Source organism: Pinus tabuliformis, chromosome 1_2 (assembly GCF_031772625.1).
Source record: "Pinus tabuliformis cultivar Carrire ecotype Pingquan chromosome 1_2, CPIR1, whole genome shotgun sequence".
NCBI classification, from domain to species: Eukaryota; Viridiplantae; Streptophyta; class Pinopsida; order Pinales; family Pinaceae; genus Pinus; species Pinus tabuliformis.
Window position 1 is genome coordinate 1,361,180,365 of NC_142298.1, and position 72,089 is coordinate 1,361,252,453.

Sequence of the window (72,089 nt, forward strand, 5' to 3'; positions counted from 1 at the left end):
ATAAGAATTCCAATCGTGAAGAGCAATTTTATTATTATCCTTAGTCTTCCTAGTTAGAATCTGCCTCCAAAATTTCTTAGGAGCTACCTTAGAGAGGTGTAAGAGATTCTCCTGTCTTTGACGAATGTACTGCCTCTTTTTCCTTTTAGTTAGGGCTTTGTATATTTTTATCTTGTCCATTTTAAGAGATTCATCAACAGCTTCCTTAATTGCTCTCCTTGCACTTTTACAATCTTTGTCATACCATGGATTGGTTTTGTTATTTCTTTTATTATTTGAAACTTCAATTGAGAACTTGTTAATAGAATATGAGAGGGTTGTAGTAAAATTATGATAGAGGTCTTCTATGTTGTCTATATTAGATAAAGGAAGCAAATTAGTTTTTAATTCATTTAGAAAGAGATCATTTTTATTTCTATCAAATATTAAGTTCTTTTGGCTATAAGTATTATTTTTTATGGGAACTCTATGCATGACAAAATTGAGAGTTATAAGTAAAGGCCTATGATCAGAGTCAGGTTCATGGTCGTTTAAGATGTCAAAATTTATTATTTCGTTGTATAATGGGAGATCAGAAATAACGTAGTCTACCACGCTGCTACCAAGTCCATGGATGCAGGTCATCTTGCTAGAATTGGGCCACTTCTTTAGACCGTTGCAAATTATGAGATCCTGAGCACTACAGAGCTTGACTAGCTCCGACCCAAAAAAAATTTCCCTGAGATCTTCAGAGTTCCTTTTGTACCTGCTAGCCAGAGTAGGGTCTTCGTCTAACCAAAGAGGATTAGGGTTGGAATGATTGCTTAGAATAATAGCTTGGTTGTTTGAAGTTCGAGCATTAAAGTCACCTATTAAAAGGATATTACCGTCATTCCTTAGGCTAGAAATATCATTCTCTAAACCATTATAAGGGTTAGTTTTATCTAGATTCTTCTTCTTATAGAAGTTAGAATTAATGGGGGGAAAATAACATATTTCTATGTAGGACTTTTTATTATTAATGTCTTTGATCTCTATCCAACTATATTGGTTGTGAGGGTCGTTTTTATAAATCCTAACATGGGGGGAGATGTTCTTCTTAATGTAACAAGCTATTCCCCCAATGCCTCACTTTGGGAAGGGGGATATAATTTATGTATAAACACATAATTAAAAAGAAAAGGAAAAAAATTATAATTTATGTATAAACACATAATTAAAAATCGAAAAAAAAATAGTGTTTAACTCAGTTTTAAGTTAATATAAAAACATGGAAAAAATTAAAATAGTGTTTTACTCAGTTTTAAGTTAATATAAAAAGACTTAAGGAGATGATGTAAATAAGAGGGAAAAGCACTTAAGGAGATGATGTAAATAAGAGGGAAAGACATTATGATATTAAAGATTTATATTTTCATTACATATTAAATTATGGTTATAAGTTATTAAATTATTTTACTTGGAATTTAAATTAGTTAAGTTTTTTTTTTTAATTTTGGATTTACAAAGTTCAAAGAAGGATCAAATCTTTTGAGATGCAAACTTTTTTTAAAATGAAAAGAGAATTGATTCATAGTTAAGATGGAGATCTACCTTGGTTTAATTTCTCCTTTTAAATAGACTATATTCCACATGAATACCATGAGTTCTCATACTGTGGGTCAATACTATGGGCGAATACCATGAAGTTATTATTATTTTAACATTATATTTTTTATTATTTTTATTTTATTTTCACTGAATAAAAATATTTTTATGTTATTAAATTTATTTTTTATTTTATTTTAATTTTTAATTTTATGTAGTTTGTTTGAGTCAAAATGTTTATTGGTTGGTTTAATGTGTCCCCTTAAATAGGTTGTATTCTACATGAATCCCATGAGTTCTCATAAACCTCAAGCTCAAAAACCACACATAACTTGACAAAGTCCTGTTTATTTTAACATAGGGTTATTCGTGTCTTTATTGACAGAGTTATAATGTTTACGTTACATTACATTAATATTTTTATTTAGTACATTTATTTTTGTTTTATATTGACAGAGTTAAAATGTTTACATTACATTCCATTAATCTTTTTAATTAATTTAATTTTTACAGGACAACACATGACATTACAACATCTCTTGCATACTAGGTTGGAGAGTGCGACATTACAACATCTCTTGCATACTAGGTTGGAAAGCACTCTCCTAACAATTAGGTTTTATCAACAAAGAAAAAAAAGAAGTAAATCTACTAGTTTGGATTAATCTACCAACAATTCCATTCATAAGCTACAAATCTTAATGTTGCAAATATAAAAAGAAATGTCGAAAGTACTGAAGCCACTCATATTAAAGATAAGGTTGCAACAAGCCTCCAAAGGTGACCCATGTCCTTAATGATCCTACACATGCACTGCTAATTTCTTACTAGAAAAGACTTGTATCTAACCTCCAACAAAACAATTTACATTATCTTTATTACTCTAAAATATATATCAATGATAAAGCTAATTAAATAGACCCAAGTGTCCTCATGGGACATGATACCTCCCTTATAATAGTTGTGGTGGAATCTCACTTGAGGTTGTAGGGTTGAATGATCCAAGGTGTGAGTAGAAAGAAAGACATTAAAAATCATTTATAGAAGTGTTACAGATGGAAGGTGCAAGAAACCTAAGAGAGTGAGATAGGTCGATGAGATCTAGGTCTCAAGTCTAGATTTGTACTTATAAGATAGTGTTTCAAAGATAAAAGAGAATTTACAAGGAGGATTTGAAGGGTATAGATTGACAAGGGAACAAACTTAAGGAGTCCTTGTAAGTAAGGTTAGCTACTGGAGGGTTCATGTTGTACAAAACAATTTTATCACATTTTTTAATTTAATACCACAAGTTTATTAGAATTGTGGTGTAGGGTTTTAGGACGAAACTGCCTTTCTATTACATGTGACTTGGATACTCTTTCTATAAACCAATGGTATGCACTTTGCCAAGAGGTTGAGTAGAGTTAACGAAGTTTCACTTATTTTTTTCAAAAATAGAAAGTTGAAACAAATATGGGCTACTATGGACTTGAAACAAGGCATCCTAATTGATTATGGACCCAATAGGATATTTGTGCAAGTTTGTAACATCACTGGTGAAAATTCCATGTAATAAAAGTTAATAAAGGCAAAAATAATAACCACAGTTGATGGGACATTTATTCCAAGTTGAATGTTGGGCAAAACATCCTAGTGTGGGTGTTCATCGGTTTAATGGCTATGGAAATTGGCAAAGGTAATGACTAAGGCTTTGAAAAGGAAAAATGGCATTTTTGACACATTTATTTATGAAAAATGGAAATTAGGAGAAAAGGGAGGTGAAAGGTCACGGGTTGCATGTGAGGAGGAAAATGAAGGAAAATAATAGAAAATAAAGAAAATAGAGGACTCATTAATAAAAAGGCTTCTGAGGATCAGTTGGTAACATTTTGTCAGTTCAGTTTTGGAACTCTCTCATTATTCTCTCTCTTTCTCACTCTTAGACACTTAGAGTTTTCTTGGAGCATTTTGGCATTGGATCAAGAAAGGAAAAGAAGGAAAGGGGAAGAAAATATCAAGCAGGGAAAGGTAGGACCAAGCAGCTACAGCAATATTCTCTGCAGATAATGATTTTCATGTGTATTTTCCTTGCTATATTTGGCATGCATATTATTTCATGTGGTTCTTTTGCTGTTATGGCATGGGTTTTTCCAAGTGTGACAGTGTTTTTAGCCTAGCCTTGTCATTTCCAGATAGCCATGGTGTGATGGGGTACTCGTGTTTTGGTTGAGTTGGATTGCCAAATGGATTCAAAGTTGAGTGAGGTGGATCTCCAACTGATAAAGAACATGGCCTATTGGTCCCAGAACTGGAATGTGGATCATGGTAAATCCACTGGCCTAGTGACCCCTGAGCCAGACTGTGGGTTGCGGTAAAGCTAGGATTGTATTGTCTCGATGGGCCTGGGAATCCTTGCCGGTGAATGACAGGAGATATGACAAAGCCAAGACGTGGTTTTCTCTTTGTTGGGCCTAGTAATCCCAAGTTTGGGATATGTGGTAAACCCTGGAGAGTGGGTCTCAGTTTAGGGCTTAGTGATCCAGGTTTGGATTGCGGTAAAGCTTGAGAGACTAGGAGACAAGAAAATTCCTTACTGTGCAGGTGGAGAAATCTGGTGGCATCCATGCTTGTTTTGGTCTAGTGATCGGGTGGAGATCATGATAAAGCCTGTTATGACATGTTTATTGTGTTGGCCTAGTGATCTAGGATGGATTACGGTAAAGCCTGGTTTCTATTGATGAGGGTGAGGTGGTTTAGCCTTGGGATGCCCTGGTTGGTTATTTTGGTTTGAGTCCCACATTCATGCTTGGAATATGGCACAGGGTGAATGGCTGAAGAGGGATTTTCTCAGCCATTATATGGTCGGGTGGAATGTGGTAGTCCCATCCCGAGTTTGGATTTTCCATCATTAATAAGAGGTTATTTCTCCTTGTATTTCTATGAGTATTATACCGATTTATATGTGGATCATATGGTTGTGATTTCATTGGTATTTTTGCTGCTATTATGTTGGTTATATATGTGTTTTATGATAATGGCTATGTATGGCTATTATCATGTTTTTACTTATAAATGAATGGACAATGTATCTATGGCCTAATATATGATAATGCAACAAATGGTATGAGGGAACAATGGTTGTTAGCGATTCTCAGATAAGTATGAGATCCCCATGCTTAATTCTGTTGTTTACACCTGTAGATTACATATTTGTGATATGTTTGATAAAATTCTTTTCATGACTAATAGGGGTCTGGTTTAGGGCTTGTTCAAGTATTTTCTTTAGCATCATTATTTCCCTATTATTTTACTATTCTGAGATGTCATGCAATTTTGGACAGTGACCTGGGCTCTGAGCCTGAAAAAGTGGCTTAAATCTCGAGGACGATGGCATAGAAATGGAAAAAATAGTCCCTAGACGTTGGCATGCCTATAGCATGAGAGTGTCCAGAGCCTCTTGGACATTGGCAGGCCTATGTCATGAGAGCGTTCAGAGGTTAAGTGGTCCAAAAACTTCAATGGGACCCAGGGTAAAGCTGGGTGAAGTGTCGGGATGGTTCTCAAGGGTCCTGTAGCTGATGTGGAAGGTCTGTATGTTGTGTTTCTATCAATTCCATTTCCTTAAGGTCACACAGGAAGTTGAATATGATCATAGTAGTCTCTTGTCACATGTTTACCCCGGTTGGATAGTTACTTGGGTAGATGTGGGAGGCGTGTGTTACAAAGTTGAAACAAATATGGGCTACTATGGACTTGAAACAAGGCATCCTAATCGATTATGGACCTAATTGGAGATTTGTACCCTCCATTGAAGCCCTCAAACTTAGAAGAGACCTAAAAATGAGTATCACAATAATCAATGAAATAAACTATTGACTAAAGGCTAGAGACCAAGGGAAAATGGGAATACATTGATGCTACCTAAGTGCTATATATCATTAAGAGGTCACAAATCTAGCCTAAGGTTAGGGTCCAAGCTTCAAAATGGTAGTCCATCACTTAAAAGAATTCTTGAAAGGAATTGTATCATTATTAGGTGTCATACATGAATACTTCATAAGAGTGAACAAAACACTTTGTGTATTTGATTACTCAAATGAAAATCCAATGTGCTACACACTTCATACCCTTCATTTCAGTTTAATGTGATAACTATATTCATTTCAATATAACATGATGTCATTGATGAATATAAACTCACTAAACTAGGACACTAGATAACGTATCTCTTGCATATTCTCAACCCTTCTCCATCAACAAGAATCCCTCCTCTAATAATTAGCTATGTCCATAGTTTTTCATCCATATTTAAACCTTTCTCTTTTATCCTTCTCCAAGAGCCACTTACATAATTAGAAATATATATATATATATACATACATACATATACATACATATATTATGTAAATGTATTTTTTATATATGAAAATGTTTCTTTTATTTATGAAGTATATATAGCTTTTTTCTAGCAACATTAATATAACCACCAATAAAAATTAAATGATGCAATACATGAAAGATAAGTATGCATCATATATATATATATATATATATATATATATATATATATATGAAAATCAAGTTGTGTAACAGTGTTTTAGTAAATTTTAACTGTGTTTTTTATATTTTATAAATTATTTTTTAAATAATATTCTTTGATGTATTTTTTGGAAATTTGAAATAAAATATTAAAGTGCTTGTTTTAAGTTTGGAATCTTATATAGGTAATATTATGAATAGGAAAATTTTCACTTCAACATTTTCACCAAAACTAAAATAGAAATTCATAAATACACTCTCAATTGATTAATCAAAAAATGATACACATAAATATAAAAATGTTATCTCAAGATAGAGAAACTATCTTGATCACATAATCAAATAGTTAAAACAATATCTTAGCCACACCAATCTAAGAACTATCTTGTTTACAAGTAAATTTTGAGTGGATCTAATGGTTAAGAACATGTACTCTTTGTAAGAAGTTATAAGTTCATATTTAGACGGGGTAGTGTATTTATGCAGGGGCATAAACCCTAGCCTAACTAAAATTGATTCTAAAAGCCTCCAAAAGGAGCTCATGGCACTCGAGCAAGAGGACATGTTTTCTTGTAAAATATTTGAATCCTCTAGAAGGCGTGAGCTGGCAGAGGATGAGATTCCTCATTCTTTAGGTTTTGTTGTTTTCTTTGTTTTTATAAGCAGCCTGCGAAAAATCAAGCACGACCCAGTATGATGTAAGAACTAGGCCAAGAGGCCATATATGTAATCATTTTTTTAAATACTTTAAGTGTGTGTGTTTTTATTTTCATTTGTGTTGTTTTCTTTTCTTCATGTGATCCCTCTGTATTATCAAGAATTATCATGGTTTCCTCGTATTTCTAAAGGGGATGAAGGTGGAGCCAAAGTGCATAGAGAGTTGCAGAGAGCTAGCATGAAAGGGAGCGAAAATGTTGGTGTGCAGAATGACAAAGGGAAGAACATGGCCACGGTCATGAAATTTGCATGAAAGAGAGTCGAATAAGCTCAGCTGAATGACAAGGGCAGATAGGAAGTCTGTTCAGACTGACCTGGAAAGTGTTCAGATCTCGAGGAGCATAAGACCTTCGAACCGTTGATCCCCGACCAAGGTAAAGAACCTTGATTCAAAGTCGATACATGCATAGTTAGCCTCAACATAAAGTCAGTGTTTGGAAGGAGCTCGACTAGCCGACACCGACCTTCGACTTGAGTTGAGACTTGAGTGTTGTTTAATCAACATGTTCACATGAGAAATGTGGAGGTTTTGGATTCACGAGTCCATTGTTGCGCAGAAAGGTTGTGTGAGCCAAGTTTGTGGACTTTGTTACCCACCACAAATGGGTGACATCCATAGGACAAATTTTCTCATATAATTTTCTTTAGCTAGTAGCCAACAACCCCTTGCAGCCACTAAGTAGCTCGATGTGCCATGATTCTCCACCACCTGAGCTAGCCATTATGTTCCCTCACCCATTTTTTATGATTATATGTTTAAAGGTGGGCCTTTTAATCCCAAAGGTATGAATTTTCATTATGTAATTGGGTATTTCTTCTTACTTGTCATTTACATATTTGGATATGGATTAGTGGGGGGATTCAATGGAAAGAATGGGTTTATTTAGTATTCTTGTCCCCTTATCCAACTTCGTGGTTAGTCTTGTATCATAGTCTTGTGGGATCCCCTCTACTGGATACTAGCTTTAAGAGTGGCACTACATAGGAAACCCCGATTTTGGCTGCATGGTCCTGCTTCTCGAGACCACATATATCACTCCCCTCCTCTTATTATAACCCCTTTTCACATATTTCCCATATCTGTCCACATTTTTCCATTGGGTCCACAAGGAGTTACCCTCTTCCTCCCCTGTCCAAACTTTGGGTTGGGCCTGGAATGATGCCCCAGAGGTTGATGTAGCTAAAAATAAATTTAAAATCATGATTTGGCCACTTACAATAGGAAATGTACCATAAAATGCAAAATATGGTTGGGACATAGAAATTTAGTGCGTGTACAAAATCCAAACATGAGCTCTACCCTTTATCATCATGACAATCACCCTAGTTCCTAGGGATCCCTTATATGAGCCCTTGCATCATTATTGAACCCATGATTGTCCCAACCCCTAGTGAATGATGAACTGCCCAACCTTAAGTGGGTATTCCCTAGAGCCTTGAGTAGTTATAAAAATAAAAATTAATAAAAGGAAAAGCGATATGAAGAAGTGTGGAAAAACAAAGGCTAGTGTACCTCATATACTATGATTTCTCCCTCCTACATTTATACACCCATGTGTTGGCTTCCTTCATTATAGGTGTTGGGTTGTGTTATATTCTTTCCACGTAGTTAATAGGGGGTTTGAAGGGCACCTGTAACCCCACTTTATGGGGTCCGGGGCAGCGCCTCGGAAAATTTTGGTTTTGGACCATATGTTAGGTTGGGCGGACCCACCTATGGTTTTGTGCATGATTTTTGTACATGTTTTTTGGACGCGATGGTTTTCGGTCCATGGTATTGGACGCGATGGTTTTTGGTCCATGGTATTGGATGCTTTGGCATGTATAAATATGTATTGTAACATTGAAAGGAACATAATGAAAAATCAAGCTCGTAGTCCCGGTTTTGGGATCCAGGGAAAAATCTCTGTGCATATGTGTTTTATGGGTTATGCTCTCGCATTGTTTATTTTCTTTGTTTAAGAATTCGTATGCAGGTAATTTCTGTACAGGGTTAAAACCTACAATAGGTACGCTTGTACCATGGCATGTGGCTTAGAGCCTTCCCCTTCTACCACACTTCATTCGACCATTATTTCACATGACACCTGCAATTTGGTAGATGTACCATGGACCTGTCACTCCCTTAGAGGTTGAAACCACCTAACTAGGGTATTTATTAACCTCCCTGTTAAGCCCGGGAATACCTGTATATTCTAAAGTTGATTATGGAAGGGCATACCACTATGAATTATCCACTTGGGCCCCTTATTTGTAAGCTCATTTACTCAACTACACTAATGAATGGTTATACTAGAAGGTGAGCAGACACATTGTATCATATACAGGATTGCAGGTGGGTCTTCATCTTGAGGTTTGACCTCCCTATACGAGATCCAAGCCCTATATAGGGTCATGATGGCACTTGTAGGGTGATCGTTGAAAGCCATGGGCGTCCTCCACAATAGAGCATTGATTTCCACACCGTAGGATCCTTCAGTACCACATTTTGGCTTGCTTGTGACCCACTCATGCAAATATGATGATGCACTTGGATCACATTTCCCAGTGGGCTACATACATGCACTAGAAACTTGGCCTATTATCCAGGGCCCAGATGGGGTTTTGTCTCACTTGGGGAGACATGGGAGGGATTGTATCATCATTCTTTCCCTTATGGATGAAGTATCGACATGTTGATCCAATTGTAGACACATGAGACCATTCACTATGCCCCATAGCCACTTGGGAGAACCACAAATTTTTTTCTTGGAAACCAAGAGTCCAACCCCTTGGTCATCATCACGAGAGCCCTCCTCTTCCACTACTACATTTGGGCAGAAATTACAACGATGGAATCCAATGAAATGGCTAAAATCAAAAAAATTATCCGAAGTTAAATCATTTTTTTCTTTCTTAAATTCCCGACTACTGTCGTATATCCGATGGACTTTCTTTATTGTTTGAATATTCGATGGAATGTCCTATCCTGTTGATTATCAGATGTTTTACTATAATCTCTCATGTCTTCGAATGACCAATGATTATTCTTTAACTGTCTAATATTCGACGTGACATCCAATTTGAAAATGTGTTCTCCAATTTCCTACAAATGGTAAATAAATGTTGCATAACGTTCAATTCCACCATTAATGGATTTTGCGTCACTTTTGATCGTTTTGAATAATTAAAATAAATACAACATATATATATATATATATATATATATATATATATATATATATATATATATATATATATAAAATTTAAATTATATATATAAAGTTATTTAATATATTATTATAATTATAATATATGTGTGTGTGTGTGTGTGTGTGTGTGTGGAGGCCCTAACATCATATAACTTTGATATAGTTTCTATATATATTAGTTGTGATTGTTTTTAAAGGTTGTAGGCTTATTTTGAGGTTATTTTTGAACAAAATCATCACTAAAATTCTGGTGACAAAAAATATAACATAACATTCCTTAAGAAGACCAAGGATATGTGGGATCGACATCAAGGGCTTTTGAGGATGGAAAATTTTATTGACCTTGTAGAAGTTGCAAGGGCCTGAGTACAAGGAGGATTCTAATAAAATCGACTAAAAACCATTGTAGAGACTATGGACACGCTGAAAGCGAACATGAATATCATCCATTTGTAAGTTATTTATTATATGTCTTTGTATTGTAGATTGTTTTTGTAAATGTTTATATGTATATTGTATTTTAGATTGTATGTCTTTGTATTGTAAATTGTATTATCTTTCTATTGTAAATGTATTTTATAATATTCTTTTGGGAGGTGTTTGAACTATGTTGTCATCTTGATGTGGACTAGAAATATTATTTGATTATTTTCATTAGGGTCGATTAAGGGGTTAGGTCAAGTTAGGGGTTAATTACTTTATGGGCTTAGGGATAAGGGGTTATTGTTTAAGGGTTTAGGGGTTAAGGGATTAGGGGTTAGGGGTTTAAGGGCTTAGGGGAATGGGGTTAAGGTGTTAGGGGGTTAATGTATGTTTAGGGGGTTAATTTGGACCTAGAGGATTTAGAGGTTAATCATGGGTTTTTATGGAGCATTATTAATAAGTTTTTAAAGTATATTATGCAAAATATGACATTAAGAAAGAATATGACATTATAATGATGAATGCAAAATAAGATCAATATGTTTTTTATTATGGTCATGACTATATATCTCAGAAAGTGTCTCACTTCCTACATGTCAAGAAAAGTAACATCTTTCTTAGATTTTTTCAACATATTATTAAATATCTTGATAAATTTCACAAGCATCATCATTGATTTGTTGTCTTTGTTTCTTGGTCTCACCTAAGTTGTCTTTCTCTTTATCTTTGTTGCCTTTGTTTTCCTTATATATTATATTTTTAAACTGTTGTTATATCGACGTTTCAATATTTGCTATATATACTAATATTACTTTATTGATTATAATTGTACAGTATGGGTGTCATAGGGATTTGTTTGACGAGGAAGAGGTGGTTGTAGTATAAGCACATGTTCAAGAAAATGGAGGGATTAATATTGAGGATCAAGCTAATGATCCTATGGAAGAAGATAATGATGTTGATAACATAGTTGAAGAAGATGGGACAAATATAATGATCCAGGAGACATTAAATAATGTTGGAATGGATGATGATGAGAAGCAGTATGATGACCGTGCTTTTGATTTACCTGTACTCGAGAGGGAAACTAAAGCTCTCTATGAAAGCTCAAAACCATCTCTTCTCTCTAATGTATTGTTGTTGGTCAACTTAAAGGTGGTGAATGGTTTGTAAAACACATGTGTGACACAACTCCTAAGGTATGCAATATATTTTGTGACATTTAGTACTATATACATGATAAACCAATTATGTTTTTTGTTATTTTTAATGGTAGTACATTGATCTACATTATTTCATTAATTTGTAACATTTGGATGCAATATGTACGATTAATATTGTTTAGTACATTAACCAATACTATTTTTTTATATTGTAGATTATTAGGTGAATTTTTGTTAACACCATCAAATGTTTTACCTCGTACGTACCAAGATTTACACGTCGTTATGAAAGATATTGGAATGGAGTATCAAGCTATTGATGCATGCCCTAATGATGATATTCTCTATTATAAATAACATGTGTTGAAAAACGAATGCCCAAAATGTGATGAGAGTAGATATCAAACCAATAAAGTAACAAAAAAGGTGCTTCACAAGGTTCTTCGTTATATTCCCATAATTCCACATCTGCAACAATTGTTCAAGTGCAAAAGCGTAGCAAAACTTATGGATTACCATGTAAGGAATAGAAGTGAAGATGATGTTCTTCAAATTCCTGAAGATGGATCTACATTTTGGAATATAGAGGAAAAATTTCTAGAGTTTAAAAGAGAACCTCGTAATCTTAGGCTTTCATTAGTAGCTAACAGTGTCAATCCATTTGGAGAGGCTAGATCTACTTACTCGGTGTGGCCTGTTTTTGTTATCAACAATAAAATTCCTCCGTGGAAGTCAATAAAGAGGGAGCACATAATGTTGACAATGATTGTTCTAGGTATTAATTTGTTTAGAATAATTTTTTTTAGCACAATAACATCTTATTTGTCTTGTTTGTTTCATAATTATGTCCTATATTTTTTTGTTAATTTACTCATATATGTTCAATTATGCCTTATAATTATGTCTTATAATTTTTTTTATTTACTCATATATGTACTAATTATGTATTGTATGCTCAATCAATTAGGTAAGTACCAGGCCAAAGATATGAATGTATATATCGAGCCTGTTATCGATGAGTTAGTGGAGTTATGGAACAATGTCACTATGTATGATATCTCTAGACTAGTAGTCGTACAGAGGGAATTTGAATTCCATGCAATTCTTGTATGGGAAATTCATGATGCCCCAGGGCTAACACATTTCTATGGTATGTTATAATGTTACCTTTCAATTTAATAATAAAAAATTCCCAAGGAAAAATCATAACTTTCATTATATAAAATATTGAAAATTACATGTTGTAGATGCTGCAAAAGGAGCATATGTCAAAACTGGTGGCACTGCCACATACAATGTAAAGTTTATGAAGTGACTACTACATGACTATAACTGATATGATGAAACATAATATATATACAAAACCATAGGTCTATGAACCTGCACAAAAAGAAAAAATGACAAAATATGGAGTTCCATCTATGATCTGTATAGAGTATGGTAATTGCTACCCCCTCGGCATGATGATCTATGAAAAGCCTGTGGAAATACTGATAGAGGTCATGTCCATCCTGCACTTTAATAATGTTTAATTTTATGAAGTTAATTTCAAGTATGTTTTTTAAATAGTTCAACCTTCATTGTACATATTTAAAATAATTGATATTAAAATGATTCCATCTCTTGCAGGTCTTCAAACAAAGGGTACATTTTCTTGTCCCATTTGTTGTCCTAAGATTAAATCTCTTCATTCAAGAATCTTAGGAAAGAATTTTTTTGATGAGTATAGGAACTTCCTTTCTTAGAAGATCCATAGGTACCAAAGTACTAAAAAACATATTTTCAATGGGAAAGAAGAGACTGGAGTAAGACCACGGAGAATGACACCTAGTACATGGAAGTTGTAATATAATAGAGTCTCTCAAGGTATGGATCGAATTGTGTATGTATCAATATACATTATATGTTTGGATTATTTTATCTTTTTATGGGATTTTCTTCATTGTACTAATTGACAGGTTATATTGTTGTTATAATATCTTTATCTATGATTCACGTTGTAGGTCGTGAAGGCATTAATAATAGGGAACTTCCATGAGGAACGAAAAAGTTATCTTGAGCAATTAAATAGACTCCCCTACTATGAGCACCTAGAAATTGTTCATTTGTTTGATACAATGCACTTTGGAAAGACTGTAACAGCTACCTTATGGTGAATCTTAGATGGAAGGAGAGATAAAGAAAAAATTGTCAAGATTTGTAATGACATTAAGGAGGCCAACCATGCATTGCAAAGTGCGATTCATTCAAATAGCGATGGAGATGGCCAAAATATAAGCACCCTTCCATGGTTATTAACAAAGCAGGAAAGAAAGCATGTTAAAGATGTTATTGAAAAAATTAAATTTCCAACTAGATTTTCTTCAAACATAAAGAATATCCTAACAAATAAAGGTGAATTAAGTGGGGTAAAAACTCATGATTGGCATATGTTCATTAAGATAATTATTTTGGTGTACATATATTCTATACATTGGTGAAACATATTGTTAATTAGTGTTTTTCTTTCTAGTAATTTGGGAAAAAATAATGATCGATCATTATTTTTGTTACAATATGTTCTACCTTTATCTCTCCCAGAAAACTTTGACAACAATGTCAAACAAATTATATATGATATTAGAAAATACATGAGGTAAATGGACATTTCTGTGCAAAGTTTAATTTTTTCACTAAGTTGTTGTGTTACATATTTTTAATTGCATGTGTTTTTCTTGTCATCATGTACTTTATTATTCCTTTTTTTTTTGAAACCTGTGATTTTCTTTCTTCATTTGTAGATGGTTGTCATCTAAATAAATCGGTAAAGAAGATATAAAGTATTGGAGAAAACAAATTCCTCATCTAATGTGTGAAATTCCCTCTGGCATTTTTCAATGCACAGGAACACTACCGCATACACCAAGTCGAGGAGATTTAAAAGTGTGAAATTGTACACAAAAGATCAATGTGGATGGTTGAGAGGCACTTGAAGTCACCTAAGGCTTTGGTCAAAGAAAGAGCACGTCCTAAGGGTTCTATGGCAGATGGATATATGGTATGTCAAATTGGCAAGCCCTGGTATTGCACAAAGAGTGTTGCAACTCCCAGAGGCTCCTCAACTTTATTTATCAACCCAGGGCTCGTACAAACTTCGAGGTGAAAATGCTATATACACAGTAGATGGAATTCTACTCATGCCACCCTCAACTAGGTCACTTGATCATTAGGGCTCCAAGACCATTCTTATACTAAACTAGGGAAGATTAACTACTGAAAGCATGATTCAAAAGATAGTCCTAGTGCAGAAAAAGTAAATGTTGTTCAAATATAACTTGTAAATGTTGTCAACTTGTAAATGCTACTGAATCAATCTATGAGAGAACAAAAGAATTATGCTATCTTCATAAAGGAAAGCTACACTAATTGAAATCAACCATCTAGCTATCAAATTCACTTGAAAATAAAATATTATTCTACCAATTCACAATTCAAGAATTCATGCATCATTTATCTATTTCACACTTGCAGATTAAGTAATGTTCTCATTGTCAAATCTGTAATGATAAAACTAATGTTATTTTCTCTTGCAGTAAAGGAAAATCAATGGAGGGAATGGCCTAGGTGGTACCTCTGATCATGGAGTCCAAACTGGGGGGTTAAGCTACTCCTATACTAACCTACACTGGCATTGTAGATCAAAGCAAGAGCAAAATATGCTGCTACAGGAAGTTGCTACAAGATTCCTGTATTGCTACAGAAAGTCCTGAAGTGCTACAAGAAGTTTTCCAAGAGGGTTTGGATGGTAATGATGTTGGGATAAAGTGATGGAAAGATGGATGAAGTTTGTGGGAAATCTATGGAAGGTGACCAACACCCCTAGCAAAACCCAATGCATCAGGAAGGCCAACTTTGGCTTAAGAGAGTTGCTCACGGTGACCTACAAATATAGATCAATAAAATTTGTTGGCATTTATCAAAAGAGAGTGGGGAATTCCTGGATGGAGGTGGTGAACATATCCCTTGCCTGCAGATCCAACAGTCCCGCAGCATCACATGCACCTATTCTTCTTTTCATTTGCAAAATATTACAATCAATGGCGGAAAATATGAGTTGAATTTGGAAACTACCTAACTGATGCTAATAACTTGATCTATGCAATGAATTAACTTCTAAGCTACAACAATCATATGGAAAGCAAGATAAAAGAAAGTAGACTTTTCCAAGAAATCATGAAACAAGAAATCACAAAATGTTTTTTGGATGTGATGGTGGAGTCCTCTAATCATGCTCCCATGAGAGAGATGAGATAGAGGCCACAGTGATAAAATTTTTGAAAAAATATACTCTATTGAAATGCAACAAATAATCAAACATTATAAGATAAAAGAAGTATACATACATAAGAGGGACCTAAGCTACTTGAGTGAGTCCAAATCCAAGAGATTTAGCCCTTGATTTCGTAGCTGTCGAGTTCTTGTTTCTGTGACTGCTTCTGGTTCCAATATAATTTTTCCTTCCTCGTCAAGTTCTAGAAATATTGTTTGAACTGGGAGCTTGTCGCCTATAACCTTCTTTAAACATGAAACATGGAAAACTGGCTGCAATCGAGAAGCTGCAGGAAGCTCCAATTTGTATGCCATAGTACCAATCTTTTGCAACACCTTGTATGGACCATAATACTTTGGTGATAATTTATTATCCTTCTTAGCTTGCTTGAGGGACATTTGCTTATATGGTTGTAGCCGTAGGAATACCCAATCACCTACATCAAAACTTCTTTCGCTGCGATGTTGATCTGCCTGTTGTTTCATTCTATTCTGTGCCAACACGAGGTTATCCTTTAAGAGTTGGAGGACTTGTTGTTGATGTTTGATGTGATGTTCCACTGCTTGAACCTTAGAATTTTCTCTTAAATATGATGTGATGGATGGTGGCTGATATCCATAAAGTGCCATAAATGGGGTCATTTTTGTTGCTGTATGGAAGGAAGTGTTATACCACCATTCAGCCAGAGGCAACCATTTGACCCATTGTGTATGTTTATCAGATACAAAGCAACGAAGATATCCTTCCAAAAATTTGTTTACTATCTCAGTTTGCCCATCGAATTGAGGATGATAATATGGGTTATGAGCTAACTGAGTACCCAGACAAGAAAATAATTCTGTCCAAAAATTTCCAGTGAAAATGGCATCTCTGTCACTTACAATAATCTTTGGGTTTCCATGTAGCTTTTGAATTGTTTCCATAAATGCATTAGAAACTGTGTTGGCTTTAAATGGATGTGATAATGCACAAAAGTGTGCATACTTGGTAATTCTGTCAACTACCACCATGATGACACTCTTTCCCTCAGACTTGGGTAAACCTGTGATAAAATCCATTGAAACCTCCTCCCAACGTTGGCTTGGAATGGATAAAGGTTGTAATAGACCCGGTGTCTTAATTGTTTCAACTTTATTTTGTTGGCAAACCAAACATTCTGCCACAAATTTTTGAATATATGATTTAAGGCCATCCCAAAAAAATTCCTTCTTAACCCTATGGTACCATAAAGAATCATTTTTCCAGCTAAATGTATCAGACGTACTGGAATCTTGTTGTAAATTTCAAATAAGTGCCCACACTTCTTCATCATTCTTCCATTCCTCCCTTACTTCGTTTATCCAATTTGGTTGGATAATAGAAATGGCGCGCAACAATGCTTCCACATCCTCATCCTTTCTTGAGAGTGCATCTGCCACCACATTTTTCTTCCCTTTTTTGTAGATGATTTCAAAGTCATAAACCAACATCTTTGTGACCCACTTTTGTTGCTCTTCAAAGGATAATATTTGTTCTAAAAAGTATTTAGGCTACCATGATCCGTTTTTACCTTGAAGTGTCTTCCCATTAGGTAGGGTCGGCATTTCTTAAGTGCATGGAGTATTGCCAACATTTCCTTCTCATAAATAGCTTTGTGTAAAAACTTTCCCTTGATTGGATGACTTTCAAAAGCAATGGGTCTTTCATCTTGCATTAAAACAACACCAATTCCGTTTCCCGAAGCATCACATTCCACAATAAAGGTTTTTGTGAAGTCCGGTGTAGCTAAGACCGGTGCTTGTCACATTGCCTCTTTAGGATGTTCAAAGGCCTTTGTTGCTTCTGGAGTCCATGAAAATGCATCTTTCTTCAATAATGTTGTTAGAGGTGCTGCTATTCTCCCATAATCCTTAACAAACTTGCGATAATACCCTGTCAACCCAAGAAATCCTCGCAGATGCTTTATGGATGTGGGGATTTTCCATTCCTTAATGGCTTTAATTTTTCTAGGGTATACCTTAACTCCTTCATGAGATACAATATGACCCAGATATTCCACCTCTTGTACTTCAAAGAAACATTTGCATATAATTGTTTCTCCTCCAATAGTTGTAGCACCCTGTCAACATGTTCAACATGATCCTTCCAAGACTTGCTGTAGATTAGTATATCATCAAAAAATACTAACACAAATTTTCTAAGGAATGGTTTGAAAATGTAATTCATCAAACCTTGAAATGTTGAAGGTGCATTGGTAAGGCCAAAAGGCATGACCAAAAATTCATAATGACCCTCATGAGTTCTAAATGATGTTTTCGGAATGTCTTCAATCTTCATTCTGATTTGATGATATCCTTAACGAAGATCCAACTTGGTGAAGTAAATTGATCCATGCAATTCATCCAATAATTCATCAATGACGGGAATGGGAAACTTATCTTTAATAGTGAGCATGTTGAGCTCCCTATAATCCGAACACATGTGCCATGATCCATCCTTCATGTGCACTAATACTACTGGAGTAGAGAAAGAAATTTGACTTGTTTGAATTATACCAGCCTCTAGAATTTATGCAACCATACGTTCAATTTCACTCTTTTGGGCTTAGAGATATCTGTACGGCTTGATGTTTGGAGGAACACTTCCTGGAATCAAAAGAATAACATGATCATGATCACGAATAGGTGGGAGACCTTTGGGAGTCTCAAATACCTTGGAATGATTGTCTAAGACTTTTTGGATATCTGGAGAAATAGATAATTGCAATGTGGAAACATCTAGCGAACATAATTGTGCAATTACACCCCTTTGTTCCTTTTTTTGAAGATTTTTCATACCGTTAGAGCTTATTATCTTTCCCGCTTTCCCTGCAATACTCCTTAATTCAACTTCCTTTCCTTCCACAGAAAATTTCATGAAAAGTTCTTGAAAATTAAAAGCTATTGTACCCAAGGATTGTAGCCATTGGACTCCTAGTACAACATCAGCACCTCCCATTGGAATGGAAAGCATTGGGCTAGTCAATACATATTCTCCCATTGATAGCTTGATATTATGGCACTTTCTAGGGAAATTTATTGTTCCCCCATTTGCAACCATCACTTGACACTCTGGTGCTGGATATAAAAATCAATTCAATTCTTTTGCTAACTTACAATGAATAAAATTGTGGGTACTTCCTGAATCAATCAACACTATTACCTTTTTCTTATTGATTTATCCTTCTATCTTGATGGTTTGAGGAGTGGTAATTCCCACCAATGCGTTACAAGATAGTGTCGGATTCATTTCTTCTTTATCTAGGCTTTGTTCCTAGAGTATATCCTCTTCTTTTGACCTTTCTTGCTCCTTTTCTTCTTCCTCTTCGCAATCTATGTAGAATAATTTCTTCTCAGCACACTTATGACCTTTAGTGTATTTGCTATCACAACTGTAACAAAGCCCTTTTGCTATTTTTTCTTCCAATTGTTGTGGTTTCAACCTTATAGGTTGTGGAAGACTAGGGGCAACAACACTTCCATCTTTATAGTTGTGAGTGGTATGCTTCCTGGTTGCCATAATTTTGCTTTCCATTTTTCTTGCTAACCTGAATGCCTTCTCTAATGAATCAGGTTCCCAAAGGTGAACATCATGTTGTATATTATCCTTTAAAGTCCCTATGAACACATCAATCCTATGCTCCTCTGGAATATTTTTTACCCTTATGTTCAATTTTTGGAACTCCTCAATGTGCTCCATTATTGAACCCTTTTGTTTGAGACTTATCAATTGGCTAAAAAAAGTGTTGCTTTTTGTATCCTCATAATGTGCTGTCAATTCTTCCGTAAAAATTGCCCAAGTGATAATTTGTTTACGAGAGAAAAGCCATTGATACCATACAAACTGATTTGGTTCCAAATATAAAGTTGCAATACGTACCTTTTGTGTGTTTTGCACATTATTGAGATCGAAAAATTTCTCCATCTGTAATATCCATGTTGCGGGATCCTTGCCATCAAACTTCCTCATATCGATTTTTGGAATATGGTGGGTCTTTGATCCCATATTAGAGTCTAAGAAATCATGATTAACATTTCTTTTGTTTGCATCATGAGTTTCCTTTACTACCTTTTCACCATTAGTAAGTATTTCTTGTAGAAAATTTGTCAAATCTGTCTTCAAATCTGCCATGTCTGTCTTCAAATCTATCTTCAAATCATCCATCTTAGCTTCCATGCCCTTTATCTTAGATTCCACGGCATTTATCTTAGCTTCTGTTAGTTTTTGTGAGAGTGACATTTGTTGCACATGTTCTTGTAATTTTGATATATCATGTAGCATTTCTTCCTCTTCTTCATGAGTCATGCTAGAGCTTTCAGGTTGCTTACTAGGTGTTTGCATTTTCTTTCCTCGGGGCATCAATTACTGATAATAATGATCTACTATGCCTTTTGAATTCCTTCAAAATAAATTTTCAAACCAAGCTTAAGCAAAATTTAAAAAAAAATCTACACACATTTTTTCACTTTGTAGGAGCTCGATATTGCCTCTGATGTATCTCTGTACTTTCTGATCATCCAGTTTTGAAATTGCGACCTGCAGTAGCCCTCTGTGTCCTCTTTCCAATGCCACCAGTCTGACCCAAATTGGATTCTCCAAGGAAGAGTTATGCGAAATCTCCCACAGTGACTTGATTATATACTAGTTCAGTAGAGCGAACTTGTACGATGTGCCACGAGTCACTGTTTCAATATTTGGCTCTGAAAAATATCTAAAAGAAACTACAGTCTATCCTCTTTCTGTAACTTCTTACAGAAATTTCAATCTGATGCTCAGAGAGAAAGTTATGACGATTTTCCCCAGGTCGCCTGTTTGGAATGTAATTCAGGAGTTTGCAAAAAGACCAACGTCCTCAGATCATATCTCTCCCAATATAGTGCGAAAAGCTCTAAAACTCGGACCCGATGTTCAGCGCGATGTCTTCTCAAATGGGTTGTTTTTTTAGCTTCTGAAACGTCGCAGAAAAAACGTTATAGCAAAAATGCCACAATGACCTATTTGGAGCAGCGAAACCCTAGAATCCAAAGCTCTGATACCAAATGTTATGAAACCAGCTCAATAAAGGATAGAAAATATAGATCAACGCCTTAGAATTCAGCCTCTTCGAGGGGGAAACCTCCTTTACATTACATAAATGAACAATTCTTGGATGATTCAAATGACAAAACCTCCTTTCTATATATAGGAGTATAAGGAGTCACAATATAATGCAGCTGACCTAACAATAATAATATAAAGCCACAAAAATAACAATAGAGGGATTCTATAGGGCACAGTAATAATAATATGGGGATAATAGGGGCACAAAAATATTAAGGGATGCAATTACAATAGTGATGGGGTAATCACTAGTATTATAGGGACCCAACACTAACAGCCTTAGTGTGTCTCCAAAAAGTGAAATAACATCTACCTAGACACCTCCTCGGTAATGACGCCAAAAAGTGGTGAGCCCTGGTATTGCATCAAGACTGTTGCAACTCCCAGAGGCTACTCAACTCTATTTATCAATCCGAGGTTCATACAAACTTCGAGGTGATAGTGTTATATACACATTAGATGGAATTATACTCATGCCACCCTCAACTAGGTCACTTGATCATTAGGGATCCAAGACCAATCTTCTACTGAACTAGGGAATATTAACTACTGAAAGAATGATTCAAAAGCTAGTCCTAGTGTAGAAAAAGTAAATGTTGTTCAAATCTATCTAGTAAATGTTGTCAACTTGTAAATTCTATTGAATCAATCTATGAGAGAACACAAGAATTATGCTAACTTCATAAAGGAAAGCTGCACTAATTGCAATCAACCATGTGGCTATCAAATTCACTTGAAAACATAATATTATTCTACCAATTCACAATTCGAGAATTCATGCATAATTTATCTATTTCACAATTGCATATTAAGTAATGTCCTAATTGCCAAATCTGTAATGAATAAAATAATGATATTTTATCTTGCAGTAAAGGAAAAGGAATGGAGGGAATGGCCTAGGTGGTACCTTTGATCATGGATTCCAAGTTGGGGGCTTAATCTACTCCTATACTAAGATACACTGGCATTGCACGTCAAAACAGGGGCAAAACTCACTGCTATAGGTGTGTAACAGGAAGTTGCTACAAGATGTAGAAATTTTGAATAATATAACACTTATTCACAGAGATTATCCCAATTATACACTATTTGTGGAATGCATGCATAATACATAACCTCCTCTACATTGATAATCAATTTGCGGAATCAAAAACAATCGAATGCGCACATTGAAACATCAATCACACATATCAACACAGTATGTAAGCGGGGAAAGAATACAGCTGAAAACCCCCAACTATTTGTATATTATAATGATAGAGAACATGTAACAATACATAGTACAATACTCCTCACAAGTACTCAGTACTATCTCCACGTGCTACACACAAACTAGCTCAGATCTTAATCAAGTCACAAGTTCAAATCTCCTCCGTTGTTTGCTTGCCTCTACTGTGCAATCCAATGTGAGAATAGGAATGATCCAATCTCATTTTTGCCTTGGCTTGTATTGCGCAATCCTCATTGGCAATCTCAATCATTGATTATGCAAATCTCATGCACAGCTATAGTCACAACTGATAGTAGTCTCCACCTCTAACACCTGTCTCCACTGAACTGTCCATGCACTGAGTTAACTGATGTATTCTTTAGTTGCTTTATGAGTTAATAATTAGTGAATTAATTAAAATATTAATTCACATCACTCATCACTAGTGTATTCTGCAGTTAGACTAAATACAACTAGTTCAACTAAGTCAAACTGAACACAACTCCATCAACTCCTCAATCAACTCCACCAAACTCAATCACTTGAGTTCTAACTGAAGTCCATCATGCAATAGCTCAACTGACCCATAAGAAAAGCGTATTTCCTTTTGACAGTTGCATGTGCCACATCCGTAGCTCGAACTGAAGTGCTCCAAGAGGATAAGATAATGTTTATAGTCCAAATATTATTAAGAGCTCATAATATTCCACTGTTCTATTTTTAGACTGGCAGACTAAAAATAGACTCCGCCCATATGTCTAAAAATAGAAGTCTATCTATTTTTACCAACATGACCGATCATCCACAAATAGCATCCTGCAACTCATAGACCATGATCCATATGTCTAAAAATAGACTTTGCACCAAAAATAGACTACGGGCTCACTTAGTGAAGGCGACTCCTTTCCACTAAGCTCCATCATCTTGTTGCATTTTCAACACTCCCTCTCAACAAGATATGGATTATCTGCAACCCCTATCCTGCAACTCTAGAATGTTTTGCATGCAACATATTTGCTCGGTCCACTTGCTCCAACAACACTTGGAACAAAAACACTTCCAACTGACCACTCTGTTGGGCTAGGAACATACTCTGATGCTGAAGCTCTACCTGCTGCTGACAAGTGCTCCCTCTCTGACATCTGCGCTACTGCAACATCTCCATGCATCTCGCACCATTGCACACCTCTCTGTGCCACCTAGCACTGTGCAAAACACTTGTGCCTCTCGCATTGTTGCAGCCTGCTAGCTATGTGTTGTCCTGGGATTCCCTACACTATCACTCTCTCTGCCGCTCCATTCGCATCTGTCTCTACCCAATCAGTCAGTTCCTGCTACTCCACATCGGGGCTCCTGTAGCAAGGTCTCATCCAAGAGGTTGGGTACCTCAAGGATCCTGCCCCTCCTCCTTGGGACGATCACTCTATATCGCCCCACCTCCTACCTGGAGGTATGGCTGCATGTGATCCCTCAGCCCACCTAACTCGAAGTTTCCCCCTACTGGAGGTCTCTGCATGAGTAGATGTCTCTACTTGATCTCCTCTCAGCTTCCCTTGTTGTGGTTGCTCCACAACCTCCTGAAGCTGCTGCACCAATCGTGGCTCCTCCACAATCGTCTGAGACTTCTTCTGGCTCTGCATGTTGAGAGGTAATATACACTCCCTCTCAACCACCAAGTCTCCATCAGTTGCCTCGCTGCTCAAGGCTTTGCATGCATCTTGAACCTCAAGAGCATATAGGTTCTTGACCTGTGAACCAATCTGCTTCACCTGTCTAGTGATGATGTGTCCAAGGAAAACCTTTCCCTTACTGAAGACTACATCATAGCCTCTATCTTCCAGCATCGCGATCGACACCAAGTTTTTCTTCAATCCTGGTACATACTTGACATCGGTCAAGGTAAGGCGAGCTCCATGCTCCCTCTGAAAAATAACCGTGCCTACACCTAAGACACTATACTTCTCATCATTACCCATCGCTGTGAGTATCTGGAGATCTTTCTCCTCCAAAGTAATAAACAAACTCTTGTCACGGGTCATGTGGAAAGAAGCTCCACTGTCAAGAAACCACCATGTATGAAACCATGCATGCGAAGAGTGTGAAATCCAACTCAAACTGTGAAGCAAGTGCCTCACCTTCAGATCCTTCCCCGGATCCCTTCTTGGATTTCTTTTGTGGACAATTTGCAGCATAATGGCCCACCTCATGACAACGAAAGCATCGCAATTTCGATTTGTCAACCTTCTTCCCATCACTCGAAGAACTGGATTCGGAAAGAGAACCCTTCTCCTTCCCCTTCTTTGCTTTGGTAGCCAAAGCGCAATTTTCTTCATTAGATGCCTTTGATGAAGATCCGTCCCTGGTATTCCGCCTGATCTCCTCTTGCACAAGATCTGACCAAAGTCTCTCCCATCCTGGTAGTTTCTCCCGACCATTGATAGAGTCCTGATAGGTATGCCAACTCTTCGGAAGACCAAGAAGAGCCAAGCTCACCAAGTCCTCATCATCGACAGTCACCCCCACACTTCCCAGCTCATCCCAGCATTGGGTGAACTTCGTGAGATACTTGGGCATACTGTCTCCATTCTCACACTTAATGTTTCTGAGTTTATCCTTGAGCGCCAACTTCCTCTGGTCACTCTTGCTTTGGAATAAATCTGTCAACGCTTTCCACATCAAGTATGGAGAAGCCTTTCCATGCAGGTTGGATACAATGTGATCCTTCACGCCCTCCAACAGAATCCTTCGACACTTTGTTGTCTTCTTTTGCCAAACCTCAACGTGAGCAGCATCAGTAGGCTTTGGGACCTCAGCATCTATGAACTCCTTCAACCCATTATCATCTAACACCGCCTCCATCCTGTCTTTCCATGCAATATAATTCGAGCTACCTTCAAGAGCATACTCCAATCGCAAACTGTTGAAAGACATTTCAACTTTGACACCAAGAAAACACTGTTGCAAATTCGAATTCTACCAGCTCAAAACTCAACCGCTTCTGATCTAAAATTCGTGAGAACAAAGTATTTCTCATATAGAGATTGACTGTATGGGCATTTACCGGATATCTCACCTTCCAAAAGAAGGATGAATCCAAAGGCTACCTGGCCCGATTACAGACTCTGCCTGGAGAAATAAAATGTAATCACTTTCTGAATAATAGATCTGATGATCAACTCTGCTCTGATACCATGTAGAAATTTTGAATAATATAACACTTATTCACAGATATTATCCCGATTATACACTATTTTCGGAATGCATGCATAATACATAACCTCCTCTACGTTGATCATCAATTTGCGGAATAAAAAACAATCGCATGCGCACATTGAAACATCAATCACACATATCACCACAGTATGTAAATGGGGAGAGAATACAACTGAAAACCCCCAAATATCTGTATATTATAATGATAGAGAACATGTAACAATACATAGTACAATACTCCTCACAAGTACTCAGTACTATCTCCACCTACTACACACAAACTAGCTCAGATCTGAATCAAGTCACAGGTTCAAATCTCCTCCGCTGTCTACCTACCTCTACTGCGCAATCCAATGTGAGAATAGGAATGATCCAAGCTCATTTTTCCCTTGGCTTGTACTATGCAATCCTCATTGGAAATCTCAATCATTGATTGTGCAAATCTCATGCACAGCTATAGTCACAACTGATAGTAGTCTCCACCTCTAACACCTGTCTCCACTGAACTGTCCATGCACTGAGTTAACTGATGTATTCTTTAGTTGCTTTATGAGTTAATAATTAGTGAATTAATTATTAATTAATTCACATCACTCATCACTAGTGTATTTTGCAGTTAGACTAAATACAACTAGTTCAACTAAGTCAAACTGAACACAACTCCATCAACTCCTCAATCAACTCCACCAAACTCAATCACTTGAGTTCTAACTGAAGTCCATCATGCAATAGCTCAACTGACCCATAAGAAAAGTGTATTTCCTTATGACAGTTGCATGTGCCACATCTGTAGCTCGAACTAAAGTTCTCCAAGAGGATAAGATAATGTTTATAGTCCAAATATTATTAAGAGCTAATAATATTCGACTGTTCTATTTTTAGACTAGCAGTCTAAAAATAGACTTCGCCCATATGTCTAAAAATAGAATTCCATCTATCTTTACCAACATGACAAATCATCCACAAATAGACTCCTGCAACTCATAGACCATGATCCATATGTCTGAAAATAGACATAGTCTAAAAATAGACTTTGCACCAAAAATAGCCTACGGGCCCACTTAGTGAAGGCGACTCCTTTCCACTAAACTCCATCATCTTGTTGCATTTTCAACACAATATTCCTATACTGCTACATGAAGTTTTCCGAGAGGGTTTGGAGCGTAAGGATGGTGGGATAAAGTGATGGAAATATGGATGAAAGACCTGGGAAATATATGGAAGGTGACCAACACCCCCAACCAAACCCAACACTTCAGGAAAGCCAACTTTGGGCTAAGAGGGCTGCTCAAGCCGACCTAAAAACATAGATCAAGAACATTGGTTGGCATTCATCAAAAGTGAGTGGAGAAGTCTTGGATGGAGGTGATGAACAGATCCCTTGCCTATATATCCAACAGTCCTACAACATGATATGCACATGTTCTTCTTTTCATTTGCAAAATATCACAATCAATGGTGGAAAAAATGAGTTGAATTTGGAAACTACCTAACTAATGCTAAGAAATTCTATGCAATGAATTAACTTCTAAGATACAACAATCATATGTAAAGCAAGATAAAAAAAAAAATGTAGACTTTTCCAAGAAATCATAAACAAGAACTCACACAATGTTTTTGGGCTACGATGGTGGAGTCCTCTAATCCTGCTCCCATGAGAGAGATGAGATAGAGGCCACACTCACAGACTTTTTGAGGAACTATATTCTATTTAAATGCATCAACTAATCAAACATTCTAAGCTAAAAGGGACCTAAGCTACTGGGATTGGGCCCAAACCCAAGAGCTTCATCCCTCTCGATTAACTCAGTGATGGATCAAAATGAAATTTCTCATTATCATTCCAGAAATGTCAAATACATCATCAAAAATAGCAGTCACAAGTGCTTGAGCTCAATAGCCTCTTATCTACAACAAAAAATTGAATCCTAATGAGTTCCTTAGCATGTTTATTTATACAACAGGGTAGCTACCAACAACTCCCTAGAAAATAGAAATGTTTGTCTCCCAAACTCGAGAAAGGTGGATCTAGATCTTCCTTGAACTACATTGTCTTGCTTGCCAATGACCTCAGCCTGCTTGGCTGCTAATGACCTCGAGTTGATGAGAGATAAGGTAGTGATATTTGACTGGTTGGAGGAGTTAAGGAGGTGGACAACCTCCTATAATCTCTCCTTGTTGTCTACTCCGAGCTCCTACACTCGAAATATCTCAAAATTGCTTCAATTCCTGCATTTAAGACATATTAGGCCACATGACATAGAAACACATATTTTAATCCTCACACTAAGCATAATATAACAAAATTTTTAAATAAATGTGAGAAAGAGATGATTTTAAAGCTGGAGGATGGCATTGTGACCCTTATGATATACCTATTGATGAGCCTCATCATCACCCCCCTACTAAAACTGTTGCTCATCCTCTGAGCAACTCAGTCATCTATGTCCATGTATTTCATGGCCCTGGTGGCCTCTCTGACATCCCAAGGTTTTATAGATGGTGTGCCTTCTTGAGGATAGAAGCATGCACCCTTCTCTATTTCTGTCCACTGCTTCCTTTCCTCTTCTTCATTCCTTCCTTCATGTAAACCCAACAATAAAGGTGGATTGGTATTGAGTCCAATCCAGTTGACATTTAATCTTTGCATGAGCATTTTGTATAGGGGTGTCCTTTCCAATGCATTCCTCAACCTTTCAAGAGAGTGATACTCCTTGATCTGGAGATTGTGGGGTAAGGCATTCCATCTTCTCTGGCACGCTTGTTGGCTTTTTTTCCTAATAGCTTTAGTGTGTCTCCAAAAAGTGAAATAACATCTACCTAGACACCTCCCTGGTAATGATGCCAAAAAGTGGTGAGCCCTGGTATTTCACCAAGACTACTGCAACTCCCAGAGGCTACTCAACTCTATTTATCAACTCGAGGTTCATACAAACTTCGAGGTGACAGTGTTATATACACATTAGATGGAATTATCCTCATGCCACCCTCAACTAGGTCACTTGATCATTAGGGATCCAAGACCATTCTTCTACTAAACTAGGGAAGATTAACTACTGAAAGAATGATTCAAAATCTAGTCCTAGTGTAGAAAAAGTAAATGTTGTTCAAATCTAACTAGTAAATTTTGTCAACTTGTAAATTCTATTGAATCAATCTATGAGAGAACACAAGAATTATGCTAAATTCATAAAGGAAAGCTGCACAAATTGAAATCAACCATGTTGCTATCAAATTCACTTGAAAACATAATATTATTCTACCAATTCACAATTCGATAATTCATGCATCATTTATCTATTTCACAGTTGCATATTAAGTAATGTCCTAATTGCCAAATCTGTAATGAAGAAACTAATGATATTTTATCTTGCAGTAAAGGAAAAGGAATGGAGGGAATGGCCTAGGTGGTACCTCTGATCATGTAGTCCAAGTTGGGGGCTTAACCTACTCCTATACTAAGATACACTGGCACTACACGTCAAAACAGGGGCAAAACGCGCTGCTACAGGTGTGCAACAGGAAGTTGCTACAAGATTCCTATATTGCTACAGGAAGTTTTACCAAAGGGTTTAGAGTGTAAGGATGGTGGGATAAAGTGATGGCAAGATGGATGAAAGATCTGGGAAATATATGGAAGGTGACCAACACCCCCAGCCAAACCTAACACTTTAGGAAAGCCAAGTTTGGGCTAAGAGGGTTGCTCAAGGTGACCTAAAAATAGATATCAAGAACATTGGTTGGCATTCATCAAAAGAGAGTGGAGAAGTCTTGGATGGAGGTGGTGAAAAGATCCCTTGTGTGTAGATCCAACAATCCTGCAACATGATATGCACATGTTCTTATTTTCATTTGAAAAATATTACAATCAATGGTGGAAAAGATGAGTTGAATTTGGAAACTACCTAACTGATGCTAAGAAATTCTATTCAATGAATTAACTTCTAAGCTACAAAAATCATATGTAAAGCAAGATTTAAAAAAAAAAATGAACATTGGTTGGCATTCATCAAAAGAGAGTGGAGAAGTCCTGGATGGAGGTGGTGAAAAGATCCCTTGCGTGCAGATCCAACAATCCTGCAACATGATATGCACATGTTCTTCTTTTCATTTGCAAAATATTACAATCAATGGTGGAAAAGATGAGTTGAATTTGGAAACTACCTAACTGATGCTAAGAATTTCTATTCAATGAATTAACTTCTAAGCTACAACAATCATATGTAGAGCAAGATTAAAAAAAAAAAAAATGAACATTGGTTGGCATTCATCAAAAGAGAGTGGAGAAGTCCTGGATGGAGGTGGTGAAAAGATCCCTTGCGTGCAGATCCAACAATCCTGCAACATGATATGCACATGTTCTTCTTTTCATTTGCAAAATATTACAATCAATGGTGGAAAAGATGAGTTGAATTTGGAAACTACCTAACTGATGCTAAGAAGTTCTATTCAATGAATTAACGTCTAAGCTACAACAATCATATGTAGAGCAAGATTAAAAAAAAAAAAAAAATGAACAATTGTTGGCATTCATCAAAAGAGACTGGAGAAGTCCTGGATGGAGGTGGTGAAAAGATCCCTTGCGTGCAGATCCAACAATCCTGCAACATGATATGCACATGTTCTTCTTTTCATTTGCAAAATATTACAATCAATGGTGGAAAAGATGAGTTGAATTTGGAAACTACCTAACTGATGCTAAGAAATTCTATTCAATGAATTAAATTCTAAGCTACAACAATCATATGTAAAGCAAGATTAAAAAAAAAAAAAGAAGTATACTTTTCCAAGAAATCATAAACAAGAAATCACACAATGTTTTTGGGTTGTGATGGTGTAGTCCTCTAATCCTACTCCCATGAGAGAGATGAGATAGAGGCCACAATCACAGATTTTTTGAGGAACTATATTCTATTGAAATGCATCAACTAATCAAACATTCTAAGCTAAAAGGGACCTAAGCTACTGGGGTTGGGCCCAAACCCAAGAGCTTCATCCCTCTGGACTAACTCAGTGATGGATCAAAATGAAATTTTTCATTATCATTCCCGAAATGTCAAATAAATCATCAAAAATAGTAGTGACAAGTTCTTGAGCTCAATAGCCTCTTAGCTACAAAAAAAAAAAACTGAATCCTAATGAGTTCCTTAGCATTTTTATTTATACAAAAGGGTAGCTACCAACATATCCTTAGAAAACAAAGATGTTTGTCTCCCAAACTCAAGACAGGTGGATCTAGATCTTCCTTGAACTACACTAGCTTGGCTGCCAATGACCTTAGCCTGCTTGGATGCCAATGACCTCAGCCTTCTTGGATGCCAATGACCTCGAGTTGATGAGAGATAAGGTAGTGATCGTTCCCTAATTTGAGTTAAGGAGGTGGAAAACCTCCTAGAATATCTCCTTGTTGTCTACTCTGAGCTCCTGCACTCAAAATATCTCAATATTGCTCCAATTTTTGGATTTAAGACATATTAGGCCACATGACATAGCAACACATCTTTTTCTCCTCACACTAAGCATAATATAAGAAAATTTGTAAATAAATGTGAGAAAGAGATGATTTTATAGCTAGAGGATGCCATTGTGACACTATATACAGTGTTGGACCCACCAACATGTTAGGGGATATACCCGATAAGAAGTCCCAACTAGACCTCAGACTGTTTGGAGTAGGAGTCCCAGCGGTGGGTAGTAAAGCCATGCCTTGATTGTGATATCACACAGAGGTAAGCAAGATAACCTTGTCGGAGGCAAGTGTGTGACCTTGCTGCGAGTGAAGAGAGATGCATGGGGAGGTACTAACACACAAAGGGGGGAAATAAGTGTATCCTTTAGAAGCCTGTAATATTACGCATCCTGAAAGGAACACACGAGCTAAGTAACATCACAAGTTGGAAAGCAGAATAGTCAACAATCGAAAGTTATGGGTTAAACCAACAACACGACTTCAACAAGATTCATACAATCGCATACAAAATAGTTCATACAAAAATGTGTAAGTTAAACAACACACATTTCTAAAGTAACCAGAATAGTCGAACTAAAATAACAACATATGCATGAAGACGTGGTAGCTCTCTTATATTATATAAAGTGAAAGTTCCATCCATACATACAACCATGAAAACCACTAGCCCCAATAATGGAATGTTATAGTCAACACCGCCTGCTCCTCCAAAGATATGTACTCGCTCTGTACTATGGAGAAGCCAAGGCCCGTCACAATACTCCAATCCCTCTCTAAGCAATGCCTAGCAAAAGCTTGGCTCCTAAAAGCCCATTCTATGAGTTATGAGGTTCTATTTATAACAAAGGGTGGGGTGACCCTTGACATTCCCCTTTGTGACTCTTAGACTACCCTCATGACTCTTCAACTTCATTACATAACTCTTACATTACATTTCACTATTTGCATTCCGCTAATGACACTTGGAATTTCACTTTACATCATGTTTACAATAATGATACATTTTGCACATATACCAATGTGGGAAAAAACAGGCTTGAGTTAGCTAGATAAGACAACACTAACGGAGCTATGGAAAGACCATCTCATCAAAATCCTCTATGTAATCCTCAGTGACAAACTGATTCCAAGCTTGGTAGTGCGCAATGGTGTCCGCGTACTCTTTGATGATGTTTCCCTGGAAACAAAATCTTGCCTCCATTGCTTCCGGGTATACTGGTTTGGAACCTTTGTCTAACTCGCCCTGTAACATGCATAGCCTAGTCTCAAGCAAGGTCGGACTGACGATATACATCGCATGTTACCTGTCTTGACTTGAAAATCTGTGCTGGTGGCCATGAGCATCAACTGATCAAAGTACACGTCGAGCTCCAGTCAAACTTGCTTCTTCTCTTTGGCCTTAGTGAGAGTTCCAATTGACGGGGTGCCATACTTTCTCACCACGATATCCAAACTCTTATACAACCATGCATACGAAGCCTCAATATTGGTGATGAGCGGTGGGAGTTCCTCATAGATCTTTATCAGGCTAGAGATGCATCCTTTGTCCAACTCTACCTATGGCTTCATCATCTTGTGAAAATGAAGCGGGCTTCCCTTGTACCTCATTTTCCATGTTTATACATGATCAACAACAACATGTATCTATGAGTGTTCGCGCTATCTTCGTGATGTGCTGTTGATGGCCATGTAGATGGACAACTACCTTGTGCATGGTAACAAACCTGTCATACAGTCTTTGCATGATTGTCTCAAGAGTCGATACTTCAACAAGTGTCGCTTTCTTCATCTCTACCTTGGCGGATCCTATTGATTGTTCCTATCTCTGCCTGGCTGCTGGCAATTCCTTAGCCATGCGCTCATTTTCTGCAATCAAGAACTTCACACTTGAGCTCATGGCTTCGGCGTAAGCCTTTCTAGCATTGTCCAAGGCAATTGGATGTCTTCATACATCTAATACAATCACGCGTTCTTCAAAGTGCGCAGGTGATGCATTCTCATCCAAGTGTGCACTCTACATGCCTGTACCACTCCGTGTTGTGACTCATCAAAGGTTGTACACGCTTGTTCCCAGATTATCCTCAAGGAGAATAGTATCCCCTTGTTCACTTGGGACTTGCTTTGTTGCTAGAGTTGGTGAAACATGTGGGGTGACCTAGGTTTCTTTTGGCATGAGGTCAGTGTCCTAATCCTTTTCTGACTACTCCATCTCTGTGTCCATCTGTTCTACTATCGGTTCCTGTTGAGTGTTGAGTCACGGAAAGGGTACGCGTTTACTATTAATCTCATCATCCTTTTCCTTTATTTCTTATCTTTTCTATATCTTAATGCGTTAATCTATTGAGGAATTATGGTAAGAAATGAAGGAATTATTTGCAGTTACAATTTAGCTAACTTTTACCCTTCTTTATGCAGGAAAACAACAAAAGGGACAATTGTTGTTCCCTAATGAAGGAACAGCAAAAACCAATAAGCAACGGAAGGAATGCGACGGTTGCGGACAAGGCCAAAGGCAAATCAGAAGGATCAGCACAAGAAAGGAAAGGATGTTTGAAGTTAGAAATCTGTTGTGAATCCCTCAGGATCGAGAGATCCTGAGGGATCGCATTTACCATTTATCTTTCACCCTTTCTGATTATAAAAGGAGACGTTTGTAAGAAGAAGGGGAGGAATCTCTGTTATTATTGAAATTGTAATTTTAATTACAGACTCTCGTTGTTGAGAAGAACACGAATATATTGTAATGCTCCTTCAGTTTGATGATTAATATATAAGTGAAGTTGTTGTTCCCTCACATTATCTAAAGTAACTTAGTAGTGTTCGCTAGCGGCTAAGGGCCCGGCCTCTGGTGGATTTAACTGCTTTCTTTGTGCCATACATCTCTGATTCTCGCAAGTGTGATGGTTTGATAGTTTTCTTGTTTTATGTGATTTTATCTCCTTCGTTGTTTATTGTTTTCTTGTATTGACAGAATATCTCTGCTTTATATGATTTACAACATTGTCGTTTGATTTCGTTTATCTCCATTGCAGATTGAATTACTTTTGAATTGATTTAATCAACTGTAAAGGGTTTAATTATCGCTATTAGACTCTCAGATTGATATCATTGTTGTTTGGGTTATTTAATGAAGATTGAGTTTGACTTAGATTAAATCAGTTAAGAAGAGATGAGTTATCACTACTGTACTCTCAACTGATGTTGTTGTTACTTGAATTGCTGTAAGATTTGATTTCGTTAGAGGATTGAGTTTTCTTTAATTGCAATTGGAATTTATTAGATGCATTCGTTTACTCTTGTATTAAAAGATCTATACTACGATTTAGGAAACATTACTCTCTAAATTAATAGCAGCCACATACTGTGTACACTCTTGAAATAAGAGGACTTGCCCGGGTTGATAATTAATGTGGGATAAATAGGAGTTTTAAAAGGCACCTTTTATCAGTCAACATTTTGGCGTCGTTGCCAAGGAGAGTGTAGCCATTTACAAAGAGTGATGTACATCTGATAATTGTTGTTGAGGAAGAATTGGGTATTGAAAACGGAAGGTAAGAACCTACATAACGAGCAAGTAAAGTGCTTGCTCCTCCGCCCGCTTTTCAGCACAATTACAGAAAACTAAAGTAGGTGTTTGATGCTTGTCTATTGAGAGAGAACTGGGTATTAAAAATGGAAGGTAAGAACCTGCGTACAGAGCACGTAAAATGCCTGCTCCCCCGCCCGCTTTCTAGCAGAATTGTTAGGAACCTAGGGTAGAGATAAAACATTTGAATTGTTTGAATGAATGACTAAGAAGAAAAAACCCGAAAACAATCCAATTCCACTATCCAAACCTGAAAAATCTAAGGGACCAGTGACCCTTGGACGATCAACTTTCATAGATGACATCTTAAAGAAAGTTGAATCTCAGCCATCAGTAGGTCCCCGAAATGTTGCTTCCAAACAACCTACTATCTCCCTTCGGGCCACAGGCTCACCATCTGTAGCCTACGCTGAGGTCCACAACAAAATGGTAGGAACTGAGCAGAGTTTTCAAGAAATTGAAAATTCGTGCCCAATTTCCTCACAAGAAGGGAATTCTTGTAATATTCGTGAAGGAGGAGGAGAAACAGGGGAAACAGAGGAGCCAAGATCCCCTTAGGTAGTAATTGAGCAAGGAACACCCAGTATCCCAGACCAAGGGAGTGTTGTTAAGATCATTTCCAACCCTTCTAGACACCCTAGGGATAACTCTCCAGCTCTAGAAATCCTGGAAGGGTACTGGCATATATTTGATCAAATGGCCAACAATCCACAAGCACCCCAAACCTCCACATTGCAGTATCCCATCGTTGACACAGCTGTCAACGCACCCATGAAAGCTATCCCTCTACAAAATATTCCCACCTTTCATGGACTCACATCAGAGGATCCAAATGCATTTCTGTTTGAATTTGATGTATTATGTCGGGGTTATGATTACACCACCGACCCCCAAAAGCTAAATTTGTTTCCCTCCACGTTAAAAGGAGCAGCCTTGCATTGGTTTATGGGGCTAGGTGGGGGAACCATAAATGATTGGGATCAAATGAAAACTGCTTTCCTTAAAAAATATCAGGACTATTGCAGATCTAGGGAACTGAAAGACGAAATATTCCAAATGGTAGCAAGACCCAGTGAAACATTGGAAGAGTATGTGGAGCACTTCCAATATAACCTCCAAAGGTCTCCCTATGCAAATCTGCCTTTGCCTGATAATGTGCTAAAAACTACACTGATTAAAGGGATGAAAGAACAATGGATAGAGACATTAAATATTATGGGTAAAGGTGATATATATCAAGAAGACTATGCTGACATTATTAAACTGTGTATCAAGTGCTCAAGAGACAATACGAGATTGAAACCAGCAGAATGCAATGTGACCACCAGGGATAGAAAAATATCTGGTGGAAGCATCACTCGTGCGGAAATTGGCAACCTGCTAGAGGACTTCAAAACAAATATCTTGGGAACTTTGACGACACAATTAGACATCATGCAAGCCAAGCAGAAGCAGGCTGAAGCAGAACAAAACCTGGTGATATTTTGCCCGAGATGCAGGAAGAAGCATAGTCACAAAGAGTGCTTGTTGGATATGGTATAGACCTATGCCATATGTACTAAAGATCATGCCACAGAAAGCTGCCCATCGCTCCTAGGGTTAAAAGCAATTTTGAAGGAGGCAGAGGAAGAAACAGAACCAGTCTACCTGCTAAATCAGTGTCGCCAATGGCAAGCACGACAAACAGGTATGCCTACTGACCCATCTTCTTCCTTTCAGCCCTCACAATATAATGCTCAACAATACACAGGAGCTACGTGGCAGAACCAACCACCTTTTCCTAATTGGTCACAGCAACCATTCTCTATGCCACCTTGGTCCAACCAATCAAACCAAAACAATAGTTGGCCAAATTCCCCTTACTTCCCACCATTTTGGCAAAACAATATATATCCACCCCAATGGCCACCCTCCACTTCACAGAACTAGAACTGGCAGTCAAGCTGGTAAAGACCTACAAACCAGCCAGCAGGAACAATCCCCCTATCTCAACCTACACTACCAACACCTTACACATTGCAACAGAACCCTCAAACCAATCTACAACCACAGCTCCTAGCCCAACCAACCCAAATCCCAACAATAGACCTGTCCAATCTGTACAAATTATTGAAGGACCAGAGCCAGAAATAGAGTTGAGGGAGTGTAATGAACTCAAATTAAGGTTTGGGCAGATAATTGAGTCAGAGGGGGACAAAAACATACAAATAGAAGATCTGTTACTTGTAGAACAAACACCTCAAATGGAGAATACGGTTAAACAGAAAAGTCACGATCAAACTATTACCTCTTCTCCACCATTCCTAGAGAGATTGATTATACCCCGTGCAATAGAATATCCTGATTTTGATCTTCTGGGAGAATTAAAAAATCTTTGTGTAAAAATACCCCTCCTCCAGGCTATTCAAGACATTCCCATTTATGCAAAAACTATTAAGGAATTGTGTACTAAAAATCCTAAGAGGGAAATAAAAACAACCCCAACTGTCCACGTAGTCAGAACTTTATCTGATTTATTATCAGGTAGAGAAACACCGATGAAATATGAGGATCCAAGAAACCCTATAGTCACCGTAAAAATAAATGGATGTTCCTTCCCCAATGCATTAGTTGATTTAGAAGCAGCCATTAATATACTCACAACAAAAACCTATCAAAAACTTGGCATTATAGCCTTGGATCCAACTACAATCCTATTGGAACTTGTTGACCAATCAGTTTTCAAACCAGAAGGAACATTATAGGATGTAATGGTGTCTGTAGATTGTTGGGAATACCCAGCAGATTTCCTGATTATCAATCCTAGAAACCCGCTAGATGGACATCCCCTAATTCTAGGTAGACCTTGGCTAGCAACCGCAGATGCTTACATAAGCTGTCGAACAGGCAGCATGACAATAGCAAGAGGAAGTAATGTGAAAAATCTAGCTTTATATCCTCCAGCTCAGCCAAGCCTAACAATAATAAAAACTAGAAAACAGCCTGTATCATATTTAACTGAAAACATTCGATCACCGCTAACTGTAGAAGATGCTCTCAAATTTAAGAATCAAACAGAAGATGACATCATTAACACTTACATTAACCAACCAGATGTTGTATCCAATCTAAAATGTCACATGATCGAAGCAGCCCTGGATAATGAAATGGAAGAAGATCCCTTAAAAGATATTAATGACCAGACAATACCAACAACTACTGTTTATAACAGCAAAACCATTGAAATTGAGCCAGGGAAAGTCCTAAACATCAACAAAAACCTGACTGATGACCAGGAGCAGAGGCTTGTTCAACTCCTTAGAAAATATAAAGAGGCTTTCACTTGGGATTACCCAGACATGAAAGGGATTGATCCCCAATTATGCATGCACCACATCTATACAGAAAAAGATGCAAGGCCCATTCAAAAACCTCAACGGAGGTTAAACCCTCACCTTAAAGATGTTGTTAAAGATGAACTACAAAAACTGTTAGATGTAAATTTCATCTATCCCATATCTAATAGCAAATGGGTTTCTCCATTAGTTGTCGTGCCTAAAAAGAATGGAAAGTGGCGTATATGTGTCGATTATAGAGAGCTTAATAAAGCAACCCAAAAATACCATTTTCCCCTCCCGTTCATCGACCAGGTCTTGGACACATTGGTAGGTAAAAAATTCTTCTCTTTCCTAGACGGCTTCAGCGGCTACAATCAAATCCAAATCGCCCCTGAAGACCAGGATAAGACTACCTTCACCTACCCCTAGGGGACATTTGCTTACAGGGTCTTACCTTTTGGACTGTGCAATGCACCTGCCACATTCCAGAGGGCCATACTCAGCATTTTTTCAGACCTGATAAACGAAGGACTCGAAGTGTACATGGATGACTTTACACCCTATGGAGACGACTTCGAGCCGGCATTACAAATGCTAGAGAAAGTTCTGCAAAGATGCATTGCTACCAAGCTCTATTTAAGCCATGAAAAATGCCACATGATGATGACCGAGGGCCTCATCCTAGGTCACTACATCTCAGCAGCTGGAATTTAGGTAGATCCAACAAAAATTTAGATAATTCTCTTAATACCTACCCATCCACACAAACTAAGGTACATAGTTTTTTGGGATTTTCTGGATATTATAGAATATTTATAAAGAATTTCTCCCAAATTGTTGCACCATTATATGCATTAACAGGAAATATCGATTTCATTTGGACTGACAAATGTGACATTGCTTTTGAAGATTTAAAACAGATAGTATCAACAGCCCCAGTATTACGGGGCCCAAACTGGGATTTGCCATTTCAGATCTCATCCGATGCATCAGATACGACCATTGGAGAAATTCTCGGTCAGGAGGAAGATAAGAAACCATATACAATATACTACATCAACAAAAATCTATCTCTTGCTGAGTTGAATTACACTATGACCGAAAAAGAATTTCTAGTTGTAATCTATGCTATTAATAAATTCAGACATTATATAACAGGATACCCTGTGGTTTTGTATACTGATCACTCTGCTATTAAATATCTAGCTAATAAACCTGTTACAAATGGGAGAGTGACACGATGGTTGATCCTTTTGTAGGAATTTGATATAACAATCAAGGATCGACCAGGAAAAGAAAATCTGGTGGTAGACTTCCTCTCACATATACCAAAGACAGACGACTCAGCAGCAGTAGAAGACCAGTTCCCTGATGAGCACTTATTTTCTATAATCGTGAAAACACCGTGGTACACGGATGTTGCGAACTACTTTACAGTGGGGAAATTACCCAAGCACCTAATGCCCAGTGAAAGAAAACAAATAGTACAACGCAACACTCGGTTCTCATGGATCGGAGGATACCTCTTTCACACAGGAGCCGATATGCATATCCGAAGGTGTGTTAGGGAAGATGAAATATTTGACATCCTAAAAGCTTGCCACGATGGACCTTGCGGTGGAAATTTTGTAGACCACAGGACTGGTCACAAAGTCTTACAGATGGGCTATTATTGGCCCACCATTTTTAAGGATGCCAAGAATTTTGTTCAGGCATGCGATAGCTGCCAAAGAATGGGTCGCCCTGGACAGTCTGACGAGATGCCCTTGCATCCACAGTTAGTCATCAAACCTTTTGAACGATGGGTGTTAGACTTTATCGGCCCAATAAACCCATCATCTAATCAAAAGACATATATACTGGTTGCAACAGAATATGTGACGAAATGGGTGGAGGCAGAAGCATTACCACGAGCAACAGAGGATTCAGTAATCCACTTTCTTTTCCAGATTTTCGTGTGGTATGGCTTGCCTAGAGAAATAGTCATAGATGGAGGGCCGCAATTTGTAGGCCATAAGATGGCTACAACATTAAAAAATCATCATATCATGCATAGAATCACATCTCCATACCACCCACAGGCAAATGGCCAGGTAGAAAGTACCAATAAAGTAATTGAGGCTATATTAACAAAGACAGTCGCATCTCATAGATGTGACTGGGCTACCCGATTGCCAGAATCCCTGTGGGCATATCGCACGACATGGAGAAACACCACAGGATACTCCCCATATCAGTTAGTGTTTGGCAAAGAACCTATCTTCCCGATAGAATTTGAAATTCAGACATTGAGGATAGCACAAGAAGTAGGCTTGGATTTGAATGAAGCACAGATTAACGGGCTACACCAAATCAATGAATTGGATGAAATCCGCCTATTAGCTCTTCAACATACTGCACTGATCCAAAAACAAAGAGCGAAATGGCATGATGCCCTCATCAAGAAGAAGATATTCCATGAAGGTGATTGGGCACTTCTATACAATTCTAGGTTCCAGGATTTCTGGGCAAACTCTAGACCAGATGGTTAGGCCCCTACGAGATAAAGGAGGTGCATGATAACAGCGCCCTTACATTAACCACCATCGATGGGTCCAGTTACTCTTTTAAAGAAAATGGGCATAGAGTGCACCTCTACCATAAACCGATTACAAGGGAGTCCTTTTGCTAGCACATACGTGAAGATCCCACAATACAAATTCTTGTTGAGGAGGGCAACCTTCCCACAACACCAGTCCACTGAAGAATTTATTCTTTTTTGAAACCTGTACATAAATTTATCTTTCTTTTTTTTTTCTATTTGATTGGATTTGCTTGGATAATAGATTGTATATTAGTTTTTTATTTTGCCTTTGATGTTCCCTTTAGGGAACAACAATGTTCGTGTGTATTTTGATTAGTTTTTCCCTCTAGGGAACAATTGTTGTTCCCTCTAGGGAACAGTGCCTGTTCTCTCTAGGGAACAACAATTCTTTTGTATATTTCTCTTTGTTGTTCCCCACAGGGAACAACTACTGTTCCCTATGGTCCACTGAAGAATTTATTCTTTTTTGAAACCTGTACATAAATTTATCTTTTTGTTTTTTTTCTCTTTGATTGGATTTGCTTGGATAATAGATTGTATATTAGTTTTTTATTTTGCCTTTGCTGTTCCCTCTAGGGAACAACTGCTATTCCCTCCAGGGAATAAAAATTTTTGTGTATATTTCACTTTGTTGTTCCCCACAGGGAACAACAATTTTCGTGTGAGTTTGTGTTGTTGTACCCTCTAAGGAACAACTGTTGTTCCCTCTAAGGAACAACAATTTCCGTGTGCATTTTCTTCTTGTTGTTCCCTCTAAGGAACAACAATTTCTGCGTGCATTTTCTTCGTGTTGTTCCCTCTAAGGAACAGTCGTTGTTCCCTCAAAGGAACAACCACTGTTCCCTTTAAGGAACAATAATTTTGGCGTGCAGTTTTTCATCTTGTTGTTCCCTACAAGGAACAAATGTTGTTTCCTCTAAGGAACAATTGTTGTTTCCTCTAAGGAACAACCGTTATTCCCTCTAAGGAACAGCCGTTGTTCCCTTTAAGGAACAACACTTTTGGCGTGCAACTTTTCTCCTTGTTGTTCCCTCTAAGGAACAACTGTTGTTTCCTCTAAGGAACAACTGTTGTTCCCTATAAAGAACAACAATGTTTGCATGCATTTTCTTTGTTGTTCCCTATAGGGAACAAAAAAAAAATTAGCGTGAATTTCTCTTGTTGCTCCTTTACAGCGAACAACAATTTTCATGTGCATTACCTTTTCTGTTCCTTACAGGGAACAGTTATTGTTCCCTATAAGGAACAACACTTTTGCGTATATATCTTTTTGTTGTTCCTTACAGGGAACAACACCATCTGCATGTATTTTTCATTTTTTGTTCCTTACAGGGAACAACTGTTGTTCCCTCTAAGGAACAACACCTTTTTTGCGTGTCTTTCCTTGTTGTTCCCTATAAGGAACAACACCTTTTGTGTGGAGTTTTCTTTTGTTGTTTCATAGCACTTTGTGAGTATTTTTTTGAACACCCTTTCTTCCCTTTGCATGACCATCCCTACTCACTCTTTATAAACCTCTTAATGGCATGAAAGGTACAATACATATTTAAGGACAACGAATATGGAGTCTAGTGGAACAGGAAAATACCTTGAATACTATCATCTTTAACAATATTGCTTTGTGATGATCAAAAAAGGAAAGGACACAGTTATCTATATCACTTCACTGTTCTCACTTTCACTATAAGCCAAACTGATTGATTATCTAAACCATGCTGGTTCACCCTTTCCTGTATAACCCTCTCTATGTATTATCAATAAGATTATGGGTATATTTTTATATTGATATGTCAAACTTCTTCCGCCATCCATACTCTTAAGGAGTGATGAGCCACCCTCTATATATATATATATATATATATATATATATATATATATATATATATATTCACTAACAAGTTTTATGATGTTTTTCCATAGATGGAGGATAGGGGGTCTCATCACGAGCTAGCCTACCATGATCATAAGGAAGCAGCGAAGTGGCATTCCCACTATGGCCACCACACCAGGGATATGATCCAATGGATGCATAAACAAACAAAGTCCTTGGAAACAGGAGGTCTCATCACGAGCCGACCTGACCACTTTCGCTACTTCCCAGTGAATGGCAATGTGTTCACCTGGTTACCAAGCCAACACATTGGTCTCTATTATGGACTTCATAAGACACTTCCCCAAATTATACATAGAGGACCATGGTTCCAAGGGTTAGAAAGAAACTCTGTCGAGGCTATGGATGCCTGCAGGAAACAGAAGCTATGTTGATGGTATTGAAGCTTGATTTTACATCAATTATTATTATAATACCCTATTCTTATGATTATTTTTATGAAGAGACTATGTCCCTAAAAGTCCCTTAAACCTTTATGCATGAGTAATTTTGTACAAAATCAATCACAATAGTTTTTACGTGGGATAACGCAGTAAAGTAGTATTTCTAGCACATATTGTCCCTCTTTCCTTATCATATCACATCATGACAGCGTATCAGTTATTGATAATTCTCGGGTACAAGCCTGACCACTTTCGCTACTTCCCAGTGAATGGAAATGTGTTCACCTGGTTACCAAGCCAGCACATTGGTCTCTATTATGGACTTCATAAGACACTTCCCCAAATTATACATAGAGGACCATGGTTCCAAGGGTTAGAAAGAAACTCTGTCGAGGCTATGTATGCCTGCACGAAACATAAGCTATGTTGATGGTATTGAAGCTTGATTTTACATCAATTATTATTATAATACTTTATTCTTATGATTATTTTTACGAAGAGACTATGTCCCTAAAAGTCCCTTAAACCTTTATGCATGAGTAATTTTGTACAAAATCAATCACAATAGTTTTTACGTGGGATAAGGCAGTAAAGTAGTATTTCTAGCACATATTGTCCCTCTTTCCTTATCATATCACATCATGACAGCGTATCAGTTATTGATAATTCTTGGGTACAAGCCTTGAGTTCACCACTCCAATATTTGTTATGATCCTTGCATTAATAAGTGTACCTTGCCAATACATCACCCCTGTACTTTGCCGCCAGCACTTTACCCTTTCATTCATTCAGTCGTAGGCGACCTATCATCTCAAAGGGGGGTGGGGACCTCCAGCGTACTTATGCATATGCTGTCAGATTTTTATTGGGTTTTGCATAATGATACGACATTCTATGATCACAAAGCATGTGGTATGATGACAGCCCTCAATAATGGTATGTATATTTATGAAGTATCATCCGATATAGCCATTATAACAATTTTTTGTTCCATCACTCAGCTCTGTTTGTTGCTGTGCTATCTCTGTTACACTAACCATTTGTAGAATTCAGGTAGTATGGGAGGAAGAATAGTGCGCAGAGAACCACTAATACTGGTTGTTTCTGATGCAGCCAGAGAAATTTTAGCTCGAGCTGGGTGGATAGCATACTTTACGCGATTTCAGCCACCCAACAAGGAAATTGCCATAGAATTCCTACGAAATCTACAGAATGGACAGTCCATGGTAAGGGGCAGGCAAATCACAGTATCAGATGCTGTGATAATAGAGGTATCTGGGTTGCAAACGTTTGAAATTTCATGATGCGATCGAAGCCTTTAAGGACAAAGGACAGGAGCTGATCATCAAAGGCAAAGGCGTTCAACCATCATCCCTTGGAGAACCATGGGGAGAACTAGCAAGAATTGTCCAGAATTACATCACATGCGACGGGTGCAAAGACGTGGTAAGGCCGCATCAACTTAAACTCTTAGCAGTTCTGAAACAAAAGTGCTTTGTGAATTTACCTGCATTATTGAATTTTCTACTACATGACACCGCCGAAAGGATAAGAAGATCCCAACATATAGAAACTGTAGTAAGCCACCACTGTTTGATCAGACTGATAATTAGCTACAACCTTGCCCAACAGCAATCAAGCTGGGAGGAACTAATATTTGCTATTGAAGGAGGTTTAGCTCTGCTTGCGCCTAACCCTGTTTCGAAAAGGAAGAGGACGACCCTTGTAAGGAACATACCCCAAAAGCGTAGACAATCCTCAAGGTTGAGATCAAGAATAGGAGCGGCCGAGAATCCTCAAGGTAGTGTCAGCCAACCCATAGAATTGTCTAGCCCAGGAAGTGAACAACACTTGCAAATAGAAGGCCAGGATAACCCTGAATCAGACCATGAGGAAGAAACAGGGCGTTCTGAAGATGAACCAAGAAATGAATCGGGACTTCCCTCAACACCAAGCATGAGTCCCCAAAGTGATTTATTGCACGATATCGAATTGGCCCAAATCCTGGCCAATATGAATGATTTCATACAGCCTGAAAGCCCGCTCAATTTGAATTTGGGAGCAACCCAATCTCTAGAGAACTCTGGCCATGACAGAATTATATCAGAAAATGTAAGCTGCGGAGTAGAAATAGGGGCAAAGGCCATTCAAGAAGAGGTGAACCAACCTGGTGACATGCCTTCAGGAGAACCCAGCCAGGCAGGTCGAAACACGGAGAATATAGGCCAAACTGAAGGAGTAGAAATAAGCCAGGAAAATGATTACCAATATGGAGACACGGTCCTGTTAGAACAATGTTGGGTCCCTATAATACTAGTGATTACCCCATTACTATTGTAGTTATACCCCTTATTTATATTGTTGTGCCCCTATTACCCCCATATTGTTATTTTTGTGCCCCATAGAATCCCTCTATTGTTATTTTTGTGGCTTTATATTATTATTGTTAGGTCAGCTGGATTATATTGTGACTCCTTAGACTCCTATATATATAAAGGAGGTTTTGTCATTTGTATCATCCAAGAATTGCTCATTTATGTAATGTAAAGGAGGTTGCCCCCTTAAAGAGGCTGAATTATAAGGCGTTGATCTTTCCTTTCTATCTTTTCTTGAGCTGGTTTCATAACATTTGGTATCAGAGCTTTGGATTCTAGGGTTTCGCTGCTCCAAACAGGTCATCGTGGCATTTTCGCTATAAATTTTTTTTCTGTGACGTTTCAGAAGTTGCAAAAAAAACCCATTTGAGAAGAAATCGCGCTGAACCTTGGGTCCTAATTTCAGAGCTTTTCGCGCAATATTTACGGAGATATGATCTGAGGAAGTTGGTCTTTTTGCAGACTCCTGAATTACATTCAAAATAGGTGACCTGGGGAAAATCGTCATAACTGTCTCTCTGGGGATCGGATTGAAGTTTCGTAAGAAGGTACAGAAAGAGGATGGACTGTAGTTTCTTGTGGGTGTTTTGCAGATACAAAGGTTGAAACAGTGACTCGCAGCACGTCGTACAAGTTAGCTCTACTGAACTAGTCTATAATCAAGTCACTGTGGGAGATTTCGCATAACTCTTCCTTGGAGAATCCAATTTGGGTCAGACTTGTGGCATTGGAAAGAGGACACAGAGAGCTACTACAGGTCACAAGTTCAGAACTAGATGATTCGAAAGTACAGAGATACATCAGAGGCAATATCGAGCTCCTACAAAGTGAAAAAAGTTGTGTAGATTTTTTTTAAATTTTTGCTTAAGCTTGGTTTGAAAATTTATTTTGAAGGAATTCAAAGGGCATAGTAGAGCATTATTATCGGTAACTGATGCCCCGAGGAAAGAAAATGCAAACACCTAGTAAGGAACCTGAAAGCTCTAGCATGACTCATGAAGAAGAGGAAGAAATGCTACATGATATATCAAAATTACAAGAACAAGTGCAACAAATGTCACGCTCACAAAAGTTAACAGATGCTAAGATAAATGGCGTGGAAGCTAAGATGAAAGGCATGGAAGCTAAGATGGACAATTTGAAGATAGATTTGAACACAAATTTGAAGACAGGCATGGCAGATTTGAAGACAGATTTGACTAATTTTCTACAAGAAATACTTACTAATGGTGAAAAGGTAGTAAAGGAAACTCATGATGAGAACAAAAGAAATGTTAATCATGATTCCATAGACGCTAATGTTGGATCGAAGAATCACCACATTCTAAAAATCGATATGAGGAAGTTTGATGGCAAGGATCCCGCCACATGGATATTACAGATGGAGCAATTCTTCGATCTCAATAATGTGCAAAACACACAAAAGGTACGTATGGCAACTTTATATTTGGAACCAAATCAGTTTGTATGGTATCAATGGCTTTGTTCTCGTAAACAATTTATCACTTGGGCAATTTTTACGGAAGAATTGATAGCACATTATGAGGATACAAAAAGCAACACTTTTTTTAGCCAATTGATAAGTCTCAAACAAAAGGGTTCAATAATGGAGCACATTGAGGAGTTCCAAAAATTGAACATAAGGGTAAAAGATATTCCAGAGGAGCATAGGATTGATGTGTTCATAGGGTATTTAAAGGATAATATCCAACATGATGTGCACCTTTGGGAACCTGATTCATTAGAGAAGGCATTCAGGTTAGCAAGAAAAATGGAAAGCAAAATTATGGCAACTAGGAAGCATACCATTCACAACTATAAAGACGGAAGTGTTGTTGCCCATAGTCTTCCACAACCTACAAGGTTGACACCACAACAATTGGAAGAAAAAAGAGCAAAAGGGCTTTGTTACAATTGTGATAGCAAATACACAAAAGGTCATAAGTGTGCTGAGAAGAAATTATTCTACATAGATTGTGAAGAGGAAGAAGAAAAGGAGCAAGAAAGGTCAAAAGAAGAGGATATATTCCAAGAACAAAGCCTAGATGAAGAACAAATAAATCCGACCATATCTTGTAATGCATTGGCGGGAATTACCACTCCTCAAACCATCAAGATAGAAGGACAAATCAAGAAGAAAAAGGTAATAGTGTTGATTGATTCAGGAAGCACCCACAATTTTATTCATTGTAGAGTAGCAAAAGAATTGAATTGCTTCCTATATCCAGCACCAGAGTGTCAAGTGATGATTGCAAATGGAGGAACAATAAATTGTTCTGGAAAGTGCCATAATATCAAGCTATCCATGGGAGAATATGTATTGACTAGCCCAATGCTTTCCATTCAATGGGAGGTGTTGATGTTGTACTAGGAGTCCAATGGCTACAATCCTTGGGTACAATAGCTTTTAATTTTCAAGAACTTTTCATGAAATTTTCTGTGGAAGGAAAGGAAGTTGAATTAAGGGGTATTGCAGGGAAACCAGGAAAGATAATCAGCTCTAATGGCATGACAAAGCTTATAAAAAAGGAGCAAAGAGGTGTAATTGCACAATTATGTTCGCTAGATGTTTCCACATTGGAATCATCTATTTCTCCAGATCTCCAAAAAGTCCTGGACAATCATTCCAAGGTATTTGAGACTCCCAAAGGTCTCCCACCTATGCGTGATCATGATCATGCTATTCATCTGATTCCAGGAAGTGTTCCTCCAAACATCAGGCCGTACAGATATCCATATGTCCAAAAAAGTGAAATTGAACGTATGGTTGCAGAAATGCTAGAGGCTGGTATAATTCAACCGAGTCAAAGTTCTTTCTCAGCTCCAGTAGTATTGGTGCACAAGAAGGATGGATCATGGCGCATGTGTCCAAGTTATAGGGAGCTCAACAAGCTCACTATTAAAGATAAGTTCCCCATTCCTGTCATTGATGAATTACTGGATGAATTGCATGGATCAATTTACTTCACCAAGTTGGATCTTCATTCGGGATATCATCAAATCAGAATGAAGATTGAAGACATTCCGAAAACAACATTTAGAACTCATGAGGGTCATTATGAATTTTTGGTCATGCCTTTTGGCCTTACCAATGCACCTTCAACATTTCAAGGTTTGATGAATTCAATTTTCAAACCATTCCTTAGAAAATTTGTGTTAGTATTTTTTGATGATATACTAATCTACAGCAAGTCTTGGAAGGATCATGTTGAACATGTTGACAAGGTGCTACAACTATTGGAGGAGAAACAATTATATGCAAAAAGATCCAAATGTTTCTTTGGAGTTCAGGAGGTGGAATATTTGGGTCATATTGTATCTCATGAAGGAGTTAAGGTAGACCCTAGCAAAATTAAAGCCATTAAGGAATGGAAAATCCCCACATCCATAAAGCATCTGCGAGGATTTCTTGGGTTGACAGGGTATTATCGCAAGTTCGTTAAGAATTATGGGAGAATAGCAGCACCTCTAACAACATTATTGAAGAAAGATTCATTTTCATGGACTCCGGAAGCAACAAAGGCCTTTAAACATCTTAAAGAGGCAATGTGCCAAGCACCGGTCTTAGCTACACCAGACTTCACAAAAACCTTTATTGTGGAATGTGATGCTTCAGGAAATGGAATTGGTGCTGTTCTAATGCAAGATGAAAGACCCATTGCTTTTGAAAGTCGTCCAATCAAGGGAAAGTTTTTAAGCAAAGCTATTTATGAGAAGGAAATGTTGGCAATACTCCATGCACTTAAGAAATGGCGACCCTACCTAATGGGAAGACACTTCAAGGTAAAAACGGATCATGATAGCCTTAAATACTTTTTAGAACAAAGATTATCCTCTGAAGAGCAACAAAAGTGGGTCACAAAGATGTTGGGTTATGACTTTGAAATCATCTACAAAAAAGGGAAGCAAAATGTGGTGGCAGATGCACTCTCAAGAAAGGATGAGGATATGGAAGCATTGTTGTGTGCCATTTCTATTATCCAACCAGATTGGATAAACGAAGCAAAGGAGGAATGGAAGAATGACGAAGAAGTGTGGGCACTTATTCGAAAGCTACAACAAGATTCCAGTACTTCTGATACATTTAGCTGGCAAAATGATTCGTTATGGTACAAAGATCCTTATACCTCTGTAAGAATTCCCAGCTAAAACAAAAGATTCTTATGGAATTGCACACTTCTCCCTTAGGAGGGCACTCAGGATTTTTAAAAACTTACCACAGGGTTAAGAAGGAATTTTTTTGGGATGGCCTTAAATCAGATATTCAAAAGTTTGTGGCGGAATGTTTGGTTTGCCAACAAAATAAAGTTGAAACAATTAAGACACCGGGTCTATTACAACCTTTATCCATTCCAAGCCAACGTTGGGAGGAGGTTTCAATGGATTTTATCACAGGTTTACCCAAGTCTGAGGGAAAGAGTGTCATCATGGTGGTAGTTGACAGACTTACCAAGTATGCACACTTTTGTGCATTATCACATCCATTTAAAGCCAGTACAGTTTCTACTGCATTTATGGAAACAGTTCAAAAGCTACATGGAAACCCAAAGATTATTGTAAGTGACAGAGATCCCATTTTCACTGGAAATTTTTGGACAGAATTATTTTCTTGTCTTGGTACTCAGTTAGCTCATAGCTCATCTTATCATCCTCAATCTGATGGGCTAACTGAGATAGTAAACAAATGTTTGGAAGGATATCTTCGTTGCTTTGTATCTGATAAACAGACACAATGGGTCAAATGGTTGCCTCTGGCTGAATGGTGGTATAACACTTCCTTCCATACAGCAACAAAAATGACCCCATTTATGGCACTTTATGGGTACCAACCACCATCAATCACATCATATTTAAGAGAAAATTCTAAGGTTCAGGCAGTGGAACATCACATCGAACATCAACAACAAGTCCTCCAACTCTTAAAGGATAACCTCGTGTTGGCACAAAATAGAATGAAACAACAGGCAGATCAACATCGCAGTGAAAGAAGTTTTGATGTAGGTGATTGGGTATTCCTACGGCTACAACCATATAAGCAAATGTCCCTAAAGCAAGCTAAGAAGGATAATAAATTATCACCAAAGTATTATGGTCCGTACAAGGTGTTGGAAAAGATTGGTATTATGGCATACAAATTGGAGCTTCCTGCAGCTTCTCGATTGCACCCAGTTTTCCATGTTTCATGTTTAAAGAAGGTTATAGGCGACAAGCTCCCAGTTCAAACAATATTGCCAGAACTTGACGAGGAAGGAAAAATTATATTGGAACTGGAAGCAGTCACAGAAACAAGAACTCGACAGCTACGAAATCGATCAATTTCAGAGTATCTTATCAAGTGGAAGAACTTATCCGCTGAAGATTCCACATGGGAGGATGAGAATTTTATGCAGAAGTATCCAGAACTGCTCAAGCGTTGAGGACAACACTTTTTTGAAGGAGAGGGGCATGTTGGGTCCCTATAATACTAGTGATTACCCCATTACTATTGTAGTTATACCCCTTATTTATATTGTTGTACCCCTATTACCCCCATATTGTTATTTCTGTGCCCCATAGAATCCCTCTATTGTTATTTTTGTGGCTTTATATTATTATTGTTAGGTCGGCTGGATTATATTGTGACTCCTTAGACTCCTATATATAGAAAGGAGGTTTTTTCATTTGTATCATCCAAGAATTGTTCATTTATGTAATGTAAAGGAGGTTGCCCCCTCGAAGAGGCTGAATTCTAAGGCGTTGATATTTCTTTTCTATCTTTTCTTGAGCTGGTTTCATAACAAACAAAGTCAAGATGAGCAGCCAGGGTCTTTAGAAGCATAAACGATTGATAGAACAATGGCTCCTCTGAAAAATCATAAAGCCAAAATAAATAATCTTAAGAAAGAACAACAAAATCTTCGAAAAACGATAAAAAGTCTCAGAAGAAGAATAAAGGAAATCACAGCGGGAAAAGTTCCAGACAAAATCCCGGAGACAGAAAATGCGGCAGTTCAGACTGAATTTCACGAAGGTAAGGCTACAGGGACTCAAAGTGAGCCCACACTCACTCAACCTGTTAAGGAACAACATGCAATTCTTGCAAAAGTAGCTACCCGCACAAAGGCTGTACCCTCCCATCACATAGCTACTCAGACGGAGATGGTATCCTCCTACAACATAGCTACCCAGACGGAGGATTGGACCTCTCATAATAAAGAGACACAAACAGTAGGCATCCCTCCTCATAGCAGAAGTACTCAGACAACCATTCAAGCCAAAGATGTTATGACACACAATGACCCCACTATAGTGAATCTTCAAGAGGAATTAGCACAGGCTCGACTTGCCTTAGAACAGCTTGAACAAGAAACTGTCTCCCAGCAAAAATACCAAGAATTGCAGAGGCAGCTTCGGGACATGAACACAATAGAGAGTGAGGCTTTTGACAAATGCCGAAAGGCAGAAGAGAAATTGGAGAAAACCAAGCTCAGACTAGATAAGGTCATAAGTCAAATAGACACTCTCTGCTCACTATATACAGATGTCTTGGCATGCAGATCCCCTGCCAATAATTATGCCTTGTTTTTGCTAGAAAGATACTTGCAGTTGAAAATCAAAGCCATGAGAGCTGGAAAACCGATAGAATTAAAAACAATTGAAGATTTTATAAATTGTTGCAAACAACATGGGGTAAAAGTTCAAAGGTTGCTTTGTGAATTTTACTTACACAATTTTGTATTAGAGGAAGAGGTGGAAAAGAACCCCAACCCTTTTGTGGGAGATGTTCAATTCCAAGCTTTTATCTCGTTTGTAGTCAATCAGCTTAAATGGTTCAAGGCTCATAACAAATTCCAATGGCAAGAGCATGGATTGGACCTTTGGGTAAGAAGTGAACCCAAGCACCCTTTGCAAATGCTTGCCAATCACAAGAGTCTGATGACAAGGGAAGGGGTGATTAAAATTTTAGGGCCTATTCAGAAAGAGATTGTATAGAAGGGAGTATAATATTTCCTCTCCATTTAGGAAAGCTCTTTGGCTGCAACCAAGCTCAGGTGGACAGTCTCCACTAGTAGTGTACAAGATAGAGAGCCATTTAATTACAAAAATTTTAAACTAGCTACAGACCGTTTTGTCACGTATAGAAATCTCATTTTGAGAGAAGGGCCTTATTGGCTAGGATGTCGGTTCCGTAGCCCTATCATTTGGTATCCTGCTGAAGGTTATCGGGCTATATACGAGTTGCCTGAAGGTCAGACAGGGTCCATCTTTCGAGCTCTTGGCCCAGAATCATGGCTTTAAACCACTTTACGACGTTCCTTCTCCAGCCTACTCCTTAACTGCTCTGCATACAAATTACTTGCTTTTCATGAGGCCATAAAACAGGGTAAGCAAGGGAGTATGTTGAGTCACGAAAAGGGTACGCGTTTACTATTAATCTCATTATCATTTTCCTTTATTTCTTATCTTTTCTATATCTTAATGCATTAATCTATTGAGGAATTATGGTAAGAAATGACGGAATTATTTTCAGTTACGATTTAGCTAACTTTTACCCTTCTTTATGAAGGAAAAAAACAAAAGGGACAGTTGTTGTTCCATAACGAAGGAACAACAAAAACCAATAAGCAACGGAAGGAATGCAGCAGTTGTGGACAAGGCCAAAGTCAAATCAGAAGGATCAACGTGAGAAAGGAAAGGATATCTAAAGTTAGAAATCTGTTGCGAATCCCTCAGGATCGAGAGATCCTGAGGGATCGCATTTACCATTTATCTTTTACCCTTTCTGATTATAAAAGGAGATGTTTGTAAGAAGAAGGGGAGGAACCTCTATTATTATTGAAATTGTAATTTTAGTTACAGAATCTCGTTGTTGAGAAGAACACGAATATATTGTAATGCTCCTTTAGTTTGATGATTAATATATAAGTGAAGTTGTTGTTCCCTCGCGTTATCTAAAGTAACTTAACAGTGTTCACTGGCGGCTAAGGGCCTAGCCTCTGGTGGATTTAACTGCTTTCTTTGTGCCATACATCTCTGATTCTCGCAAGTGTGATGGTTTGATAGTTTTCTTGTTTTATGTGATTTTATCTCCTTCGTTGTTTATTGTTTTCTTGTATTGATAGAATATCTCTGCTTTATATGATTTACAGCACTATCGTTTGATTCTGTTTATCTCCATTGCAGATTGAATTACTTTCGAATTGATTTAATCAACTGTAAAGGGTTTAATTATCACTATTAGACTCTCAGATTGATATCATTGTTTTTTGGGTTATTTAATGAATATTGAGTTTGACTTGGATTAAATCAGTTAAGAAGAGACGAGTTACCACCACTGTACTCTCAACTAATGCTGATGTTACTTGAATTGATGTAAGATTTGATTTCGTTAGAGGATTGAGTTTTCTTTAATTGCAATTGGAATTTTTAGATGCATCCATATACTCTTGTATTAAAAGATCTATACTACGATTTAGGAAACATAACTCTCTGATTTAATAGCAGCCACATATTGTGTACACTCTTGAAATAAGAGGACTTGCCCAGGTTGATAATTAATGTGGGATAAATAGGAGTTTTAAAAGGCACCTTTTATCAGTCAACACTGAGCAAGTTCTTCTTCCTGCGGTTGCTCACCTTGTTCCTCATATATTTATGGTTCTGAGTCTTCAACCTGTATCGACGCATCTTACATTGTATGTGTGCCTTTCACTTCCTCCCATTCCTTCTCTCTTCTGTGCAACTCTTGTTCTTCTTTGAGCTTCTACACTACTTCCCGCAACTTCCTCGTCGTCTCTTCCAGATTTTTCTTATCTCTCTTTTTTTGTGCTCCTCTCTGGTTGCGTTGTCGCCTCTTTTCTTCTATCTCCAAAGCTACTCTTTCCACAAGTGGGTGTTCCTTAAACTTGTAGCTTTTCTTTACCTCTATGCTTTTGGCAATCTTCCTCTTGCCTTTGTCTTGCGCTGATTTTCTGCTTGCTACTATTGTTGTTCTTGTTCCCTATGGTGTTGTTGCCTTGGGTGATGCTAGCCACTCTACTACCATGCTGACCAATTCATTAAACCTGGAGGAGTTATAGAAATATCTCCATGGGTCTTCCTCTGGCCAATGACACACCCCGTGGATCCAAGAATAATACACTCTCCCACAGTGGTCCCTGCATAAGCCATATGGTTTGTACGGATTGAATTTTTTGGTGTCGAAATGAAACTTCTTGAAGTCCTAGACCTCCACATCTGCTTCTTTCAAGCTCCAGATCGTGTACAACTCGATTCGCAAAGGAAGGATTGGCCATGGTGCCTTCTTCTGTTGAAAATAGCAACAAGAAATGCTAAAAATAGAATTGCTAAAAATAGCACTGCTGTAAATAGCAGTTCAGCCAGTGTTGATCTTAGCAACAATGGATGGAAAAATGGAAGTGCTAAAAATAACATTCTATAAACAACATTTCGGGATACCTTCCTATTTTAGTCAGTCCCTAAACTAAAATAGTGAAGTAAAATTCGAATTTGATCTTAGCAGCTGTTTGTAAAATAATTAATTAATTCTTCTTGAGTTAATTAGTTAAGGAAAATCAAACATGAAGTCTATGTGGGGACATGCAACAGTTTCTCCATGAATTGAGGAATTTATCCATCAATTAAAGAGATAAGGATGAGTTGTAATTAGTTGGCTCAGTTAACTGAGTTAAGTCCAGTTAGATTAATTCAAATAGTTTGTTGAATTAATGTGAGTTCAGTTAGTTAATGCATGCATGCATGTAACTGTTGCACTTTAGATAACTAAATATTCTCTTATAAATAACTCATGCATGTTAGTTCAGACAGAGACCTAGTTGAGATCAGATGGAGGGGCAGTGTACTATCAGTTGCTAGAATATTCCATTGTGAATATTCCTTGTGTGCAGAAGGAATTCTTTCCTTGAGGATTGCACAGTTACTTCTTCAGGTTTAGTGAGTGTGATGAGGCCAATTCACACATGTGACATCATTGGACCCCAAGAAAAACTGCACAAGGAAATAGGAGGCTTGGAGGGCTTGAGGAGGACATATACTATGTCTATTCAGGCTGTGAGTTGTATTGTTTGATTGCAGAGAGAGTAGGATAGCTTAAGAGTTGATTCTTTTTGTAACTTGAACAAGATTTCCACTTGTATGATAATACAAAGATTTGGGTTTTAGGTTGAGGCTTTCCCTAGGTTATTTCATTTGTGTTATGTGTGATTGATTTCTCATTCTCAGTTATATGTGTTCTCTTGATCTTGCTCAATTCGATTAAGCTTCTGCAAAGTGTTGTAGAAGTAGATCTTGTATTGTGTTTTAGTATATTGCATAATCTGTTGATCTACAGTGGGAATTTCTACATCTTCTTCCTATGTAGTTCAATTGATAACCTTGTTGAGATGTGGTATTCAACCTCCTACATGACCAACTTGTCTGTGGAAAACCTCGGAAACAAATGCAGAACCTTCTCCGCGTTGTACATCCTGATGAAGGTGCCATTGAGTGAGGTGTACTAATCTGAAATGTTTAACAACGCCTCCATTTCTTCCTAGGACATGCAAGGCAAATGTTGTTCAAATATCATTGTGTACAGAGGGGCAATGAAGTGGTTAGATAGTCTAGCCATGACTCCTCGGTAGCTGCATTCCGAGAGAAACTTGAAATATACGATCCCAACATTCTCCGAAGGTGTCCATGCGCAACCCATGCTAGGAAACTCTTTATGGGCACATATTTCATCGAGAAGGCAGGTGGACATGAAGAATATTGCTTTTTGATCCTTGGGAAAAATCCATGCATTGGATACATGCACTTTCAGCTAGAGAGCCAACATGTCGGACCAATTGAAATGTTTTCCTTCACTTTCCAGTTGATCCAACAAAACAACCCAACTCTCTGAGAAGGTCTCTGTACTCTCTTGGCCATATAAGTGGCATGCAAAGATGACCAAGAATTGGTAAGCATTCATGAGTGTGTGTGCCAAGATAGTCAAGATCTACCTAAGGGAAACCTTAAAACGCGAAGGACTGAATGTGTGTGCAAAGATGGTGCCAATCTAAGTGAATAGACATGGATGCAATTCAGTTAGTTCAGAAATCAATCAAACAACAAAACCATGAAGCGCATGAAGAGATTCGTTGTAGTGATGACTGTTAGTGTAGTGTTGATGGTGCTGGACCCGCCAACATGTCAAGGGGGTCTCCCTGGTAAGAAGTCCCAATTAGACCTCAGACCGTTTGGCGCTGGAGTCCCAGCAGTGGATCATAAGGTAATTCCTTGACCGTCGTGTTGCATAGAGGCAAGTAGAATAACTATGTCAACAACAAGGGTGTGACTGATGCAGTGGGTCAAGGAAGGTGTATGAGAGGTTCCAACAGTTCAAAAGGGGAAGGAGGTGAAGGTGATTTCCAAGTTGAAAGGGAGCAGTCCCAACTCGGCTAGGAACACACAACACAAAGGACATGCACAACTACCGGTGGAGCAGTCCACTAGGATGCGACAGTCACATCATACAAGGTAAGATAACATGTACAACACTCAGGGATCAGTCCAAGATGAGTGTGACGGTTGTTATAACAAGGTTTAAGTGAAAGGTCTATCTGATGTCCAGAAGAGCAGTCGACACGGATGGTGACAACATTAAAAACATACGAAATACATTAACAAGAAGATTCATATAATTTCATGTGAATCAGTTCATACACAAGTACGTAAGTTAAATAACACATATCATTAAAGCAACCGAAGTAATCCAACTACGATAACAACATATGCATGGAAATGTGCTGGCTCTTATTATATAAAGAAGTGTAAGTCACAATCATACAATACATCCATGTAAACCTGCTAGCCCCAACAGTGGAACGTTACAACCACATCCGTCTTCTCCTCCAAAGAGATGTACTAGCTCCGTGTAATGGAGAAGCGAAGGCACGTTACAATACTTTCCAAGCCTTCTTCAAAATAGTCTTATTAGAAGCTTGGCTGACCAAAAGCCTATACAATGAGTTGTGAGGGACTATTTATAACAAAGGGTGGGGTGACCCTTGACATTCCCCTTTCTGACAGTTCAGCTACCCTCATGACTCTTCACCTACTCTATGACTGTTACATCCAACTGTTGACACTTGACTTACACTTGACACGACTCAACATTACAATGCACATGTACTCATGTGAGACAACATGGCTTGAGCAAGCCTACTAACACTCGGTCCGTTATGGTGAGACCAACTCTTTGACATGCTAGTGATGGTGAAGTTGGTGAGCTGATGCCAAGATTGTTCTTCCGTGATGGTGTGTGTGCACCTCATGGTGACTTATTGTTGAAGAGAACTATTTCTTTCGTTGCAATTGGTGCATTGGTTTGGCCCCTTCATCCAACTCGTCTACTAACATGCGCATGGTATCCTTGGGTGCGGCTAAACCAGTAGCACACTGATGCATAGTGTCCATGCTGATCTTCAAGTGTGTGCTGGTGGTCATGCACATCAACATGCCGAAGTACCCATTCGGCTTCAGTTGGACTTGCTTCTTATCTTCACCTTGGTGAGTGTGTTGAATGGGTTGGATTTCATGCATGCGCATAATGACATGCATGCTACTGAATCCCTTTCATGCAATCAACCACACTACTCACCATGTCTGCTCTGTGTTAGCTACTGGAATGGATGTTTAACTTGTCTGGGTGTAGTTTTATCCGTGGGTGCACGTTGTGCCCACTATTGTTCCTAATCCTACTGCAACTCACTCCTCTGTCTGCGCAACTTCATGTTCTTCCTGAGTTGCTGCTTCAGCACATGCAACTCCTTCTTTGTTACATCTTCTACCTTCACGTGATCTTCATGTCACGCCATCACTCCATAGCTGGAGTCTCGAAAGTTTCTTTCATCATCAGTGGACCTGCTTGAGATTGCAACCTTGTTCCGCCTCCATGTTGTCAACAACCCTCCTCTTGAATTTCGTATGTTGTCTTCAGCTGTTGTTCATGATGTTGCTCGCTGTGATGCTGCCACTTGATGTCCTTGTCTATGAACAACTTGATGTTTGCATGACTAGGCAAACTCATAGACACTTGATTGACTGCATCCCCAAGTGTGCTCTGAACAGTGTCCTCATATCTGCGCTCTTGGAAACCATTGTACCTATACTGCTGAGATGCAAATGAACACCTGCGATACTTGGAGACATGGAAACACTCATAGCAAGCAATATGTCAGTCAAAAACCAAAATGAACATGAGAACTGACTTGCAACATACCCGGGTGAATGATCATGAAGGTTGTGCAATTTCGGCCTGGAGGTCAGGACACCGACTCGCAAGACTGCTCAAGGCATAGTCTGGGTTGTTGGGAGACTAGGTGACTGCTGGAACTGCACAATGCACAGTCCAGTTTGGCTTTTGAATGCTGGGATTGCACAATGCGCAATCCTATCTCGGAAGGACTGCTGGCCTAGGGAGCATACTGAGGTGCATAAGGCCAAGAAGGAGGTGTGGACCATGATGGATGAGTGGAAGAGTATCAAGGTGGCAAGGGTGCATTCTAGTTGGGATGGTCATAAGAGTAGGATGCTCCTTGCATGCCCTACTAGTATGGTTGACATCCTTGAGGCGTCCTTTGAATGATGAAATAGAGTTGCTCACCCCCACCTTCTTCCCCTTGGTATACAACTTTCAATCCACGAAAAGAAGGGCACTTATCTGTGGCAGTGTTTTCCTCATAGACCGAGAAAACCTCATTAAAATTTAATGGACATTCATTTCTTGGGTGCCTTATAGTGAATTTAGGGAAAAATATAGCTAAGGCCCTCTCTTCTTCCTCTTGTTTCCTCTTGATTTGCATGGTATCCATTTGTAAAGAAAAGTTATGCAACATTTCACTTTTAATGTCCTCCAACATGTTTATAGTTTTCTTCTTGATGGATGATGTGGAGGGAGAGGAACTGACCAAAGCTTGACTAGCCCTACCCTTCTTCCTAGCAACCCTAGAATGGTTTTTGAACATTGTTTTTATGTCTGCATAGGGTAATTGATAGATGTCTCCCCTAAATATCAAGTTGAGGGTTTCCAGCATGTCCTCCTTGATTCCTTGAAGAAGGACTAACTTGAGTGATTCAGGATCAAGGGTGCATCTGACCCTCCTATAATTGATATGGAATCTTTCCTCATAGTCTTCTAGGGATTCATTAGGTCCAAGAGTCATTCTAAAGATTTCCTCTTTGGTTTCCTTGGACCTACAATAATACCTGTACTTTTTTATAAAGGCTTGCTACATCTGAGCCCATGTAGTGATGTTATCCTTAGGTAGACCCATAAACTAGTGCAAGGCTACATCCTTAAAGGTACATGGGAATAACTTTAGCTTATGGTCATCTGAAGTATAATCATAAGTTCTACAGACAACACCAAACTCAAACATAAAAGTATCAGGGTCCTCAGAGGTTAAGCCATGGAAGTTAGGAAGGGCAGTAGGGCTTATATTTTTCATTCTAGCATCTCCATTAGTTTCTCTAATAGGGAAAACCTCCTCATTCCTATTTTCAACCATGGTCCAGGTATGTGGAATGGGTTCTTATTCTTCCCCAATAGGTTCTTCAAAGATATCTGGTTGTTCATCTAAGGGGCCTTCTAACTCCCTTGTAGTCAGAGAGGGAAGATGACAATCACCGAAGAAGAGTGAACGCTGATTGTTTGAGGGTGTCAGAGTGTTTGGAAAGAATTTTCCTAAGTTTCTCTACTCCTACGAGGCATGAAAGAAAACTTATTTTTCTTTTATATGATTATTTCAAAACTAAATTCAAAACAAAAAGAAAAGCAGAAATAACATCTACCTAGACACCTCCCCGGCAACGACGCCAAAAAGTGGTGAGCCCTAGTATTGCACCAAGAGTGTTGCAACTCCGAGAGGCTCCTCAACTCTATTTAACAACCCAAGGTTTGTACAAACTTCGAGGTGATAGTGTTATATACACAATAGATGGAATTCTACCCATGCCACCCTCAACTAGGTCATTTGATCATTAGGGCTACAAGACCATTCTTCTACTAAACTAGGGAAGATTAACTATCAAAATCATGATTCAAAAGTTAGTCCTAGTGTAGAAAAAGTAAATGATGTTCAAATATAATTTGTAAATGTTGTCAACTTGTAAATGCCACTGAATCAATCTATGAGAGAACACAATAAGTATTCTAACTGCAGAAAGGAAAGATACACTAATTGAAATCAACCATCTAGATATCAAATTCACATGAAAACGGAATATTATTCTACCAATTCACAATTCAAGAATTCATGCATCATTTATCTATTTCACACTTGCAGATTAAGTAATGTCCTAATTTCCAAATATGTAATGAAGAAACTAATGTTATTTTCTCTTGCAGTAAAGGAAAAGGAATGGAGGGAATGGCCTAGGTGGTACCTCTGATCATGGATTCCAAGCTTGGGGCTTAACCTAGTCCTATACAAAGCTACACTGGCATTGCAGGTCAAAACAGGGGCAAAACATGTTGCTACATGTGTGCTACAAGATTCTTGTACTGCTACAGGAAGTCTTGAAATGATACAAGAAGTTTTCCAAGAGGGTTTGGAGGGTAAGGATGATGGGATAAAGTGATGGCAAGATGGATGAAGGCTGTGGGAAATGTATGGAAGGTGACCAACACCCCTAGCCAAACCAAAAACTTCACGAAGGCCAACTTTGGGCTAAGAGGGCTACTCACAGTGACCTAAAAACAAAGATCAAGAACATTGGTTGGAATTCATCAAAAGAGAGTTGAGAAGTCCGAGATGGAGTTGTTGAACAAATCCCTTGCCTACAAATACAACAATCCTGCAACATCACATGCACATGTTCTTATTTTAATTTTCAAAATATAATAATCAATGGTGGAAAAGGCGAGCTGAATTTGGAAACTACCCAACTGATGTTAAGAACATGATCTATGTAATGAATTGACTTCTAATATACAACAAGCATATGCAATGCAAGCTAAAAAAATGTAGAGTTTTCCAAGAAATCATAAACAAGAAATCACAAAAAAAAATTGCGCTGTGATGGTGGAGCCCTCTAATCGTGCTCCCATGATAGAGATGAGATAGAGGCCACAGTCACAGACTTTTTGAGGAACTATACTCTACTGAAATACAAGAAGTAATCAAACACTGTAAGATAAAAGAAGTATAAATACATAAGAGGGACCTAACTCAGTGATGGATCAAAATGAAACTTCTCATTATCATTCCAGAAATGTCAAATACATCATCAAAAATAGCAGTCACAAGTGCTTGACCTTGATAGCCTCTTAGCTACAACAAAAATTTGACTCCTAATAAGTTCCTTAGCATGTTTATTTATACAAAAGGGTAGCTACCAACATCTCCCTATAAATAGAGATGTTTGTCTCCAAAACTCAAGAAAGGTGGATCTAGATCTTCCTTGAACTACATTGGCTTGGCTGCCAATGACCTCGAGTTGATGAGAGATAAGGTAGTGATCTTTGACTGATTGGAGGAGTTAAGGAGGTGGAAAACCTCCTAGAATATCTCCTTGTTGTCTACTCCAATATCCTGCACTCAACGTATCTCAAAATTTCTCCAATCCCCGCATTTAATACATATTAGGCCACATGATAGAGAAACACATATTTTACTCCTCACACTAAGCATAATATAACAAAATTTGTAAATAAATGTGAGAAAGAGATGATTTTAAAGCTGGAGGATGGCATTGTGACCCTTATGATATACCTATTGATGAGCCTCATCACAAACCATGACTTATATTCATCAATATAGTGATGAAATAGGAAAATTTTATATTAATTTATTGGATCGCATTTGGGATGTCAACTCCGTGGAAAATTTTAAGGGGAGCACCTATTGGGGAAAGGTAGAATGAGAAAAGGGAGATGTAAGTAGATAGTGGAGATTTATAACACATTTGACTTATTTGTGTTTATGTATATCATACTTATTTAATGTTTACTCTTCCTGCATAATCCATTATTATGAAGTTATAACATGGTAACTAATATAATATTGTGAGTTGTTTTATTTTAACAACCAGTTGAGAATGGGATGCAATACATTTATACATTCAGAACAATAAATATTGGATAAAGGTATGGATTGAAAGATGAAATAAGCTATTAATGGTATTTTATCATGGTATGGTGTGTCTTCATTGGCCAAAGAAGCTCAACGCAGTGGAGATACCATTCTTACACAAAAGGAAATTGATTTAGCATATGGTTTAAAATATTATTAGGAAAGCATATTCACCCATACTACTTAGCCTTTTTACAATTATATTGATGCAACATATGGCGTGTTTTTTTTCTTAATTTTCAAATTTTGCAAGTATAAATATACATGCTTATTAACTGACAATGATTTTTTTATGTGTTTGATGTATTTCAGTTGAAACACCACAACAAAATATGGTGCAATGGCCGCAAATTTCTCACCAAAAGGTTGGATGAAAAGATGAAAAATTCTAATAGAGGGATAATTGTAGTATTTCAAGCTATCAATGCTTCCTCTAGAGGTGTTGGCTTGAGGGGGGCTAACCCATGTTCAACGTTAATTAGCCAAACAAATACCTACACTACTGGCCCTTTTGGCATCAACCCCACGGAGCACGGACCTAAGTCTCACTCGAAGCAGTATGGGGGGATGCTGGAATCAATTTTTTGCACCCTATGATGGTTGTGATGTTGTTTGATTCCCTTTATCCCTGCCTTCGCACAGGTTACTTTTCTCTAGGGCTTGCAAGACTAGCCCTCTATTCCAGCCTTCAATACCTCCGCGAAAGGGTACGATCGACCTTCACACAACCCTAACCTACTGCGTAGGTACTTTTGCACTACTATGGCAGCGTGCTGTGTAGATTCCCCAATTAATCTAAGTGACTTTCTTATCTTATCAAATAATTATAGTTAACACCGTGTAAATAGATAATCGTAATTGTGTTCTATTATTCAACGTAATTACATTTGTTCGTGCATCACATAAGCATAATAAAGGAAATTCATTCACAACATATCAAGATGCATTACCAGAACAAAGACACATGAATTGCCGAATATTTCTCTTTATTGATATCTTTAAAGTGTGTACAAACTCAGTCCACCCTACGCACACAGCGACAGGGGTCAACGCACTCAGCTGCGGACTTCTACCCTGGGCCTTTGCACACTTAGCTGCAGAGCCTCTACCTATGCTATGACCCAAGACTTAGACTTCTTACTTCAGAGCTATGACTCTCTTACATTATTCATCATTCTATGTCTCCAAAACTAATTAGAGCTTAGCTCTTTTTATACAATCCCATGGTCCGCGGACCATGGGTAGATCTCTTACAGCTGACTTTACTTTACAAAACTAAGGGTGGACTACCCTTTATGACACATAACACCTTCGTAATCCGCGACCAAAAAATGCGGAGACTTTACCATTTTATTACAAAATTTAACTCAAACATGGGCTTTTAGCCCCAAAACTACCCTTGGGGGATCTCGCTCCCAACAAGAGGTGACAAACATCCATAACTCTCTGAGAATCGATACTATGGGTATTTGCATGATATACTTGAGTGTAACTTTGAATCCTTAAAAATAGTTTTGTTTGACTTCAAATGGTTTAGGCTACGAATCCTTGAATGTGACCCTCATAGAACTGTTAATGAGCATGCTAACGAATTTACCATGGTTGATACAAGGAATTTTGAGCCAAGATTAGAGCGATATGTTCTTCCAAGACAATGTGAACATGTATTTTATGTAGACATTCCAGGTAAATCGGGTTGGTCATATATTGTTAGATATGATCCTAGAGGAAGGCCTGTAAAGTATAATGTAGCGAAAGAAGATGGAATTGAAGAAGAAGATGATGTAGAGGAGCAGGGGTTTCATGTAGTGTCAAACGAATATGTCGAAGAAGTTCAAGGAATATATGTTCATCCAGAGAATGTTAATTTGGATGAACTATATGATATTGACATTGTGTCAGGTAAAGAACTTGAATAAGTTGAACCAAATGTAGAAGAGCGTGTTCCAGATGATGATATAGATGATGATGATGATGATGATATGGTGAACCATTTGTATAAGAATTATCAACTATTTGATATAGATGATGAGATAGATGAGGAAGAAGATTAATGATATCAAAATGTTGAAAAGTATGATGTATGTATTTATATGTTTTCAGTTGGTTGGTTCTCTTTCGTTCACCTTAAATTTTTATTTTCCTAGTTTTTGTGTTTGAATGTTACTGCACTTATTTCAAATATATTATAGTAGCTAGATTGGGTATAGGGAATTGAGAGTGATGTAGGGGGAAGGGGGGCATATGAACTTCCACCTTCACGTGGTTAGACTTGTTAAGTAGAGAATAGATTATTCTTGAAACAAAGAGAAGCTCATTTATGTTTATATTATAATTTCCAATTTTCACTTTAATGGTTCATTAAGAAAACGTAGTGGACAAGTTGGGCGATGGGTGAACCAGGAGACATGACAGTGAGGTAGACATCTGAAGTAAGGTCGGCCCATGAATTGAGTTCCCACTAGGGTGTATCATAATGAATTTTAGAAAATTGACTAAATTAATGTTTAGGTGTTAAAAACCGATTTATAATTGATTGATTATGCAACATGGATGTACTAACAAATGATAATATATTTTTTTTCCATTGATGAGCTAATGACTTTTTTGTCTGATTTTCACATCAGGGTGAACTTCCGCACCCTAGATGCACCTTCACGGGGGTGGACCACCCGGGTGCCCCTAGGGGTATGGCGAGTTGGGAAAGCTAGGACGTGTTCTCGGTAGGGGTGCCCATGCGATGAGTTGGTGGGCCAACTCAAATTAGAAAGGGGCATCTACACAAAAGAAGTAATGTCAGCCCATGGTTTCCCATGAAAAGAGTTCCCACAAGAGGGTATCATAATGATTTTTATAAAATTAAGTAATGTAATGTTTAGGTGTTAAAAGTCGGTTTATAATTGATTATTGATTATGTAGCATGGAAATAACAACTGATGATATTTTGTTTTCATTAATGAGCTAATGATTTGTGTTCATTAATTAGCACAGAGGTGGGGCACCCGTGCGCCCATGGGGGCATTGCATGCTAGGCACGATAGTTCTCCCAACACCAATGGGGGCATTCCGTGCTAGGCACACTAGGGCACCTGACGCCCATGGGGGCATCGTGTGATGGGAATGTCAGGGTGCCCGACATCCATGGGGATGTTGCATGTTGGGCACACCAAGGTGATCAATGCCCATAGGGGCGTCACGTGCGGGGCACACCAGGGCACCCAACGCCCATGAGGGCCTCTCATTGTGGGCACGTTAGGGCGTCGCATGTTGCACACGTCAGGGCGCCCGATGCCGATGGGGGCATTGTGTGCTAGGAACGTAAGGACACCTACTTGATAGGGGTGCCTGTGTGACTAGTTTGTGAATTGACCTAACTTGGCAAGGGGAGCCTGCACAAAAGAAGTAATGTCAACCCATGACATCCCATTAACAGAGTTCCCACAAGGTGGTCTCATAATGATTTTTAGAAAATTAAGTAAATTAATGTTTAGGTGTTAAAAGTTAGTTTATAATTGAATATTGATCATGCATCATGGAAATAACAAATGATACTATTTTATTTTCATTGATGAACTAATGATTTGTGTTCATTTATTTTCACAGGATGGCAAATGCCTGCGCCCTAGGAACGCTTGCACGAAGGCGGAGTTCTCGAGTGAGAATGGGAGCATTGCTTGTTGGGCATGCCAAGGCGCCCATGCGATGATTTGGTGGGTTAGCCCGACTTGGCATGGGGCACCCACACAAAATAAGTAATCTCGGCCAATGACTTCCCATGAGGCTAGTCAGTCCTGATCCGATATTGGCAGTGTTGGTTTGATAGGCAAAGCTCTAAGGTAAGCTTCGGGCTATAACCTATGAGCTTTGGCGGTCTCCTCAAGTCTAATCAAAATATCCAATATCAAGGCTCCTCAAATCAGGCCCACTAGCTTGGGGTCAATATATCATTATAGAATAGGCCCTTAAGGTCTTTTTTTTCAACTCGTTCTAGGTCCTCTCCTAGGCGTCTTCTTCTAACTGGAACATAGAACTATATCTATGCACTTATCCCTTAAATATATCCATAGGATTCCTTTCAAACACGCCTTACGGTGGACTGTTATTTCTTTTCTGATGATAATGATATCTTCTTTCATAAGCTTGATTCTTTTGTTCTAGCGGCTGCAACACCCTCCAAAATTTTGGCCTACATCCAATTTCGGAGCCTTGCTTGGGTTTTTCCTTGATGTTTACAAGAACTTAGGCTCATCCCATGAGCTCGTGTTGAGTCTTTGTACCCTCCTCGCTTGACCATTCATCAAACATCTTTTAGCATGTTGATCACAAGTCATTCTGTAGCCATGTTCTAGTGATGCACAAAGTTCGTATTCATGTGTATAAGTTGTATTAGCTATGTAAGCATCTATCGTACTCACACACGAAGTTGTATGCAATGTCACGCAAGTGTTGTTGCGGTCGTTCAACGATATATCTCAAGTGTCGCGCTTGTCGCTCGCACCGTTGGTCAGTCACACTGAGTGTATGTTGCCTTGATGGTTCAAGGTGTCTTGTCGTCGAGTCATGTTGAGTGTGTCTTCGCAAGGTCATGCATGTACAAGTTCAATCACTCACACAATTAGTCATTTTGCTGAAACTCTGTCGACCAAACCACCCCCAACATCAGGACCTTCGGTGAGTTGCACTGTTCAGTCTCAACCCTTAGTTATCATCTACTGTTGCCCAGAATTTCACAGAGCTTGAGACTACCCCCCAGGCAGTCTACACTGCGCAATCCTGAAGTTGACTCAACCGACTGTCACCGAGAACAACGCAGAAGTTTTTCAGCAAGCCATCTCAATCTATGTTTCCCGTAAGAAAATATATCAATCCTCAAGCCGGTCAACTGCAGAGTTTGACCGGGCACTAACCCCGGGCTCCACTCCTCCAAAAAATAGCGCTAAAGCTGCCAGCATGCTCGACTCCGCTGACATGAAGATAAGGCACCTGGTGCCTATCACTGCACTGTCCTCGAAATTTTCATAGTTCTATCAACTAGTCGCTTTGTCAATGCCCTGCTGCTCCTCCTGAAAACTGCGCAATTTTCATGGGTTGTCTCCCAGCTGTCTGACACCTTGCTCAGCCCAGAAACTGCACAGAGATGTCCTACAGGCCAACCTCCCAGCTCTGCACAATTTTGGCCAACAAGCTCCTACAACTCGTTGCCAGTCTCCTTGGAGAATCTGCACAGTTTTCACTGTGAGTGTCCTCCCTGCTTCCTGCACTGCCTCCCTGAAAAATTGTGCAGATCTACCCTTCAACCGAGTCAAACCCCATAGACAGGCATTGCTGATCCGAACTGCCCATCTCAGCCTCCCAATGACCTCTACATAATTTTTCTTGATAGTGCCCGGAGCCCACATCCCGATTTGAAATGTGCTCTATGCAGTTTCAGAGCCTTGTCCTCTCTCTTAGTCACCTGCACCAAAAAGAAAAAGATAATGCACATGGTAGACTAGGATATTTTTGGTTTGAAGTTGTCTCGTCATGAGTTATTGCAGATACAGGTACATGGAAGAGACATGGCACGATGACAAATGAGATGAACAAGGAGCGCATGCTAGTAGACTTGTTCTCGAACTGATGAACACATGAAGCATGCCAAGTACAAGCGAAGGAGATACATGCACGTGAAACATCAAGCGAACACCAAGACCATCGAAGACTCTGCACACCTTTCCATGCGTAAGTGAAGCTATGATACACCAAGAGCACATTCATCACTCAACAGCACGACATCTCGACATGAACACCACCGATAGCATGGACATACCATCTCTATCATGTCGAGTCATGTCATGAGTCATCTTGGCCACATCACTACTATGGGCCATACTACTATAATCAGTGTAATGTAACATGGAAGTCCAAGAGACCTACATGTAAATTCAAAGAGTCATGAGGGATGTCGAACTATCATAAGGGCCAGTTTCACCCTTGGCTATATATACCCCTCATTTGTACATGAAAAAAACTTTTCACTTTGGCTCCTCCCACATAGCCTTGAGAGTCTGTAGTCTTTTCTTTGAGGAGTGAGCATTGGTGCCAAAACCTCGCTATCAGGGTTAGTGATGTATGGTGTACCGATATGTCTTAGAACTTTCACTTAATTCAAAAGCCTGCTAACAGGCCGGCACGTTTTCACACATGTATTCTATTCATTTGTAAGACTATTCTTTAGATGTTTGTAATGCATGTTTCTTTAACTTGTATTAAGACATTTGAACTATTTTGGTTGTTATAATACATATGCTTTCAAAAATATGTTGTATAAGTTGTTAACAGTGTCTCTCCTGCATGGACTATTCCACTGAACACTCGACAGAACCATTAAACTTGTTATAACGATCCCCACACTCGTGTGGACTATTCCTCTGGTTGTTGTACGTTCTATCCGTTCATTGTGTGTTGTGATTGTCACATCTATCTAGAATACTCCAATGGAATTTGCGCATGTCTTTCTGTGTTGTATGTCTCTAACAGAGTTGGGACTATTCCCTTTCGACTTGAGACTCACTCCCACCCCCTCCCTCTATGGTGAAAGAAACTTGACACAAGTAAAACTAAGCACTCACTAGGCCCGCGAACCTCATTGTTAGAAGACAAAGCAGACCACTCTCATGTATTGACAAGCAAGAGCTAAGGCAAGCCTTTAAGATAATGGAAACCGAGCCATCATACCGAATGGGACTCCTACATCAAATGGTGTGAGGTCTAGTTGGGACTTCATACTGGCGTGATCCCCTGAATGTTAGTGGGTCCAACACCGTCAACATTTTTGGCGCTAGAAGGAGGGCCGCGAGTTGTTTATGGCTGAATTTCCTCTCACCCCCACTCATCAATCATCTGGTCAAGGCAGTAACTCACACTCCCTCTCACCTACGCGCAACTATGAATTTGGTCACTCCTCACCTCCCAAACATGAACACGAAATTTCATATCAGCACCTCCACTCCGTCTATCCCATCACCCATCAGTTTTCGAAAGAAGTCAAAATTATCCCAGGAATACAAGATCTTCCATACACATCAAGGAAACCAAAAACCACTCCCACAGGAGTTGTTGTATCATTAGTGGAAGAAGAAATTCCTGCCTCACTCGAAAGTCTGGCAGAAGCTGTTGAGAACAGAGAGTAACCTCCAATCTTCCAATAGGGAGAATGAGACACCATCGTGATCTTGGGGTCAAATTCTGGTACAGGAGGTGGAGGGGAAGTCAGGGGAGGAGGCGGAGGCGGAGACAAACCAACAGACTGAGAGCTGGAATTGTCAGATTCTGAAGAAGAGGAGGAGGACGAAGAAGAAGACATGGCTGACCAAAACTTGGAATGGATGAATTAGGGACCATTGGCTCTCTCGAGTGCTTTTCACAAGATGCCAAAGCGTTAAGAGAGAATGCTCACAAAGTATGACCCTGAAAAAGCATTGAAGGCAGAAGATCACTTGGATAACTTCTACCTACAGCTGCAGACACTCGAGGTACAGTACAATGATGTTGCATGTAGATTGTTTCTGTGTACCTTTGATGGTCGCGCAACAATATGGTATCATAGCCTTCCTGTCAACTCCATCCATAACTGGGGTATGTTCAAATGGATGTTTCTGGAAAAATTTGCTAATCACAAGACCCCGGCCATGTTGCTCAAAGAGTTGGGCAGTCTGAAGATGGAGGCGAAAGAAAAGGTAAAATATTTCAATCAGAGGTTTTTACTCATATTGATAAAGTTTATAGTAGAAATGAAACCTCTTGACTCCATCATTGTCGACTACTATACGTCTGCACTTCAAACCAATATTGCGTTGTTCATCAAGCAAGTTGCAAAACCAACGTTATTAGAGAAATGCGAAGAGGCGATTGTTGTGGAGAAAGACTTGCGCGCAATTGGAGTCATCAAGGATGATGAACCAACCAAGGACTCCAAAGATGTGCGCAGGAAGCCCCATGTTGTGGCAAGCAAGGGTAATGACAAGGAAGAAAGTGACATTGAAACCCTTACTCGTCTTGTCAAGAACTTGACAACAGAGGTGTCCGAGCTGAAACAACGAACGATCGACACATCTGCGAGCAGTCGGCCTCCCAAATAATAGAAAGGAAGCATTTCATCAGGCAACAACCACTTCCCAGCTAAAACTACAGAGAGCTACAACTTAGTGTTCCAGATAGAACGATGCACCAATGACGATTTTTCCTCATTCCATGAAGGTAATAACCCATAAGGGTCTTGTTTGGAATGGAAATGAGTTGCGGACTCAGTATCCAATCATGCACTAAATGGTGTAGGTAATACGCAGTGCCAGCTGAGAGACACAGATGATGATAAAGATGTTGCACGTGATGCAGTACCCAACACTGGGCAAGTGGTCAACATGTATCAGTGCTCGCAAGTAGCATAGAAAATGGGTACCAAGAAGTAGACCCAAAAGAAAAATGGTCAATACAATCTCAGGAGTCAAGGGGCTCCCCTTACATTTGAGAAAATGTGAGAAAAGCTTGAACTGTTGAGGAGGGTTGATCCACCAGCCGTCCAAAAGCAGAAAGTGCCAAGCAAGCCCGGTAAGACAACAACGAACAAGAGTATGTCCATGAGAAGCAAATTACAAAACACTCCACCGGACAGTACAAACACGAATCTCACCTCGAACATATTGGTGATTCTATCTGCTCTTGACTAAAACATTGTGGAAGACATGAATAAAACTTGTGCAAACATCTCTTTGTTCGAGTTAGCTAAGATTCAAAGTCAACTGGATATTGTGCTGCACGCTTTGGGGCAAACATTTGTAGATAGCACAACCTCTACTAGCAAGGGAGCAAGCACATCTCTCGATTCACTCACAATTGTGCTCAACACAATCCAGATGGAAGAAGAAAACTCTGTTTTCCCTCCATTCTTGCTTTCATTAGAAATGTTTAACTGCAATGTTCACAACTGTTTGGTTGATTTTGGCGCATCACCCAACGTCATGCCACTCTCCATCGCCAAGAATATCAATGTGCAATGGAGCAAGACATCTGCACAGATCATCTGACTCGATCAGACATGCGTACTAGCCATTGGTGAACTTCAGGGTGTGATCATCCGATTATCTCATGACGACCGAGTTCACCAGTACATTAACATTGTTGCTGTGGACATATCGGAAGCATATGGCTTACTGCTCAGCAGAGACTAGTCCAACAAGTTGAATGGGTACTTTGCTATAAACTGGTCACACTTGTGGCTTCCGTACCAGGGAAAAAGCAATCAGTTCCAAGTGTTATCTGAGAGATACATGAGACACAATATCACTCCCATAAATGGTGAGAACGAATCGTTGGCTTTCACAGAGCTCATGTTCGGAAACTGCCTTTTCGAAACAACGATGGGGTGCTATCTCGCACAACCAGCTCCAACCCCACCATACACGTAGTTTGGTCAACTTCCTTGCCCAACTGATGGAAATGAAACCTATATAGCACATTGTAACACTAGTAGCAGCACTACTAGCAGTAGTAGTAGTAGCAATAGTAGTAGCACAAGTGCGTCAAAATTTTTGGTCAATTTCTATGTTGATTAGGCTAAAACTGATCCACATTAATCTGTGACATTGTTGCCAATTTTCTATATTTCTTTTATGAGTACCCTACTATCTAGAAGGTGCAGACCTCAGGGCTTCATCCAAAGCTTGCAACCTCTGTTCTTTTGGTATTTATCTTTCATATGCCTCAAGAAATAGGCTTACTTCTATGATCCCATCATAATAAGGTAGGTTACATACCTTGGAGGTTATGTAGTGAAGTGATTTTGTGGTAAAGACTTCATATAACATGTTCTACCAATTTTCTAGTTCTTCCTCGGAATCTGAACTACAAGATCCGTCTTGTTCCCAACCCAATTTTCCATCTGCATTAGGATTAATCCAATCCTCCTCCTTAGATGT